Source organism: Ipomoea nil, unplaced genomic scaffold (assembly GCF_001879475.1).
Source record: "Ipomoea nil cultivar Tokyo-kokei standard unplaced genomic scaffold, Asagao_1.1 scaffold1562, whole genome shotgun sequence".
NCBI classification, from domain to species: Eukaryota; Viridiplantae; Streptophyta; class Magnoliopsida; order Solanales; family Convolvulaceae; genus Ipomoea; species Ipomoea nil.
In genome coordinates this window covers 1,380,751-1,452,839 of record NW_017617990.1, presented here as the reverse complement: position 1 = coordinate 1,452,839, position 72,089 = coordinate 1,380,751, and the positions used below count along the sequence as shown (strand labels likewise).

At 36.1% G+C, this 72,089-nt stretch overlaps 3 protein-coding genes, 2 long non-coding RNA genes and 1 pseudogene across 7 annotated transcripts; 4 read left to right on the top strand and 2 right to left on the bottom strand.

Annotated features, from left to right (window-relative positions):
- Nucleotides 1-12,903: 12,903 nt before the first annotated feature.
- LOC109189702 lies at nt 12,904-22,090 on the top strand. Of its 2 annotated transcripts, XM_019340314.1 has the most exons (12): nt 12,904-13,338; nt 14,666-14,910; nt 15,841-15,909; nt 19,519-19,813; nt 19,888-19,996; nt 20,093-20,178; nt 20,257-20,514; nt 20,586-21,041; nt 21,120-21,374; nt 21,462-21,685; nt 21,778-21,947; nt 22,053-22,090. In XM_019340314.1, the coding sequence occupies exons 3-9, from the start codon at nt 15,890-15,892 to the stop codon at nt 21,363-21,365; spliced, it is 1,470 nt and encodes a 489-aa protein (XP_019195859.1). In that variant the 5' UTR covers nt 12,904-13,338; nt 14,666-14,910; nt 15,841-15,889; the 3' UTR covers nt 21,366-21,374; nt 21,462-21,685; nt 21,778-21,947; nt 22,053-22,090. The 2 variants fall into 2 exon arrangements, with proteins under 2 accessions (XP_019195859.1, XP_019195860.1); XM_019340315.1 differs by lacking the exon at nt 12,904-13,338 and having other exon boundaries at nt 14,611-14,910.
- Nucleotides 22,091-22,121: 31 nt separating this feature from the next.
- On the top strand, nt 22,122-22,440 carry LOC109189757. Its single transcript, XR_002055627.1, has 3 exons — nt 22,122-22,157; nt 22,245-22,314; nt 22,402-22,440. It is a non-coding gene; the product is annotated as an uncharacterized LOC109189757 (long non-coding RNA).
- A 4,521-nt stretch (nt 22,441-26,961) lies between these two features.
- On the top strand, nt 26,962-30,928 carry LOC109189754 (AT-hook motif nuclear-localized protein 5-like). 2 transcript variants are annotated; one of them, XM_019340371.1, is made up of 6 exons: nt 26,962-27,842; nt 27,876-28,256; nt 28,756-28,823; nt 29,264-29,395; nt 29,837-29,998; nt 30,319-30,928. In XM_019340371.1, exons 1-6 carry the CDS (start codon nt 27,710-27,712, stop codon nt 30,544-30,546), a joined length of 1,104 nt encoding a protein of 367 aa, XP_019195916.1. In that variant the 5' UTR covers nt 26,962-27,709; the 3' UTR covers nt 30,547-30,928. The 2 variants fall into 2 exon arrangements, with proteins under 2 accessions (XP_019195916.1, XP_019195915.1); XM_019340370.1 differs by having other exon boundaries at nt 26,962-28,256.
- Nucleotides 30,929-31,202: 274 nt separating this feature from the next.
- LOC109189755 (probable phospholipid hydroperoxide glutathione peroxidase) lies at nt 31,203-33,215 on the bottom strand. The gene is made up of 6 exons (XM_019340372.1): nt 32,849-33,215; nt 32,640-32,716; nt 32,452-32,513; nt 31,844-31,962; nt 31,493-31,660; nt 31,203-31,400 (listed from the first exon to the last, which is right to left on the bottom strand). Exons 1-6 carry the CDS (start codon nt 33,122-33,124, stop codon nt 31,368-31,370), a joined length of 735 nt encoding a protein of 244 aa, XP_019195917.1. The 5' UTR covers nt 33,125-33,215; the 3' UTR covers nt 31,203-31,367.
- A 9,479-nt stretch (nt 33,216-42,694) lies between these two features.
- Nucleotides 42,695-44,614, bottom strand: LOC109189675 (annotated as a pseudogene).
- A 303-nt stretch (nt 44,615-44,917) lies between these two features.
- On the top strand, nt 44,918-47,365 carry LOC109189756. The gene is made up of 2 exons (XR_002055626.1): nt 44,918-45,077; nt 46,941-47,365. It is a non-coding gene; the product is annotated as an uncharacterized LOC109189756 (long non-coding RNA).
- The last annotated feature ends 24,724 nt before the right edge of the window (nt 47,366-72,089 follow it).

Genomic DNA, 72,089 nt, shown 5'->3' with positions numbered 1-72,089 from the left:
TGATACCGGGTCAAGAAGAAAAACACATCTTTGATCACCACAGCTCTCAACTCTCTATCTCTCTTGCATATCTGCCTTCAGTGATCTGCTCTTCTCTTCACACATAATCTTCAATGGCGGACCCTGTAAGAAACATCATTATCAAACTTGGAAGCAAGTCACACTCTCCGGAGGTGGCCCTTAAGCACATTCAGACGCTGCTGCAGTTTGCTATGAAGAAGAAGCTCAAACTTGATCCTCTGCTTCGCGACGAGATTTTAGTAACTGTGATGACCTATTACCCAGAGTTTTATGCAGAATGGACTGAAGATGATGCGACTGAACTGCTTATGATGGTTTTTGAAGCCAGTGATGAAGTTTCTCCAGTATATATTCCAGAACCCTCGGATGGAAATCGGGTCGAGGCATTCCTTCAATACTTTACACATCGAGCCCTAGAATTGGTTGAGGCCTCTCGACGGCAAGCGGAGGCGCAACCTCTGTATCTCGAAGCTGCTCAGAAAGAGGCAAAACACAGACAGGAGATCCTCCGAAACAGGTCAAACAATTCTGAAACTCCTATTGAAATTTCACCAGATAAACCTGATGTTTCTGCTACCCCATCTTGTGTGTCTGTTATTTCTGAAAATTTAACTGCTTTGGATTCCGAGAAGCCTCTTGTGAATGTTGATTCTTTATCTCTGCCTTTGAGTGAATCTGTTGGTGTGAAAACTGATGACTTGCATGTGTCTGATGAGAAAGCAAAGTCCTCTGATGAGCTAAATCCACTGAGTTTAATCGTTTACTCTTCTGATAATATTGCTCTGCCTCCTGCTGAGAATGTTGATGACTCTAAAGAAACTTGCTCTGTTGTTGATACTCCTGTCTTACCTGCTACTGTTGAAACTGTTGATTTATCAAGCCCCCACAAGTCTGAGAAAACAGGTGGAATTCCTGTTTACACTGCAACATCTTTAGGAGAGAGTCTGGAACATGTGCGACACTTTGCTGGGCTACCATCTGCTTCAATCCCTCAACCATATCGAGTGATTCATCCTTCCGAATCCTCCAGCGAAGATGATAAAATACTGGCTGAAGTGTATGGATCTCAAGCACTTCCATCTGATGTTCCAACTGTTGAGGCAACTGCTCATCCTGACTCCACGAATTTCAAAATTCGAGAGATTTCGAATATTATTGGAAGCTCGTCTGCAAATGTTTCTGATTCTAGCCACTCTGTGACTCCGGTCCAATCCCCAACCAAAGAAACAAGACGGTCAAAAAGGAAGAATGTCCCAGTAAAGGTTGTTGTTGAGACCGGTGATGATAATGCTGATGTGGATCAGCCTGAGAAGAAGAGAAAGTCGAGTGAGACTGTTAAGTATGAAGGAAACCCGCCTATTTAACAAGTGTTTAAGACTCTGCGATCGTCTGTTAAGCAAAAAGGATCTACTGCTGTTCAAGCTACCTCTGTACCAGCCCCTTCTGTCAGAAAAGGGAAGCCATCCACACGATCAAGAGGTCGAAGTATCACCCCTGAGGTCCCACCTGTTGAAGAAACTGACCCATCTGTTTACCGGCCTCAGTTTGTATCTCCTGCTGCACAGACCAAATGGGCCACTATGGTTAGAAGGGATCTTATTATTCAAAGATCGGTGGACGAGAACCAGCTGAACTCCGTTTGTGACATTCTGCCCTTGCTGAATGAAGTCGGATTGTTGAAAACTGTCACGGACATCTGCCCTTACTCTAAGCTGCTCACATATGAATTCTATTGCAATCTCAATGATGAGATTGACATTCTCACAGGGCCACGACCGATGCAGATCTTTATCAGAGGAAGGTGGTATGTTTTTGGGCCGGATATGATTAATGAATACTATGGCTTGCCAGCTGTTCAAGAAGAAGCCGTTACTGACTGGGACTTAGTTGCCAGAACTCTGACTGGTGGGCAGACAGAATCATGGCCTACGGGTGACAAGGACTATCTGCAAAGCTCTCATCTCACGTCCAGATATGTGATTTTACACCGCCTAGCTCTTCACAACTAGCTCCCTTCAGCCCATTTCCACACCGTTAGCAAGCTTCTGGCTGAGTTCTTATTTCGAATTGGAACAAAGATGCAACTAGATCTGGGCAAATGGATTTACTATCACATCCTCACCCTGATTCATCCACGCGAACAGAAGGTAAGACTACCCTTTCCAAATCTGATTTATGGCATCCTTACCACTCAGGGCCTTGAGCCTATGCCCAGTGAAGTGATCAGCCCAACGCTGCTCTATACTGTTGATAAACGTCTTTTGTCTGGAGATCACATTCGGGATGTTGTTCCTGTGACTGCCCCATCCAATTCTGAACCTGATGCTGTGCCTGATGACTCTCCTCATGCTAAGGATGTTCAGCTTTCCATACAGTTGAAGGCAAGAGTTGCTGATTTTAAGACGGTGCACAGCATTATTGCAAAGCAACTGACAGGGGCCCGTACTGAGCTGGCTACTGTTCTTCTTCGTTTGAGCCTGACTGAAGCTGCTGCTGCTGCTGATCCTATGAAGTCTGACAGTGCCTCTCCCTCCAATGCTTGATCTTTGGCTACCATTGGCAAAAAGGGGGAGTAGTATGAACTCAGGGGGAGTTTTTTTGTTTGAGTACCTTCTGGCCCTGGCTGGGCGTTATGTTTTTTGATCCTAAACTGTTTTGGATCCTATGTTTCTATTTTTATTCTATGTAATCAGTTCGGACATATGGGTTGCTTCTTTATAATAACCTATCTTAGCTCTTTGAGTTTATAATCGAGTTGTTTTGCCAAATAATAGCCAAAGGGGGAGTTTGTTAGTGTTTTTAAATGTTCAAAAACCCCATATTATAATTGACAATATTATTATGGCATACTAAGATAGGTTTAGAGTCTGTCTGTTTAGCTCTACAGATAACTGATCAATTAGAAGCAACAACAGAAGGACTGACACTGAAGATCTGATTTAGGAAGCTGATTTCTTAAAAGGCTTACGCGGTATTATCAGACTCATATGGAAAGATGATCAGCGTATATTCTCAAGAAAGGTATGGACCTAATCTTCTGAGATTACATTCCTCTTTTATAGTCCTACCTTCTACAATCAAAGACATCTATGGAGAGTGGTTATTGAAGGATCTATAAGTACCCTTATTCGAAGAGAATTAGGGTTATGCCGAAAGTAAGAAGAAACACTCCATATCTGCTATATGAGATTAGATCTTTGATTGTCATGCATCTTCTCAATACAATATGTTCACGGTGATTAAGATGATGAACTTGAGAAGAGTTACTGCTGCTTAAACGAAAGGACACTGTGATCACACTGTTGTGGGAACAACTTTATAGAGCGTCATTGAAGTGGACTGCATCAGAGTGGGCTCTCCAAGTGAAGGGATTTCATTGGACTTCTGTATGCATGGCTCTCCATCTTCAACAATCCACTAGACCTGTGTAAACTGGGTTTGAACCTTGTGTGGGGCACTTGGGTAAGATTATTGTATATCTACCTTTGTACATTGGATTATGTTTTAGTGGATTGGACGCCTATGTGATCGTCCCCCAGACGTAGATACACACTGTATCGAACTGGGTAAACATTCTGTGTCTTTGGCTTTTGTGCGGTTATCTTTCTCTTATACTCTCTTCATGATTTATCATTACTGATTGGCCTCTTATCTGAATCAATCAGTAATCTACATCAGTCATCTAATTCTGTTAATTTACTTAACATGAGGAATTGCAAAATTACACAGATTACACCATATTGTGATGGGAAAATCTAAATATACTCCAAGAAAGTTGGCTAAAGACAAAGTCTCACTGAAAACCAATTCCTTAGATAGAGTATCAATTTAAGGAGACTAGTGGCACAATATATTCTTAAGTCATGGCCATTAAAACTAGTATGCTTCCCCGATCCATATATACTTAATGTATAACTGTTTGGGGTTGTGAACCTAAAACTGTAGGGTATACACCAGAAAACTGTAGGGTTCACCTATGATTAAAGCTTAAATGGTGAACTAAGCTAGCGGACTAAACGTGCTTAAATTCAGGCACTACCGCAACTAAAGTTTATGCATAAGTCCAACTTAAACATGAACTAATATAATTCCATCCTAAATTTATGCATTGCTAAAGGCATAATAAAATTGCATAATTTAAAAAACATAATATTATGCGTAGGACAAATATGCATAAATTAAACATTAAACTCATATATTCCAGATAAATTGCATAACTTAAAGCAATTTTCAATATGAGATTTCAAAGTATAAACTTAATATTCAAACACTAATGAGTCCAAACCAAAAGAGACCCAACATTTTAAATAATAATGTACTGAATATATACTTTAAAATTTTTAAACTGTAAACCCATGGTAAAATGTTTTAATGCATAAAGATCAAATTCATGAGAAATAACTGAATTTACAAATTCAAACAATATCAAACCAAAAGGACATGCTATAATTTGTAAATCAAAATCTCACAAACGCTAATTGAATAATTAAACTTAATATTATGCACTTAATGTGATCGAATGCATAAAACAATCTAAAGAGTATGAACCAACTAAAGAATATGAATTTAAACCAAATATTCATTTATTCATACTTAACCAAATATGGACAATCATAATTCAAAGAATTAAATGAATTATGGAATTAATGGCAATAGTCAATTGCCTAGTAAATATGTTTTTTCCAAAATTACTAAATTGATTCAAAATCACTCTCCATAACCTAGGTAATAATATTATTGTTATTAATGGCAAAATTGCAAATAACTTAAATAGCCATAATAATATTATCACATTAGGAGACTAAATATGGAAAAACAATGGTCAAAACCGCTAACACTTATAAATGTTTTCGGATAAAATTTTGAAAACTTAATAGAATTTGAAGTCCGAAAAACATTAATGTCAAGAAAATTATTCTATACTGTAATATTGTCACATAAATTTATTTGGAAACAGTTCAAGGTACATATCTGAATACCATAACAATATTAATGTTACCATTAATTAATTATTAATAGCAATAAGTAACATTATAATCACTATTAATATTAATAATAACGACAAACTAAAGTATGACAATGCACCTATTAGTGTTTCTATTTTTCTCAAACATAAAATATGTGACTAGTCTGAATTAGCGGTTAACGGTAACTGTAGCACTAATTATCAATAACAACCATAAAAGATAATTAAAGGCTAACCTTAATGATGCAAACCGCATCTCTCTATTGCGCTAACAACAATGACGATCCACAAGAGAAGAAAAACTCCAAAATTCTCCCAATCTTCAATATCGGTGTCAATAAATTCGATGCAGCGTCCAATGGTACATTCAAAAAAATTTATTGGTAGGACTTAATTACCAACATTAATAGTCATGTAAAATGAAGTGGTAATCATACCAATGTACCAAATATAGTAGATTACCATGAAATAATAATTATTATGAAGAGGTAATAAACGGGATTAGCCCCTAAACTTAATAACAGTAATTAATAATGTCAAATTTCTACAAATCTAATAAGAGCGAATAATGTTAGACCTTTAACTGGAATAAAAAAAATGTCGGTACTAATTGTTTCTTAAAATGAATGGTTCATATTATTTTGATTTTAGTATCTTTTAATGATTTTCCTTATTTACCCTCTATTATATTATTTTCTTCCCTTAAATAACCTTAAATTCCGTTAGTTTAAACTTTAGTAACGGAATATTCCGTTAACTATTTATTATTTTTAATATACTCTTAATTTATATAAGGTCTTAGGTTCGACCTCATCCCAAGTATAGTTGGCATAATTGTTAAACATATATTATAAATATGTTAAAATGTATTAAATATATATATAATATAAAATTTAACATAAACTTTGGTCAAATAATTAACTCGACTAAATAAATAGCATTCAAAGTTGAGCATCAAATATTATAAATCAAGAACTACTTTAAAATCATTTGATTTTCTTGAATTTTTAATTAAAAAATAAATAAATTTAGGTTAAGTTTTTTTTTTTTAAAATTAATCTTCTTCGGATTATTTAGAACAAAACTTAATATTTCAATTATGCTTTTGCATTATTGGAATGCTTTAGGCCAATATGGTATTAATATTTTTTGTATTTTTTTTTATAATGGTACAATTCTACATTACTTTACAAATATTATACTATTATTTTTTTTATCAGACAAAATTGTTCTTACATCATTGTCAGACCTGCGCGGCCTAACTACAAAGTTGTTGATCATAAATACAATTACACATGGACTCTAAAACGGTAAGATCATTTTCCAAATAATTGACAATGTTAACATCCTACTAGCTCCAATTGAACAAGTTTACACATCAAAATTTTATCAATGCATGAACACTTTTAAAGAAATTTGTAAGTTAATTTTTACTATATCATTATATTAATATCTATTGTAACCATATATTTTGAATTATTTATTATCATCCTCTATTGACAGCAATTGTAGCAATTGTTATGGACAAACTCTCAAAACAATTTGTCTCAACAAGGAATGGAAATTAAAAAAAAAATCATTGATTTCATTATTGTTGAAGAAAAGTATGTACGACACTTTATTACTCTTATTAATTAAATAAATTAGTAGCTACAACAAAAAAAATACATATGCATTTAATTAATTTAGAATTAGATGTCTATAATGCTTTATTTAAAAAAAAAAAAATTATTCATTATAAAAAAATTTAAAAGAAATATAATTTCATTAGTTATATTATCTTTATTTTCTACAATTTAAAGATTCCTTACCTTCAAATTTATTAATTTATTATATTCACTACATTGTTCATTGTCTTCTTTTTTACATTATCTTGTAATTAAATATCAAAGTTATAATACAAAACATGTTATATATATATATATATATATATATATATATATATATATATATATATATATATATATATATATATATATATATATATATATATATATATATATATGGTTGCATTCACATGCAAACCCCCTTAAAATACAAACATGCGGACAAAATCTAGCCATAGGATGCGATAAGATGAATGGATTAGATGGAGTCTTACTTGTGAGACACGGATTGTTTATTAATGCTTGAAAGGGCAATACTGTAAATGCACCCACAACACGTAAATTAGGAAGGAATTCTAATTAGTATAATATGCTATAATTAAGGACGTAAATAAGGAAGGAATTCTAATTAGTATAATATGCTAATGCTATAATTAAGGAAGTTATTTAATACAAAAAACAGTGTGCGTGGATTAAAACTGTGCGAACATGTACATCTTACAACAATTAAATTAGTTGAATATATTAAATGAAATCAATTTACAATTCAGGTTAATTTTCAATTCACTTGAGAGTGCATGGTAGCTAAAAACTGTGTGCGTGGATTAAAACGAAAGGTTTGATACTAACAGTTGTAGATGGGATGGTTGAACAAATGACGAAATAGGCTGTTCGGCGGTGAGTGCACGCCTTTGTAAATCTGTATGCATAGATGTATCAAGCAGTTTCTTGCACTTAGTACCATACTGATGAATTTGGTGGCCAAATAAATGAGACCTTTATTACTACTATGTGTGTGTGTGTTAATTGCCAAATAATTACTACTATGTACACATATATTTAGTTACTAATCTTATAGGACGACAGTAGTGAACAAGCCAATCTAATTAAGAAATTTACATACATATTATCTATGGGCGAAATTTTCTTAGTGGTGCATGCACACAGTTAACGCAAATGTGCACAACTATTGTTATTTACTAAGTGTATTCGCTAACAACAAACTAGTCACATATGTGAAATTTATGTAGTAATTAACCGTGTTTGAAATTTATTTTATTTTCCATGCACATGGTTTAACCACAAGGTGCGCACATCGATTCATTTACTACGCCTACTCACTAATAGTGAACTAGCGACTGTTGTGAACTTTTTTTAGATAACGACCACGGTTGCAATTTCTTTAGTTAACCATGCACACAGTTTAACGCAAGTACGTGCACGTGCTTTGATTTATTAAGGCCACAAGCTAATGGTGAGCTAGTCACTTGAGTAAAATTTATTGAGTTATTAGCCGTGGTTGAAATTTATTTAGTTGTGCATGCACATAGATTAACGCAAATGTGCACACATGTATTTATTTTACTCGATGTACTAGGGAATAGTGGTCTAGGTAGTGTTAAAAAAAGTACATATGTGATCATGCTCACATTTTGGGGCGAACGTGCATACATCTATCCATTTACTAACACGGGCGGAATTTATTTAGTAGTGAAGGGCTGTGCACTGGGAATTATAATAGTGTGCATTCGGGCAAACACACAGAAGACCAACTCCAAAGTAGACAATGATATTTTAATACACATGTGGTAATTAATAGTATAAATTCGTTACTAAAAAATAGACAACCAACTGTGCACAAATAGATGTCTTGCGACTGCATGAGGGTACGCGGGTGTAGCCCTACTTACATAAATTTGGCACAAATGACTTGTTCACTACTAGCTATACCCTTAGTGCATAAATACATGTGTGCACACAACTACATTACGATATGCACTAGCAATTGCACAACTCAACAAAATTGCTAGTCCACCATTAGCTTATACAGTTAGTAAATAAATAGATGTGTGCACTTTGAGATCAAACTGTATGCAAGCACAGAATATATAAATTTAACAATAACGATTAAATTCGAAAATCCCAAGAACATGAAGATTACCAAATCAGCAAGACAATTAACATTAAGCATGATAATTAGTTGTGCATTTAAGCATTACGCAAGTGATTAAGCTTTGTAATTAAGAAAATTGGAATTGAATTTAGGCTCCACCGTAGCACTGCTTTCTCAAGGCACAAATTGGGAATTGAGATTGACAAATTCTTACTAACAATAAAACACAGTGCATGTGAATTAAAGAAGAAAAAAACCAGAAATATATTGCTAAAGCCGAAACATTAATAAACAATGTATTTCATCATTACTCATTAGCTATTCAACCCACTGCATTGGAATAAAAGAATTGAATTAAATCCTCAACAGATAAACAAAAGGAAGAAACCAGAATGTTGTTGCGCCGCTCACTGAACTCAAATGCTTGGAGACGAAATTAATGCTTGGAGCCAAGGCTGTCGCCGAACCAAATTCTGTTGTTGCGCCGAAAATTGCTAAAGAAAATCGCCGTCACTGTCCAGACGAACTGCTACTGAATGAATTCGCAGCCGTCGACCGGAGATCGTCCGGGGTATATAAAAAAAATACCCGGCCATCGTTCGACTGCTTATGGAGAAGGAGATCAACGGCGTGGGAGATAACTCTGGCAGATGCACGGAAACGCGAGAGAGAGATCGGGAAAGTCGTGAATTTGGACTGGTTATTGTAATTCCACTACAATTGAACCGATTAACCCAAAAGGAAAAACCCAAAAATGCCCCCCTTAAAATAAAACACTTTACCGTATAATTAAAAACTAACAAAAATAATTAATTAAATCATGGACATCCAATCCCAAAATCCAACGATTCTAATGAATCCGCACTGTTTGTATTTTAAGCACTGTTTGTATTTGAATATAATCCTATATATATATATATATATATATATATATATATATATATATATATATATATATATATATATATATATATATATATATATATATATATATTTATTTATTTATTTATTTATTTATTTACCAAGTATTTTATACAAATTAAATATAATAAATATTAATATTAATATTTTGTTCAATACTTTCACATGATAACCTACGACATACATCTCACAACACATGAAATATGTAGGAAAAAAACTACCACTACTAAATATCAATAGGTATTTGTACGCTAAAGAGTTCATATTACAACTAAAATCTCAGTCATATACACAGCAAGACAAATCTAAAACTTCCTACACCATAATCTCATTGCATGATGAATCCCTCTATGCTGCTACCAGTAACCTAATTGCACATGACACACTACCAATAATAATAATAAAAAAAAAAAAAAAAAAAAAAAAAAAAAAAAAAAAAAAAAGACATGTACTGAAGATGAAAACAATAACAATGCTACCCAAAAAAAGAATTAAGAAGAATTAGAGAAATTTTTTTAAAAAAAGTAGTATTTATTAAGAAGAATTAGAGAAATTTAAACAAAAAGTAGTATTTATTTAGACTATCGCTTTAAGACTAAGTATTTAGACTAGCGTTATTACAAAGTTGCAAACATTTATTTTAGTGACAGCTATAATCAATCTCTCATATATTATCTTGCAATTATATACTTTAAATTACCGATTTAAATAAATAAATTCAACATTTATTTACCTAACCATAATCTCATTGCATGATGAATCCCTCTATGCTGCTACCAGTAACCTAATTGCACATGACACACTACCAATAATAATAAAAATAAAAATAAAAATAAAAAAGACATGTACTGAAGATGAAAACAATAACAATGCTACCCAAAAGAAGAATTAAGAAGAATTAGAGAAATTTAAACAAAAAGTAGTATTTATTAAGAAGAATTAGAGAAATTTAAACAAAAAGTAGTATTTATTTAGACTATCGCTTTAAGACTAAGTATTTAGACTAGCGTTATTACAAAGTTGCAAACATTTATTTTAGTGACAGTTATAATCAATCTCTCATATATTATCTTGCAATTATATACTTTAAATTACCGATTTAAATAAATAAATTCAACATTTATTTACCTATGCATGAACATCTTCTATATAATATTGCATTGATATACTTTGAAATACTTATTTAAAAATAATTATTGGGCATTATCCCATTCGCGCAAAGCGCGTAAAAAAACTAGTAACTTAGTAAATGGCAAAACTGTAACTAAGGGATGCCAAATACTAATCTCAATTTTACCACATAATAATTAATCATGACTATTATGATACTACTCGTATGGGTAGCTTAACTGGTCATAGAGATGAAACTTTGAAAGAATGACTAGGGATTGAGTCCCACCAGTAACAATGAGGGGGGTTCCTAACTAACTATATTGTAATTTTGTCATAAAATTAAAGATTTAATAAGTAGACCTAGAACTTAATATTATTGGCAATGATGAATACCAAAATATGGTAGTTAGTAATAATTAAAACTTAATAAACATGTTATAATCAAAAGGAGCTATAATTATTTTTTAAATATCAATCAAAATAATGGGATCCATACATTAATGACCCAAGATAGGTCCAAAATAACTTGTTCAAAATAGGTTCTAAAGTCTCTGAGACATAAAATTAAAATGTGCTCAAAATTAAGGGGAAACCCTGCTTTAGTAGGTCATAATATCCAAAATTGAATGATATTTAATAATGATTTTATGAGTTAATAATATGCTAAATCCAATCTTAATGCATGCTTTTATGAATGTATAATTATAATAATAAAATAATTATTTAATAAATATACATAGCATGCTTTGATTTTGCATATTAATATATTATTAACCATAAATTCTAAAACTTGAGACAATTTAATTTGCACCTTAACATTAAATTAAAATTCAAATAGCAAATTAAAATTTAATATTTGCCCCAAATTGAATAATAATTTAATAATGAATTAAGGAGAAATTAAAGTTGAACAATTAACTAGAAGAAGTCTAAATATGATGGTGAAAGCCAATCGTTATACCCTACACCACGGCGCGCGTAGCACTGTGCGCCGCGCGCCTCCCAAAACGACGTCGTTTTGGGAGGCGCGGTAGGAAGTTGCTGTGATTATGTATATTTGTTCATACAATTATGTATATTTTTTATTATGTACATTTTTTATACAATTATGTACATTTTTTTATACAATTATGTACATTCGAATCAGGAAATTTTTGTTAAAAGTTTATGTTTATTATGTATTATGTTAGATTATGTGTATTATCTTTTAAAAAACAGTATGTATATTTTGTTATAAAATTATGTACATTCATGTATAACATTATGTACATTTTTGAACATGAGATTTTTTTTAAAAGAAAATTAACCGCCAAACACTGGGTAGCGAAATTTCAAAAAAAAAAAAAAAAAAAAAAATCTGAAACGACGTCGTTTTGCATCTGGCCATCTGGGCGCACAATGCAACGCGCATTGTGGTGCAGGATATAAATTGCCGGCAAATTATGCCCTGGAAACGTGTTCACCGAGAATGGTGAACACAAGGCCAAACGACGTCTTTTTTAGGCAAAAAAAAAAAAAAAATTCGCGGATGTGGAGTTAACGGCGCGCGTTGATCAAATTATGAATTTTCTTTTATGAGATTATGAATTTTCATAAAATTCATAATCTCATAACAGAAAATTCATAATCGCATAACAGAAAATTCATAATCGCATAACAGAAAATTCATAATCTGATAACAGAAAATTCATAATCTCATAACTGAAAATTCATAATCTTATAACAGAAAATTCATAATCTCATGGTTCCAAATTGAATGTGTAGGCATGGTTCCAAAGTGAATGTGCAGGCATGGATTTTCATAATTTATGAATGTCCGTGATTTCGGACGGGAATGTGTAGGCATGGTTCCAAAGTGAATGTGCAGGCATGAATTCATAATTTATGAATGTCCGAAATCATTGTTCACCTCAAATTAAAGTGAAACCGCAAAATGTGAAAATGAAGAAGAAAAGTCACGCAATTAATTAAGAAAAAAAAAAAAGATAACGGTGTACTAACACCGTTGGAACCGTGTTCACCACGAATGGTGAACACGGTTCCATGGCATAACGCTACTAAATTGCCGGTGAAAGCTGAAGAAGCCCAAAATACTAAAATAGACTCCATTATTTTTTAAAATTATAATCCAGGTCTGGCCATATGGGCCAGACCCGGCCCATATTCTATAATTCATCATCTTCTTCATCTTCATGTTAACCAGAAGCCCTAGCTGCTGATGAGACCAGCGAATCGCTGGCGTCATCTGAAGGAGAGGAAGGCAGCCGCAACGCCGTCGGAGTTCCCTGCTCGTCGCCGCCGCACCTCGTCGCGACACCAGGTTCGCCGCAGGCATTATTGACCGTGAAACAGAAGTAGCAACGGCGACTAGAAAAGAGGAGCAGCACCAACCCAACTTCGCCAACGTCGCCTGGAGAAGAAGAGGAAGCAGTGACAACCGGAAACCCAGCCTCGCCTCGCCTCGCCATCTCTCCTGGTGCAACACCAGCTCCGTTGCCATGTCCAGCGTCCAACGACACCACCCACCTCCGCCATCGAACGGAGACTGTAACCGGCGAACAAATCCGGCGATTTTCCGGCGAACAAATAGCAATGCAGTAGGTCTATTGTTTTAATTTCGAAATTATTTTCTTTATATTTCGAAAACAATTTATAAATTTTTTTTCCAAAATTTTTCTGGAAAAAAAAAGACATGTATATATATATATATATATATATATATATATATATATATGCATATATGAAATCAATATATATATATGTACATACATGATACATACTGTAAAAGCAAAGCACAAAAAATATATGTATATGTATATATATATGCATATATGAAATCAATATATATATATATGTACATACATGAAAAAAAATATATATATATATATACATATTAAATATTAAAAAAGAATTGTAAATCTATGTTGATGCCAAAATTGGAACACTTGACCTCATTATTACCAAATATTTGTTCTACCATCTAATCTAACTCACTTTGTGTTAACATTTTATAGTTTTTTTATACTAATACTAAAACATGTACTATATATACATATATACATACAAATACTATATATGGGGTGGGGGTGGGGTGAGGGGGAGCAGACGCCCCCCCTTTGGCTCCGTCCCTGTGTATGCCTTTAATAGAATAAATGTATTCAGGTTGCATACATATACAGCTTGCCAAAATTATTCTTAGTTTCAGTAGAATTAGAAATTCATTCACTTTGAAACATACATGTCAAATTACATAATTATATCCCAACTGAATAGATATATTTTTACGTGTATAATTTAAAGAATTAAAACATATACAGAAATTTAATGTATATGAAACTTAACTTGAATATTGTTTTAGGCAAAACAATCAACCAGACAGAGATTATAAGGGATTATAAGGGATTCACTACTACAGAAAAAGGATTTAACGTCGCTATTATAACGTCGATTTTTCGAAAAACCGACGTTAAATATTTAAATTTAATTTTTATTTTTTAAAAAATACATATGGCGTCGGCTTTTTGGTAAATCCGACGCCGTATCTGTAATATAAAAAAATATATATATTATACGGCGTCGACTATTTATAAAGCCAACACCGTATATCAAATAAAAAAAAATTAAAAATAAATATAGTATACGGCATCGGCTAGTATAAAGCCAACGCCGTATACTCGAATTAAATATATATATATATATATATATAGTATACGGCGTCGGCTACGTATATAGCCGACGCCGTATACTCGTATTAAAAAAAAAATTAAAAAAAAATATATAGTATACAGCGTCGGCTACGTATATTGCCGACGCCGTATACTCGTATTAAAAAAATAAAAAAATATATATAGTATACGGCGTCGGCTACGTATATTGTCGACGCCGTATAATAATTTCATTTAATACATAAAATAAAATACACAGATCAGACGATCGAAGCTCATTTCAACGTAAACCCTCATCTTCTCATCATCTCATCGCCGAAACGCCACCAAAACCCTCCACCACCGCCACCGTAGACAGATCCGATCTCTCCACGCTTGCCTGTCGCCGTTCGCCGCTCGCCGCTCGACGTTCGCCGCTTGCCGCTGCCGATCGTTGCCTCGCCGCTCGCCCGCGCTGCCACGCCGCCGGACGCCCGACGTCGTCGATCGAGGCATATACGGCAGGTACGTATATATATATATATATATATATATATATATATATATATATATATATATATATATATATATATATATATATATATATATATATATATATATATATATATATATATATATATATATATATATAATTATTCTTTTGTATTTTTTGAATTTTGAATTTTATAATTATTGTGTATATTTCGAAATTTTAGGAATAATTGTGTATATATTTTTGATTTTATAAGTTATTGGGTAAATTATGAATTGTTGTGTGTATATTTCGAAATTTTATGAATTATTGGGAATTTTATGTTTAACTATATACCATTTCAAGAAATATTATTGATACATACCGTAAATGATACATGTCGTATGGGTGCACTAATATTAACTAAACATTGTGTTTGCAAAGTAAGGATTTAGTGTTTATCAGCTCATGAGCTCAACCCTCCTTCTGAGTACCATAAAGTCAGAAATGAGTAAACAATTGAATATCTATTATTTTGTTTATTGTCAGCCAATTCTATTATTTTACTGAAAGGTGCTTAGTGTTGATGTTAATGTAGGATGATATTTCTATTCCATTTACTTTTATGGCATTGATAGGAGAGCTAGAGGAATAGACATAGCTATTTTTGCTTTAAACTGCTACAGAAAAAGAATGAAATGAAGGAACACACACCCACACAAATCATTTTACTTAAATTCATGATATGGTTATTCAATTCATGAATAGTATCTAATGAATGTAAAGAAGTATTATTGTTATGTTTGGCAATAAATTTCTAAATGATACATACTGTAATATATTGTATTTGATACACTATAAAATATTGGGTATCACATACCATTGAATGGTTGCCATATAGAGGTTGCGATTACTTAGGCTAAAATTAGCCTATAATTTATATTGCTACTTCGAAAATATTTGATTGGTTTATTTTTTGTTAGGCGTCAATCCGGTTTGACTAAGTTCAGTCCTTGCTGCGCTCCTCCTCCAATGTTCTCCGCCAGTCTCGGGTACGCAATTTGTCTATTGTGTTTAGCAAGATTCAATTCACATTGTGTTTGACATGTTCTTTGGTTAGTTAGGATGTATAAGAAAGCATCTAGAATTGACAAATGATTATTATTATTTTACCTAAATTGGCTTGTACGTGATGAATAAATGCTCCTTGTTTGCGTCCATTAAATGCTACTTGTTTGCATTATGTAAATGCTAAAATTATTGTAGTTGTTGTAGCAGTTATTATTATCGAAATTTGTTAAAATAGTGTTAACAAATGTTTAATTAGAGTTATTATTATCTAGATTGGCTTGTACGTGATGGATAAAAGTTGGATGATAGCTAATCGACTTAGTACGGAATACGAAGATGGAGTTAGAAAATTTTTAGACTTTGCAAAGAGTAACCTTCCGAATAGTAATAACAGGTGGTTGTGTCCTTGTAAGAAATGTTGTAATCAAAAAAAGTTAGGTGAAGAGGACATATATGATGATGATCTAATCGGTAATGGGATTAATCCATATTATACACAATGGATTTGGCACGGTGAACGCGATGTGTCTACGACATCTAATGTGTATGTTGACAATGAAGATAATGAGTCTGAAGATCGGTTGGATGAAATGTTTCGCGATATTGGAGAAGAGTTTACCAATCGGTCAAATGAGTTAGATGAATTATTGAATGATTCAAAACAACCGTTATGGCCGGGGTGTAGTAAATATTCCCGATTAGCTACTATATTAAAATTATTCAACTTGAAAGCTGGGAATGGGTGGAGCGACAAGAGCTTTACTGCGTTACTTGAAATAGTAAAGGACATGCTTCCAGATGGTAATGAACTTCCCAATAGTACGTATGATGCCAAAAAGATTTTGTGTCCAATGGGTATGGGATATACAACGATACATGCTTGCCCTAACGATTGCATATTGTTTAGGAATGATTACAAAGACTTACATGCATGTCCAATATGTGGGGCATCTCGTTATAAAACAAGCGAGAATGTTGCTGGTAAAGTACGTTTGAAAAGGCCACCAGCTAAAGTTTTGTGGTATCTCCCAATTCTTCCAAGATTTAAGCGTCTGTTTGCAAATCCAAGTGATGCGAAGAACTTAACATGGCATGCAGATCAAAGGATTTCTGATGGCAAGCTTCGACACCCGGCTGATTCTTCTCAATGGATAACATTTGATAATGCATTTCCTGAATTTGGTCACGAGGCGAGAAATCTTAGACTTGGACTTTGTACTGATGGTATTAACCCCCACGGGAATCTAAGTAGCAAGCATAGCTCGTGGCCAGTTATGTTGATAATTTATAATCTACCCCCTTGGTTGTGTATGAAACGAAAATACATATTATTATGTTTGATGATTTCTGGGCCAAAACAACCAGGTCATGATATAGATGTTTATTTGGCGCCTTTAATTGATGACTTGAAGCAATTATGGGATGAAGGTGTGTTAGTGTTTGACGCATACCGAAAGGAGACTTTTAAGTTGCATGCAATGCTTTTTTGCACAATCAATGACTTTCCAGCGTATGGAAATCTGTCTGGATATAGTGTCAAAGGTCATAAGACATGCCCCATATGTGAAGATAATACATGTTATCATCAACTTGTTCATGGTAGAAAGACGGTATATATGGGGCATCGGAGATTTCTTGATAAATTTCACCCTTATCGAAAATTAAAAAAGGCATTCAATGGGGTGCAAGACTATACAGATGCTCCACAACCATTGACTGGGAATCAAGTATATGAACGAGTTGAATGCCTTCAAGTTACTTTTGGTAAGACTCAGAAGCTTAAATCTCAAAGAGGAAAGAGATCAAAATCTACAAATGAGAAGAGTCCGTGGAAAAAGAAATCTATATTCTTTGATCTTCCATATTGGAAGACACTAGATGTGAGACATAGTATTGATGTGATGCATGTGGAGAAAAATGTATGTGATAGTCTGGTTGGAACTCTTTTAGACAAAGGTAAGTCTAAAGATGGACTCAATGCTAGATTGGATTTGGTTGAAATGTGTATACGACCTACATTAGCACCACGTTCCGAGGGTAAGAAAACATATTTGCCTCCCGCTGCTCATACTTTATCAAGAAAGAAGAAAATAAGTTTTTGTGAGTGTTTACGTGGAGTAAAGGTACCACAGTGGTATTCATCAAATATCAGTAGACTTGTTAATATGCAAGATTTAAAGTTGGTGGGGTTGAAGTCTCATGATTGTCATGTCTTAATGCAACAACTATTGCCAGTGGCTGTTAGAGACATATTGCCTAAAAAGTTGAGATACACCATCATAAGACTTTGTTTCTTTTTCAATGCAATTTGTGGAAAAGTTATTGATCCAGACAAATTAGATGAATTGCAAAATGAAATTATTGTTACACTGTGTCAGCTAGAGATGCACTTTCCACCTTCATTTTTTGATATCATGGTTCATTTGCTTGTGCATTTGGTTAGAGAGATCAAACATTGCGGTCCAGCTTATTTGAGGTGGATGTACCCATTTGAAAGGTGCATGAAAGTATTAAAAGGTTATGTTAGGAACCGATATAGGCCGGAAGCATCTATTGTTGAAAGCTATGTTGCTGAGGAGGTTACTGAGTTTTGTACTGAATATTTGGCAGGAGTTGAGTCTATTGGAGTTTCTAAGAATCGGCATGAAGGAAGAATTACTGGAAAGGGTACTCGAGGAGTCAAAGTGAATGTTATGCCTCGTGAAGATGTTGAGCAGGCACACTTGTACATCTTGCATAATACAAGTGAAGTCGAACCGTATTTAGATGAACACAAGGCGTTGATTATGGAGCAAAATCCAAGAAGGACAGACATGTGGATTGTGGGTGAACATAATCGAACTTTTATTAGTTGGTTCAAAAATAAAGTTCTTAAAGAGAATAATGTTTCTGAAACTGTTTCATGGTTAGCACATGGTCCTGGTTTGGATGTTTTATGTCATAATGGATATGACATTAATGGGTTTTCTTTTTATACAAAAGCTCAAGATGAAAAGAGCACTATGCAAAACAGTGGAGTTACTTTGGTTGCAAATTCAATGCATTTCAGTAGTTTGAAAGATCCAAATCCCGTGTTTGCAGAGTTGTCATATTATGGTGTGATTGAAGAAATATGGGAAGTTGATTATGTTTCTTTTAGGGTCCCGGTGTTTCGATGTAGATGGGTAGATAATAAACATGGTGTAAAAGTTGATGAGTTAGGATTTACCCTTGTAGATTTTAATCGGGAAGGACACAAAAATGAGCAGTTCATAATGGCATCCCAAGCAAAACAAGTCTTTTATATTAGTGATCCTTGTGACAAAAAATGGTCCATTGTTCTTCATGGAAAGAGACAAATTGTTGTAGATGAGAATGAAGATGTTAGTTTCGATATTGAGGAAATACCACCATTTTCGTCAAGTTTATTGCCTCCCGTTATTGATAATGAGATAGATGAAGTGCATGCATCACGAGATGATCATCGTGAAGGGATATGGGAGAATTGATTTATTATATATGTAATGCTTTAATTAGGTATTTATTTTGTTTTTATATTTTCTTATTCTAATATTTCTATATATATTCTAATAATTTTTCTTTCTAAACAGGCGTATGGATTCCACAGATGATGGTGGTACTACAGAAGGTACTCATAATACTCAAAGTAGTACTCAAACTACAAAGAAGAGGGGTGCCACTCGTATGCAAAAAATCATTAGGCAACGTAATGCTTTTGGGAAACTACAAGTTGAGCTTGATGGATTCGAGCCTGTCTACGGGAAAGCTGGCAATGAATTTAAAAGTTATGTTGGATTAGTGGCACGAATCAATACTCCTATAACAATAAAAGAATGGTCGGATATCCCAGAAGATACTAAAGCTACTATTTGGAAAGAAATCCTGGTAAGATAGATTTAGATTTATTTAAAAAGTTAATATAATTACATTTCTTACTAATAAATAATCTTGTTTTGTAGAGTACTTTTGATATTCCCGACACCATTGATATGAAGAGACATTGGTTAAGCTATGTGGGTGATAGGTGGAAAGATTTTAAAACAAAATTGGTGAACAAGTATATATATGGTATTTATGCAGGCCAGAACCCTTGTACTTATAATTACATTTATTACTAATAAATAATCTTGTTTTCTTACTAGTATATATACGGTTGCTATGCAGGTCAGAACCCTTGTCAAACATACGACTTCATTGAACAAGAGACATGGAATGAGTTTTATCAGTCGCATACGGGTGAATCATATGAGGTATCATTATTATTCTATCAATATTTTGAACAAGGGATATGAAATTTATCATATGATTAATATTTGGTATGTATGTAGGCAACAAGGAAAAAATATCAAGACATACAAGCTAAGAATATTCATCCACATCTTTTAGCTCGAGGTGGTTATAAAAGGTTGGAGAAGATGATGATGGACGAGAAGTTGAAAGAACAACAAGCATTAGCTGATGCAGATCCGTCGTATACAATGAGTCCTCCAAGTCCCATACGTAGAGTCGAAAAATGGAAGAAAGCAAGAATGGACAAGTCAGGAAATTATCGCACTGATTCAACTAGAGTGGTGGCGGAAAAAATTGTAAGTACATATCTTGTCATTTACTACAGTAATAGTAATTATTATTATTGAATAATTTTTATATATGTTAGGATGCTCTTGAGTTGCAAATTTCTCAAGGAGAATTTATTGAGGATGGAAGAAAGGATTCATTGACTGTTGCGTTGGGTACCGATGAGCATTGTGGACGTGTTAGAGCCATGGGAAGAGGACATGGCATCAAAAGTGTTTTTGGCCATGCAAAACGTCGCCAAAAGACTCCTGAAGATGTTCAACAACTGGTTGATGCTGCTGTTGGTGCTGCCGTTGGTGCTGCTGTTGCAGAAGCGTTAGAAAAACAAAAGCAGGAAAATATTTCTGAATGGGAGGAATTTGGTCAACGTATAACAGAGCAATTTGAGGCAAAAATAGCTAGTATGATGTTGCAATTTAGTGCTATGCAGACTCCTTTACAGCCAAAGCAGGTGACAACCGTATGTGTGGATGCTGTGCCACCACCTCCCAGTGACAAAGCTAGTTCCCCAGACCCTTTTAGTAATTTACCGGCTGTAAGTATTCGTTTATAGTTATCTTATTATTATTTATCAATAAAATTTTATATGATTTTTAATTAAAAATTATTGTAGTTAGGGGCACGATGTCAATTGTTTTTAGAAGATCCAATTAGACGTCCAGTGGCATATGGGACAACTTACAGTGGTAGACAAGTTCATGGGGTTGTACTGGATGTAAACAATGTGAAAGTGAGTATAACTGATGTTGGTGATCCAACTGCACATGTACCATTCCCCACCGGTGAGGTTAAGCTTGTAAGTGATGCAAGCCAACACTTTATCGTTTGGCCAAAGAAGCTGGTAGAGTTATGTACTTAAGCTAATGCGGTATGTATACTGATAATATTTCTATTTTAAAATATTAAATAATTTACTTTTTAAAACTATAATTCTTACTTGTATTATAATTCACAGTTAAAAGACAATACCATGGACAATAGTATTGCTCTAGATTCTTTGACTGCTGAGTGCAAAAAGGCTTTTACAATAGCTCGCCGTTTCGAACAGAATCTTGTGATCCATGTGGCTCGTGGTATTATGGGCGAGATTGAGTATGACTTGCACCTTGAAAGTGTGGAGATATTGCGTTTCTTAAGTATGGACACCATCGATGTTTCTCTAGTTCAGTTCTTTATAAGGTAATAATAAGTTCTTTATGATTGTTTATGCATAATAGTTTTATATTTACATTCTTGATTATTTATGTATAATTGGTTCTATTTGTGAATAGGGGTATTTACATCAATTTTGAGTTGGCATCAAAAGACACTTATGGTTTCCTAGATCCATATTGGATTCAACCAAAAATGAATAATATAGATCAGAAGAAAGGAAATCATATATAAATGCCACCATGCAGTATGGGAAGAAAAATGTGTATTTAGCCCCATACGTTCTCAAGTAAGTTTTAATTACGTTTTAAATTAAAGTGCTTACATATAATATATTTTTATATTATATTATATTTACTTATTTACGTATAACTAATAAATTACTTATTTGTAGTGAGCATTGGATGCTGATGGCGATTTGTCCTAGATTAAATGAAATTTTTTGGTTTGATTCACTTGGTCATGGGCCGCGTGAAGACATTAAACATATAATGGAAACGTATGTAAATTTATATAATGAATTAATAGTTATTATTAAACAAGTGATGCCAAATATTTATATATATTTTATGTCTTATATGAATAGGTGTATGACTGCAACAAGCATGATGAGTGGAAAGAAACAATCTCGTTCATCGAAATGGACTACATGTTTGGTAAGTACTTCTTTCACTTTGTAAAACATGCAAACTTATTGTTTTTTATTTCTATTTTAAAATAATTTTATTGTAATTCAAATGTAGTGTGCTATACAAAAAGGAAGCACCGAATGTGGTTATTATGTGATGAAATTCATGTGGGAAATTATTTCCAACAACTTAAGCAAAGGAATGGATAAGGCAAGTAATCTAATAATACATATTTCTTTTTCAAATGTTGTTTAAAATATTTAGTAGTTATTTATTATTTTTTTTTTTTTGAACTTTGTAGATTTTGGAAAGACAAGGACGATTGCCCTACAACAAACAAGAGATTGATGACGTTAGAAACAAATGGTCTAAGTTTCTTATTGATGAATGGGTTAATAAAACGTTGTTAATTTGATACTAGTTTATGTTTAAAACTACTTTGTGTTTATTGGTTTGATGTTAATTAGTAGTTTTGTTGCATTGTGTTATTTATATTAATTTTAGTTTTAGTATGTAGTTTTGTTGCATTGTGCTTAATTAGTTTCATGTTTAGTATATAGTTTGAATTAGTTGATGTTGATGCTGAATGTAACTAGCTGCACAGGTTCTGATTGCACAGCGCAGGTTGGGCTAGAGCATAAAACCTTTTCTGTATAAAAAAAATAAATAGATACGACGTCGGCTATTGGTTTCATTATTAAATATAATGTTACGACGTCGGCTAATTGGCAATTAGCCGACGTCGTATAATTTTTTAAAAAAAAAAATAAATTAAATACATACGGCGTCGGCTATTGGTCATAGCCGACGTCGTATATATATTAATAAATAAAAAATAATGATACGACGTCGGCTTATTGCCAATTAGCCGACGTCGTATCATTTAAAAAAAAAAATTAAATGCATACGGCGTCGGCTATTTGGCGGAGCCGACGCCGTATGTATTTAATTTTTTTAATATAATTATACGACGTCGGCTAATAGCCAATTAGCCGACGTCGTATCATTTTAAAAAAAAATAAAAAAAAAATACGACGTCGGTTAAATAACCGACGTCGTTTATTTTCTTACAACGTCGATTTAGTCGACGTCGTAGGATAGCCGAGGTTAAATGGGGTCATTTTGCCGAGGTTAAAGCTATATTCTGTAGTAGTGATTATAAGGGATCTGATACCAAATTTTAGATACAAATAATCTAACTATACTGAACAATAATATACGAGAGATCTGACCTCGTATAAGAGCGGAATCGTAGACCCTAGATGGTGTATTAGTGTCTACTGAGCAGTATGAGTACCGTATCTGAATGTGCTAACATCAATCATCCTGTATCCCATCAATTCAGGATTATATTAGGCACAGAGTTTGGTGGATTAACAACTTCTAGTTATTCAGTCCAGCCAGACCACTTAATAAGTCTAGTCCACTTGCACCACTTAATTAAGGCCCTAATATATAATATATAATATATATTATTAGGGAAAATCTTACATGGAACACTTCAATTCCCACCTCCCCCCAACCCCCCAACAAAACCCATTAACTTGCATTTTCCCAACAAAGGAGGTCTTGCCGGAGTCGCCGGTGGCTTTGTTTTTTATTTATTTATTATTATATATATAATATCTATTTTAATAAATAAATAAATAAATAAAATTTATAAAAAAAAAAACAGAAATAAAAGTATTTTAAAAAAACATGTGTCAAACATAGGAAGATTTAACCTGTTAAACAAGTCATTTTAAACTCAATTGAACAAGTTTACAAGTTTAGAACATCTAAATGAAATTTTATTTTAATTAAGGGACCTAATTGCATTATTCGGTTGACTTGGTGGGCTAATTTGACTTTTTTCCTAGAGTAATTAGCTTTGATAAGTCAGATGGCCCATTACCAAAATTTAAGAAAATGCCGGGCCATCTCATGGGAATTTTGGGGCTTGAGGATATTTTGAAGTTTTGTCCTTGTGTATTCTCATGCAAAGTATATTATGGACCAAGATTCTTTTTGAATCTTAATTCAAAATAATATTCAAATTATGCATCTATAATAAATTGAAAGTACATAATATATTAATTATAATTGATACGTAATTTGTTAATTAAAAGTACATAATATATCTATTGTATCTACATATGGGGTGTATGAAAAATGACTTATTAGTCAAAGTATAGCTTGTTTGATCAACTTTAGTTGTTTGACTAGTAAAACACCTAATATGAGTGTTTGGTAGAACGAATTTTTAACTTAGTTTATTAATGTTAATAAGCTGAAAATGAAAAAACTATTTTGAATAACTTATTGAAATTTCATTTTAAAAGTTTAATTTACCTGTGATAATGGTTGGTCATTGTAGTATTTATATTTATTTAAATTTAAGTTTTCTTTACATTATCAGAACAATTATATATATATATATATATATATATATATATATATATATATATATATATGAAATTATATTTTTAATATTGAATTATTATTAACTATATAGTATTTATTCATAATTGTAATATTAATAATAAAAGATAATAGTTAAAAAATAATTAATAATAATAATAATAATAATAATAATAATAATAATAATAATAATAATAATAATAATAATAATAATAATAACACAAAGATAACAATAAACAATATATTTATGTTATTATAGGTCATTTTATATTTTATATGTAATCAGCTAAAAGTAAAGAATTAATTTACTAGACATCTTTCTATAACCAACTAATATTATCAGTTGCTCAAAATTAGCTAACACAATTAGCTATAAACTATCAACAATCAGTTAATTGCAAAACACCAAATCTAGATAGGCCCACCATAATATAACACAATCATTATTGTGTGAACCATAAATAAAAAAAAAATACATTATTTATGTACATAAAGTATACTCCATATTATTTAAGTACTGAATGCACATTATTTTGTATATATACTACCAAAAAATATCTATTCAGTACAAAAATATTGTAATGTTAATATACTTTTTTTGTATAATATACATTTATAATATATATTTTAATATATTAAAGATCCACATAATAATTTGCCAATCACAATTGGGTCTCTTCCCATCACTTATTTGCTTTAATTTTCCTTGATCTTTTGTTTGAATCTGTTTGTTGGTTCTATCCAACCTTGATTCTCTCTTGCTATCTTTTATTAAATTCAAGTGAGAAGGCAATGAAGGAAACTTCTTGGTGAATTCCAACTTGGCAACTTACAAGGTGGGATCATCAAACTTTTAATATAGTACAATCAAATTGCAAATATGAACATGTCATCACTCACCAGTCAATATACTAAAAACAAAATGAAAATGAAAATGCACAAATTACGGAGACTCAAGTGGTTGAGCTTCAGCAAACATTCATATTATCTACATGATTTAAAGAGTTAATATCATATGAAATCTTTCGAGTATAGTGATTTTGTTAAGTTTAGTCCTAAATTTTTACATTGACCATTTGTGGCTCTTTGACTTTTAAATTTAACTATTCGTGGTCCATGTTAACTATTCATGGTCCTTCAACTATTAAATTTTAACCAATCATGATCCTTTCAAGAGGACCACGACTAGTTAAATTTCAAAACTTGAAGGACCATGGATGGTTACTTGGACCACGAATAGTTAAATTTGAAAGTCGAAGGACCGCAGATGGACAATTTAAAAGTTTAAGACTGAACGTGACAAAATCATTATACTCAAAGGACCTCATATAGTATTAACTCAAATTGAACTTCGAACTTATACATTTTATTTTAGAAATTGAAATTTCAAAAATAAAATTCTCACACCAACTAAGAAACAGTCAAGGAAAACAATATAAAATTTTTTTTTTCTGTAAATTAAATAGACTGTCTTTGATTATCCTGCAAATATAATACAATTTAATTTAAAATGTTTAACTAATAATTTAAAACATATTTGTAATTAAATTTATTATTTAAAAAATATAAATCATATTGTTTAGTGACGAGAAAAATTGTGTACACGTGACAAATTAATAAACCATGTCTTGTGACCCTAAGCGACAACAAAAAATCACAATGAGTTAAGTCAGCTTAGGTTGATTATAGATGATCATCTCAAACCAAGGAGGTCTTAAACGACACCAGCCTAAGTTGCCTATAATGGCAAATCAAACTTATAGCATTATGGTTATCAAATTAAATAATTTGACCAATTTGATTGAGTTGTTTAAAAAAAAAAAAAAACTTTTCTTTTCTCAAAATGCTGAATCACCAACCCCAAAGGCTCGATAGATCATTTGGGAGAATGTAAATGTTGAATCCCCAACCTAAGAGCCCTAAAGAGCATTTGGAGAGATGTAAATCACTATGACTCAATGATTCGGTGTGCACATAAGAGATCTGCCCACTTTGAACATAATCTCCATCTCAAATCTTGATCTCTTCTCTCAAATACTGCATACTGAATCAGTGAACTAAGTCTCTGCGAGTTAAAAAAAAATAAAATAAAATAGTAGGGATCAAACAATCTTTGACTTTGTGTCTGGATGAGAGCTAAATAAAGATTACTCAGATCAAAGAAAGAGGCAAAGTGGGGTTGGTAATTCCAAAAACAGTAGTAGCATTCTGATAAGGACATGCTAGTACTTAGGTGCACCCAACTGTCACCAATGGTATGAATGAACACTGGGAACTCACAAGTCAAAAGAACTCTGGAAAAAGGAAAAAAAAAGAAATGAAAATATACAACTTTTTTCCACTGCTACTGGTGTTAGTTCCAAAACCCTTTCCAATCCCCACCCCAAATTAAATTATTGTTTCAATCCTAAAAGAAAAGGTGTCTTCTCCTTTCTTTAATTCAAAAGCTCAAATTTTTCTATTCATTTCACTTTTGTCTTTACCCTCCCTCCCTCTTTCCCAATACTCTCTCTTATTCCACTCCCAATTCAAATCTAGGGTTTCTTTTTATTTCCCCCTTGGTTCTTGGTGCACTTGAGAAAAGGTTCAGAGTTGTTAGATTCCTAGATAGGTTTTGGAGTTGGATGGTCTTATATAGCAGTAGATTCTTGACATTCTTCAGAATAAGCTCTGGTGTGTGATCTCTGACTTAGTTGTTTTTTTCAAGATTCGACCTTTACATTTTGTTTGTTCAGCAGAGACTCAAAGATTGCTTTTTTTTTCTGTAATTTTTAGTTTTGCTTTTATGCTTATGAAAAACCCATCTTAAACCCTTGCTAGGATTTAGAAAAATTTATACTCCTTGTGTTTATGATTTTTTTTGCTGAATTTTTATGCATTTTGATCTCTGTCAATTCATTTTCCCTGAGGAGAATTAGTTCTAGAAGGATTCAGAGACTAGATCTTCTGGGTTAGTTGTCCAATTCCCTGATTGGTAATTGTAGAGGGATTCAAAAGCTTTGAAATTTTGCTTAGTAAATGCATGGATGTCAGGGAAGGAATGTCACTCTATGGGTCACCTTACTATTTCAATAGAGGGGTTAGTGGGCCTGGTAGTTCAGGGGTTAGGTCTGATGGTGGAGGCGGCGGCAGTGGTAGTGGTGGTGGTGGTGGTGGTGGTGGTGGTGGTGGTAGTGGTAGTGGTAATGGTAGTGGTAGTGGTGGTGGTGGTAGGCGACCAATGGGGATGCCAACTCCCTCTGGGTTCAAGCCCCTTTCGAACCCGAACATTGCAGTTCAGTCCAATGTTGGGGGAGGAGGGGCTGTGAGTTCTGCATTCCAAGTTGAGAACCCTTCAACCAATTTTGCTCGAAACATTGACATAGGTATGACCTCCAATGTCACACCGGGTGATCCGGTGAAAAAGAAAAGAGGCAGGCCAAGGAAGTATGGTCCCGATGGGTCCAACATGTCTTTAGCACTATCTTCCATGTCCTCCAGGCCTTCGCCAGGGTCCATAACTCCCGGACGAAAGCGGAGTAAAGGAAGGCCTCGTGGAACCGGGTGGAAGCAACAATTAGCTCCCCTTGGTATGTTTTCCATCCTTGTTCAATTCAAGTTGTTATGCTATTTGAATCTGCAGTTTTGTGCATTAAAAAAATTTTGATTTCTATGCTTAATGCATTAGTAGGTGGATAATAGCACTTCCTTTGCTTAGTAATTATTGCCCGCTGCTTAATTTTTTTTCTCCATTACACATTCACAAGAAAGATAGCATTTTGTTACGAAACCAATACTCTGACTTTTGCAAAGACAATGGCTTTAGGAAAACTATTGAGTGCTTTGAATCCTTCCCTTACATTTTGTATGTGTGCTTTATTTTCGGTGGGGGGAGGGGAGAGTAAAAGAAAATAAGGGACAAGGACCTTGGGCATAGTCATTGAGAAAATGCTAGAAAGGTAGAAACTTAAAAAGCTCTAAATTTGGACATTGCTTGCTTAGGTAGAATATGTCGACTTTGGATATTTCTTTATATAAGCTACTTGATTATTGGGGGATCTTTCATAAAACTTTATTTGCTTGCTGCAGGTGATTGGATGAATAGTTCAGCTGGACTGGCATTTACGCCACATGTCATACACATTGGAATAGGAGAGGTATGTGATATTCTCTTCGTTTTGCACAATTAATCTCTGTTACAATGTAGTAGTATCTGTTCATATCTACTTTCTCAACCTATTGAAGCACAAAGAGCTCCCATTTGGGGGAGTCACTTCATGCCACTAGACCATAAGGTCATTGGCGCACAATTAATCTGTTAATTGTGCCACATGTGACATAATATCATAAATAAAACTTACGGAAAAAAAAATAGTGCTTCCCGTGATTGTTTCTAAGGCATGCCATATGTGACATAATTCAGACCTAAATTCAAGGAAACTAATTGGTCCTGGGGAGTTATAGGGTCTCCGTTTGTGACATAATTCAGACCAAAAGTCAAGGCATTACTTGAAGTGTTAAACATTTGATACCTTGCATGGTTATGGTTTGCCAAAGTGAAGGGAAACAGGAATGAATAATAGGTTCCCTTTTGCAGGATGTAGCAGCAAAAATATTAGCATTTGCAGAACAGAGGCCAAGGGCTTTATGTATATTGTCGGCTAATGGTACAGTTTCTGCTGTAACACTGCGACCACCAGCAAGTTCTGGTGCCACCGTCACATATGAGGTATAATAAACTAACTCCAATGTCTTTTACTCATGTATGCTTACAAATATTTTGAGTTTTAAGAAAGCATTGCCCTATTCCAAATATCTTCAAATCATAATCACTGTCGGGAAAATGAAGCCTATTGAGATTCACCCTTAATTTGGTGAGGTTCCCGTTCTATATATTGATGTTTTGAATCTGTTGTATGAATTCTTAAAACCCTCGTTCTTCATATTAAGCTGTATTTTAACTTTGAGAAGAACCTAATTCCGCACATTTTCCTTTGCAAAACCTAAGTCACATTAAGCATGATTTGTGAGTCATGTGAACTGTGTTTGAGTTGCTTGGCTCGCATTTTCTGTTCCTTTTGGAAGTTATTTGTTCTGCTCATTTCTGCCCGAGTCGCTACTATTGGCCATGTTTTCCGCTACAAACTCACTTTGTTCATACCTTGTGTAGGGTCGTTTTGATATACTGCGCATGTCTGGTTCATACTTGGTTGCTGAAAATGGTGGCCCGCGCAACCGTATTGGTGGACTAAGTATTTCTGTTAGTAGTCCCGATGGGCATGTCCTTGGGGGCGCAATTGGTGGCCAACTCATGGCAGCTACTTCAGTTCAGGTATTTTACTTATCCCCTCAACCCATATCCAAACTCGTACAAAATCTTGGATACCACAATCAAACTCTAAAGGAGTTCAAATCTGTGGATTTGCAATCAATATCCTATCTGATAGGATCAAGTGCTTACCATTACGCTAAAAGTTATATCTAGTAACGAATGCGCAACTTTATTTTCTTATACTTTGGTAGCAGCCAACGCCACAGGGTGCTGGACTTGGCCTTTCAGGCCTCGCCATTCTTTCTTCACTTCATGCACACAATGAAGTAAACAACTTTCTTCTAAGTTAGAATACACAGTGAAATCTATGGTTATTGCAGGTGGTAGCGTGCAGTTTTGTACATGGCAATACAAATGCAAAGAACAAGACAGAGAATAGTGCAAGAGATGACATGGACTCTGCGATCCGGTCTGCTGAGAAATCCCAGACTCCTGTTATCACTACACCAATTCAAAACCGTGCTCCAAATATGGCTGTTTGGCCTTCTTCGAGTTCCAGGACAGATATGAGAAGTTCCCAAACAGACATTGATCTAACGCGTGGATGAAGCAATCTTCGTGCAAATCAACACATGATGATTTTGTACATATGTGTTGTAAATGAAAATGCACCAGGAAATCGTCAACTTTTTTAACTTGCTAACTCACACTGGTAGCAAGACTCCATTTTAGGCTGTTTCAGTGTGCCAGTGGCAATACAGAAGAAGATTATGGCTGTTGAAAAAGAAACAAACAAACAAAAAATTTGCATGATCTCACTTTGTAGCCAGGTGTTGTGGTTAACCTTTGATAATCCAAAAATTTGATGAAGGAACATATGATTGTTGGTGTCCCTGTTGGGTATCTCTTTGTTCTTGTTGTAACTTGAATATTTGATTGTACAACATAACATGGATTCCAGTTTTAAAATGACCATTATTTTTTTCTTCAGTGCTCCCTCTCCCTTTTCCTGTTTTATAATGTTATTTAGGGAAAATTTTATTTCTTTTTCCTTTAAATTACGGGGTAATAGGGTAATAGTTTTTTTTTTTTTTTTTTTTTAATATTTTATTAGGAAAAATTATGTTCCTGAATATGCATTCAAGGTGAAACTTGTCTTATGATTCTAGTCAGTAAAGTACCGTAAGGAGGTAAATCAACTTAAATTAATCAACTACTCAAATCAAGAAAGTTAGTTACCAAGCCAACTGTCTAACGCTACTAATTCATGGAAAAATGTCATTCTTCCTTTTATTTATAAGGTTATAGGGACACATTTATGAAGCAGTTTTCAGGTTTAGGGCTCACAAAGGGCACATTAGAGGGGGGAAACTTATACATATGTGAGAATGGACAACATATATGAGGACTACTTATTCATCTCTAAGGCTCAGGCAATCCCAAGTAGTTTCTTCAAGCCCTTCTGCAGCAACACAAAAGGGGAGGATCTGTTGAGTATCTTGTTGAATAGAGTTATACAGCAATTTTCTGCGAGTATAGATGCAAAAGTGTTACCTCTATGCTCGCTGGAGATGTGGTGGGTGCGTAGCGTTCAACAATGTTTCCATCCTTGTCGACGATAAATTTGGTGAAGTTCCACTTGATACTACCACCAAAAAGGCCGCCTTTGCTTGACTTCAAGAACTTGTAAACCGGGGCAGTATTGGCACCATTGACGTCAACCTAAATCGCAAAACATGCTTACAATGTTAAGAATACACGCAAACCAGAGGAAATAAATTTGAAGGATTAAATCAATTTTCATGTTTGTTGTGACAGTATGAAGTCATAAGCACCCTGCAGAATTGCATTTAGGAAATCCTTGAAAACACAGTGATACAACCAGAGAGAGAGAGAGAGAGCTACCTTTTGAAAAACAGGAAATTCAGCTTTGAAGCGAGTACAAGCCCTCTGCATGATTTCTTCATTGGTGCCAGGCTCTTGTGAGCCAAACTGATTGCAAGGAAATGCAAGAATCTCAAAACCTGTGAGAGGATCAGATTAAATCTCAATTACTATTTGCTCAGCTTATGCAAATTCAGGTTCACATTTTTTTAAGTGACAAGGGAAACTCGCAGCCACTACTATACACCGGATAAACCCCGCCTTGTGACCCTAGCCGGCAAAGTATAGTAAACCACCAATAGGCTGCTCCAGCTTAGAGTCGATCAAGTCAACAGCCTGACTAACTTGACTGGGGCGGGTTCCCCCAGGTTCACATTTTTTCTCCGGGAGAAGGGGGGTGTATGAAGTCAATGCAAGACTAGACATTAAGGAATCATTATCACTCAAATAGCCAAAAGGATAAAATTTCATACTCATAGTAACATGCAAGTTAGATATACATACTTGAATTTGTCATTTGGAAGAACGGTGAAATCAATCAAGTCAGGATTGTTAAACAAAACTCTTATGAGTTATGGGTTCACTAAAGGAGTTGCAGAGAGAAAAATTAAAAAGAAGTCAGATCAAACCTTTGTCTTTGTATTTCTGGTATAACTGGTTCATCTCAGTGTAATTTGTGTTGGTCAGGCCACTGTACAAGGAAAAAAACAAATTAAGAGAAAAACTAACATAACTTTTTCCTATAAGTTCTTTCAATAAGTCTCAACCACACACCAAAAGAAAGGATCAAATGCTGAATGAGAAGCCTGTAACATACCATTCTGATGCAACATTGACAATCATCAGGACCTTTCCCTTGTAGGTGCTAAGATTAACATCATTTCCTTTAGCATCCTGCAACACTCAATTGTCTTAACGCTTCAAAAAGTCACCACAAAAATATCATTACACCCATCATCATATCAAGGCTCAAATTAAAGTCACAGAGGCATTTAACCAAACACCCAGAGGTCGAAAATCACAGACCTTGACAGTGAAGTCGTAGATTGAAGCAGTAGCCTTGCTGGGTTCACTGCCCATGGAGTGAAGCGATCTCAAAGCCGAAAACACAAGCCTTGTTGGGGCAACCGGAGAAGCAGCTAAAGAAGGGGAAAATGTGGTTCCGATCAGCCGAGAGGGTACGAGGTTCGACGGAGGAGATGAGGATTCGAGATGGATTGTCCTAATTATAACCACACAAGAAGCTTGCCTTAGAACGAATAGATTCCGTGGGAAGAAACGACGGCTGACAGAAGAGAGCATGATTAGAAATGAAGCAGAAGAAAGTTCGAAAATTTGAAATTAAGGTCAGCTTGTTAACGTTCGTGTTCGGTTTCCTTTTTGAACACGTGGCGTGGGTTACATATCCCACGTGGCTGCTCTGTTGTCAACTTGTTCCAGAAACTATGACATTTTTACTGGTATAAGGCCATCCACACTTGTGGATATTGTGGGGAGAATTCAGAATTAAATCTTCCCTTCATGAGATAATAGCTAGTGTGGACATGAGATAATTGAAAAATAATCTCCCTGCAAATGTAGGGAGATTGTCAGAAAAAAAAAAAAAAAAAAAAAAAAAGAGAAAGAAGAAGAAGCAAGGCTGTGCGCGTTCGCGCACAGCCTTGGGCAAAAGCCGGGCGCGTGCACTGCACGCGCCCGGAGGCGCGTCAGGCGCGCCTGACGCGTCTGACTACTTTCTTTTTTTTTTAATTTTTTTTTTTGTTTTGTTTTTTCTTTTTTTTTTTTCTCTCCTCTCCCACACTCTCTTTCCTAATCACTCTTACATTATCTCCCCATTCTTCCCAACCAATGTGGATGCTCTAACCAATGATCTTTCATTTGGATGACTCATTTCATGCCCTTCAACGACGACAAGATCATTAGCTTCTAGGATACACCTTGAAATAATGGTGTTATTGATATTTTTTCGAGTTAATTATCAAAATGTTCCTCTGACTATTGTAAAATTATTAATTTGATCCTCGACTATTTTTTTTACCTAAAAAAGTCCTCAACTATGCAAAAGTTAACCAAAATGATCCTCTGTTAGGTCAGTTGTTAAAAATTTGTTTAAGTCAAGGTCAATAGAGGAATTTCACTTTCATTGTTATTTTTCTCCTCTTATTTAGCCAATTGAACCCTAGCTTCACGCATTCTTCTTCCATTTGTTATTTCCTTCACGCATTCTTCTTATGAATCTCCATTGGAGGACCACGCTTGGACTTCAACAACAATCTTGAAGATAACGTTCCTATGCCGACAGCGAGGAGAGCAATTGTCATCCCAAGGTTTACTATAGCGACACACCCCTCTCTTATTGTCACTGTGGGCAAAGATTGAAAATGCGAACATCATGGACGAATAAAAACCCGGGAAGAAGGTATTGGGATTGAGCTTACGATAACCAAGTGAGTAACATTGAAATTATCATTTGGTATACTCAAAAATTTTGTATACAAGGGAGGACTGACTGATTTTTTTTTTTTGTTTTTTTTTTTTTTTATATTGTGGATTTAATTATTTGGTATACTTATAGATTTTGTATACAAGAGAGGGATAACTGATTTTTTTTTTTTTTTGTTGATTATGGATTTATTTATTTAATTATTTGGTATATTCACAAATTTTGTATACAGAGGAGGGTTGTTGGTGGGTGTGGATTTGTGAGATGGTTTGACCCACCCATGTGTTCAAGATCAAAGATGATTATTCCGGGATTGCTAAGAAGAATAAATCGAAACAAGCACAAAATTGATGTCCTAAAAGCAAAGCTTGGATACACTGCTAGTACTAAAGCTTCTAATTGCTTTTAATTCTATTGTGAATCAAAAGTTAAAGTGTGTATGTAGAGCTGTGATTTTTTTTTTTTTTTTTTTTTTTTTTTTTTGTTTCTGTAGCAATATTAGTGTTGGTTAGTAATTTCAATGGTATTGGTCATGGGTTTGGAAGTTTATTCTAGCTTAATGTAGTGTAGAAGTTGAATGTTCAATTTAATGCATTTGCTGCAATTATTCAATTTAATGCACTTACTGATGTCCTTCAACGCATTTTTTTTTGGTGTAATCCTTCAATGCAATTGTTCACAGTAAATGAATTGTAATTGAGTAACTCAGTAAATGCAATCCCATTTAACTTTGCTTAACTTTTGACAAAAAAAAAAAAAAAAAAAAAAGAAGCAAAATGGTGACAACATGCCAATGATAAAAGTCCAACACTGCCATACCGGGAGATTGCGTGCAAAGAGATATCTGGATTCTCCGTTTCGTACGCGATTGCTTCTCCCTCATCGTCGATCGTTGGCGGGGAACTCTCGTCAATCACCAATAAGAATAGATGGCGGCAGTTGTGCGTTGGAGACCAATCTTCATCGCAGTGGAAACAAAGACCCTGCGATCTTCGCCGTTGGTACTCGTGACGGGTTAGGCGGCGTTCAGGGGGCAGACTGGAGGATGCCGCACTTCGCGTCGCGCCGGAGGATCGCGGCTGGGAGGCCGCCTGTCTGGGGGCTGTGACGGAGTGGCTGCCGGCCGAACTCGTTGTCGACGCCGCCGACTAGGATGGATGGGTCTGCCTCGTCGTATACTGGTTGGGCCGTGAAGCTGCTGGTCGCGACGAGTTGCCTGCAGAAGAAAAAAATGAAGATGAGGATCGAGATGGTTAGGCAGTGGCAGCGAGGCAGTACTGCCGTCGTGCGTAAGTCCGGGCGAGGTTCATAGCCACGTCTAAGTTCATCGGGCGCGCGGTTTCCACATCTATCCTCAACCACTCATCAAGCCCAGCCGTGTAAAGGTCGGCCTCTTGGTCGGGCCGAATCGCCGGAGTGCGCTCCAACACCTCCTGGAATTCGTCGTTGAAATCATCCACCAGACGTCCGCCTTGGTTGAGCTTGGCCAGATTGCCCAGTGTGTTGCCCCAGAGGCCAGGGCCGAAACGTAGGAAGCAACGGTGTTTGAATTGAGGCCACGACAACGCTTGCTCCTCCATCTCCAGATGGGAGTGCCACATTCGCGCCACCCCCGTCAGGTGGAAGGCAGCCATGCTCACGAATTCTACCGTCGGCGTGCCCTGGGCCCTAAAGAACTGCTCGCACTGGTGTAGCCAACCGGTTGGGTCCTCCCGGCCATCATAGCGGGGAAATTCCAGCCGGGCGAATTGGGGAGTAGCGGTGGTGATGGTGGGTGTTGGGCGTGCAGGTGCGGCATCAGTCGGAGGCGGGGTTGGGCCATCATGGCTGCTGGAGTCGCCAGCCGCCGGAGCCTTCCCGGACAGCAGCTGCCGAAGCAGTTGGCGGACCTCGTCGCGGTCTGCCTTCATAGCAGCGCGATCTTCCTCGCGGTCAGCCTGCAGAGTGGCAACAGTGGTCTAGAGAGCGGGATTCTGCTAAGTTCTCGCCCATGGCGTCGGACTTTGATACCAAATTTGTTATGCGCTCGGGAATCTGTGAACGCGTCACTGGGCGAGCCGAGGGAACGGATGCTCTTGATTTCCCTATGGTTGTAGAGACAGCAAAGGAAACAAGAAAAGACAGAAATAAAATGAAGAGTTTTAGAGATCTTCCTCTCCCAAATGTCATAAGACAATTCTTTCAAAATTCAAATTCGATGATCTCCTTCAGTTTTGTCTAAAGCTATATATACTGAAGGTCTAACGTTACTTAACGTTCATAACCAAAAAAATAGGAACTTCAAAACAACTTAAAAAACTGAATCAAAAATAAACAGGAAAAGATTACTATAAATAGCTTGGCTTCTTCTTATTCCTTTTACTGCTTGTGATGTCCGCGTCCGTGGTAAGTTTTCCCTATGAATGCATCAGAATGTTAGTGAAGTAGTTTCGCATTAGAAATCATGATTTTGAGCAGACATTCCTCTGCAGATCCTGTTTGTTGGTATTATATGAGAAAGTCAAATGGACATCTCAACACAAATTCATTAAGGAAAATTGAATTTTAAGTTTCTTGGCATCCAAAAACTTCAATGTATGTGTACTTATGCCTGCTGCATGAGCAATTGTTGGTATTTTTGCATTGCAATTCTCTGTTTTTCTCGGTTTGCTCGCAAATATATAGCAGGTGTAGTATGTTAGTAACAAAATTACGACCATATTTCCTTCTCCATTATCTTGGTTGTCTTCTGTTTACAATCCCGGTAATGTTTCACACTTTACTTCTGCTGCTGATAATTACTCTTTATTATTTTCGGTTTCCACTGAAATTATGACAGATGATGGCCATGGAAATGGGAAAGCATGGAATAAGAATCAACTCAATATCTCCTGGACTCTTCAAATCTGAGATAACGGAGAGCCTCATGCAAAGAGATTGGCTTTGAAGACTGTACCTTTGAGAACATACGGCACATCAGACCCAGCGCTAACATCACTGGTACGATACCTAATCCACGACTCATCTGAGTATGTCTCGGTGAACTGTTATATCATTGAAGCTGGAGCTACCTTGCCCGGTGTCCCAATTTTCTCTTCCCTTTGAAGCAAATGAGAATTAGCTGAACTATACTTGCTGAAAATAGATAGTCTTAGACAAGGCTGAAATGGTCACAATCCCTATTTTTTGGTTATCATTGAATCATGAACTGTAATTGGTCACAGGAATTCTTGAATAAGATTATTCCGTGTTGTGTATGGGTATTAAAAGGAAATTGTTGATGTAATGCTTTCTGCTTTCTTCATGTGTTTGTTTGGTTCTCTAAGTCTTGTCTTCAACAGTCTGGGCTATGAATTTTGTTGCATTCTACAAAAGAACAAAGCTTTCCATGCCAAATCGATAGTTCATTCTCATAATATCTTTTGTATTGCAAAATAATCGATGATAGATCCTGTTTGTTTGCATAGCTTTGTGATAATCGGATTTGAACTTGCTACTTCTGGATTCAATGTGTAATCTATTCTGGATACTAGTAGGGATGACAATGGGATAGGACGGGAAATGAGCTCCCCGCTCCCCGACTCGACCCGTTTCTCGACGGGGACGGGAATTACCACCATCCTCATCCCAGTAGGGATTTTTCGGGAATAGAAGATTCCTGCCCCAATTTTTTTATTTTTATTTTAAATACACTTTTCAATTGTTAGTAAACTATAAAATAATATTTTATTTAAATTATATAATTAATTTATAAATTTATATATTTAATATCCAATTAGCCTAACCCCCAATCATCTAAAAATACAATCAGTACAAAATACTTAAAACATTAAACAATACTAAATTCCTTAACCACAATACCAAATCTCCTTCACTAAATTCCTTAACCAAAATACCAAATATCTATACTTAATAACTTGAAGAAAAAAAAAAGAATCAAAAGTCCAAATTAAATATTAGTTCAGATAAATATTAGTATATTGTATATAATTATATAATATAATATAATATAATATAATATATATTTTGGGGTCGGAGTACAATCCTTGTCCATGGCGAGGATGGGGGAACTCTCTCCATCCCCCGTCGACTCGATATTCTCAACAGGGTCGGGTTGAATTGACATCCTATTGGATAGTGTAACATGCCCTTTTGAGTTAGATTGATACTGATAGAGTATCATTTCATTACTTAAAATGATCATTTCTCGTGTTTTAAATTTTGAAATTTAATGTGTTGTAAAATTTGAGATTTTCAAGTAATTTAAAATAATTATTTGTTTAAAATTTAACTATTGGAACATGATAATGATATAACATATTAGCTATATACTCAATTATAGTAAATCACGAAAAAGCTACAAAAATTATCAATGAAAAGAAGAAAACAAAAAAAAATAAATTAAATTAAACAATATATAAAGAAGATACAAAGAAAACGAGGGGAATTGGACCGGGTCTCCATGCATTAACGGGCCGCTTTAAGGACATGATGTTTTTTTACGTTTGTTTGTCTTTACTCTCTTCTGGACAAGCTCCCAGTCTCCCACATCGGGCGATGAAGCAGCTCTCTTCCAGTACACATAGTCCGGCATTGAAGAACAAAAATGTCCCTTCGGGGACATCCGATAAAATTGGAACGATACAGAGAAGATTAGCATGGCCCCTGCGCAAGGATGACACGCACAAATCGAGAAATGGTCTGAATTTTTTTCACCCCTAAATCTCTGCTGCGGATTCCTGGTTCTCCTGTGAAATCTTGCTAAGCTGCTTTTGAATTATGGATTTCCTTAACTTTTTTTTGGAGTTTCCACCTTTCTAACTTGGCCGCGTTTGGGATTCTGATACGATGCTGTTGAGATTGGAAATCCAAATAACCTCTTGTACCATTCCTGGGTCTTTTCGCTCTTACCGTTTGCTTGATATAATTGAATGTGTATATAGGTTCTTCATACCTCTAATTGAAATCCAGAGTGGAAAACTATTATGCTATTTCTTGCTCTATTATTGTGCGTGTTTTGTATTCGGTCATTCGATTGTTGGTAGTTTTTGAAGTTGCAATTGAATTCATTCTATCTTAGTAAACAATGGAATTTCATATTTGTTGCAGTGAATTCCAGGTAATATAGGTCTGTTAAGTTTAGAATGGGGAATGAGTAAAAATACTGTAAAATATTGAACTGGGAGTGCTAATGGTTCACTAACATTCATAATTATGTATCAGATGGCACCTGGTTGTAGTAGATGTGATATGATAAGTAGTTTTATATGTTTTCTTCTTTTCATATATAAATGTGAAACACTTAAAATATATTATTATGTATGAGTCATGAGTGTTATCATTCTTTTAGCTCTCCTGCTATGGGGACTTCATAGCTGAATTGTGGTGGACAATTATCTGTTTAAGGTTTCGACACTTCTTGCAAGTAGGACATGATAGATAGCAATTCATTTTTCATAACCTGATTTCCTGAAGTTGATTCCTTTCAGAAAACAGTTATCAATTAGCTTTCCATATGATTGTGGGGTCTGGGTGCTTTGGTTAGGAGGGCAGAATATCTATTAATACTCTGCGATTTCATTGCTAGCTTGTCCCTTCAACAATAATTTAAAGGTCAATCTTCTCAAGTAAAGATGTGATTGACATCTAAATCACCATGTAGTTTCTGTAATTCTTCTCTGTCCAGGAGCTGAATGTCCATGATCTAGTATAGAAAATGGGAAGAATATAAAATAAACAACTCCATATAAGCAAAATCTCTTTTAGATTTGTTGTTCAGAATAAATTATAATTTTGAACTATGAATGCTGATAAATGATACCCATTGTTGTGGAATATGTGACTTGTAATGGCATGCTGTCTATGTTCATCTAAGTGCATGATTCTTTGAGTTGTATGCGATTTCAAGTGCTGAAGACATGATTTACGTATAACAGTCGAATAGATTTAGTGATTTAACACATGTAATTCCACTAAAGGCATTTGTTGTACTTATAAATATGTGCCCATTATTGTAACATTTGACAAACAATTGTCAAGTCTTACAAACACAAGAAAGCTGGCCTTTTCTTCTCCTCTATTTTTACTCAGCTGTTCTTGCCTGTGGAAGAATCTATACGGCAAAGTACTGGTATAAAACTACTTCCTACAACCCACAACTCCATTCTCCATCCTATTCACCACAAATTGAACTTTATAATTGTTTGAAGTTTGCTGGGAGTAATGGTGAGTCTAGTGAACTGGACCAGAGAAAAAAGATAAATCAACCCCAGTATTCTTCTCACTTCCCTTTTCCCTGCTGCCAGTGAAATTGTCTTAATTATTTTTTCATGTTCTTGTTCTTTAATGTTGCAGTAATCTTAAGGAAGTCTCATTGGTAAATTAATAGGTTTTTAATATAATAACCCCCAGTAATATGATTTGATGTTAGTTGAAATACAGTGTGACTATATGACCTCTGAAATCATAGTACCAAAAAAGAATATACGCCACCATGGAAGGACTGAGCATCCCTTTGGGGACGTCCATTAAAATTGGAACAAAACGAAGAAGATTATCATGAACCCTGTGCAAGGATGGCATGCACAAATCGAGAAATGGTCCATTTTTTTCCTCCAAAACACTGTAAATTTTATCTTCTATATTATTTGGATTTTTTTTCTCCCAGTTGTCATGAATTTAATCTTCTATGTTTTTGTGGATTTTTGCCCAAATTTTTGTGAATTTAATCTGCTAATTTTTTGGGGATTTCCCCGTTCTTCTGGACTGCATAGATGGGATTACTCAATCTGCAAAACTCGGGGTTGAAACCATTGTACAAGTGATTTTTTTTTTAAAATCAAATATCTAGCTTTCTTTGTCCTTTATTTTAATTTTATCATTTTTATGTGAATGGATGAGGTTATGAATTCTCCGAAACTCAGGGAATTCATCCATATACCATATGTACAATTGTGTGAGCCCATGTTTTGTATTCTGTCATTAGATTCTTGATTCTGTATAGTGCTTATTGTTATTGTACTCAGCTTGTCTTCCAATAAATTTCAATGTTTCTTCAATTGATTATTATGGCTACAAAAGTTTGAACTAGCAATCTTGATACATATGAATAACACATAATTGCGGGTTGCCAGGCACTTCAGGCTATAGTGGTTAAGTTATTGTTTGCATTTTTCATGGAAGATGTGAAATGTTATATTGTGATGTTTATGCTCGTATCACTGTTGCATTGAATCTTACTTGGAGTTGAATGCTGGAGAGTCTGAGCGTTTCAAATACTGAAATTTGACATTTGGTCTGCAGTTCGTATAGTCCAGTACTCCAGTCTTCCCACCACTCCCTTTCTTATTAATTTCATGCCTGAATCCAATCATGATTACCAATGAAGTCATAAAGGTTCCCACGCTTTTGCCTAGTTGGACACCAGAGATGTGTGTTTGCACCTGAAGTTGTTTCCTTTTCAGAAAGAAAAGCTGGTGAGGGTGTCTTCTTATGGTCCAAGTCAGTCTCACAGGTTGCACATTTATGGAACTCTCCCAGTATAAGAATAATATACAAAAAAAAAAAAAAGAAAAAGTATAGGGTGCTAGTCTGATACTGGTGCTGTGGTCCAGAAGATGGAATGTCCATAGTACGTCTTATTGCTCCATGCACTATACAGATAAAACTAATTTTAGAGATTGGTGTCTCAATTTTGTCTTCCCTTTTGAAGCAAATGTTAATTAGTTGAACTATATTTATCGAAAATAAATAGGTCTTATTAAATAATGCTGAAATATTGACAATCCCCTTTTATTTACGGAGTATTTATTATTGTACCCAAACTGTAACTTGGGAGAGATAGATAAGATATTCTTGATGTAGTAATCTTGTTCAGCCTTTCAACTTTGTGATTGTTTTCTGTTTTGAGTGTTTCTCTCCACCACCTTGCCTTATAGGTTAGTTATGCACATATAATTTTACAGTGTTGATCATTGCTGGTACCAATTGTATTCGTATTCAGTACAAAAATAGTAGTAGTGGATATTATTGATAATAATTTTTATCAATATCATAAAAAAATAAAAATAAAAAGGAATCCACTTTCATTTCAAAAAGCTGAGTAAACATTTTTAATATGTAAACTTCTTAGTTTGAATAAATCAAATGAAACATGGATAGAAGAGGATTGGCACATGTGATCACTCCTTTCTCAATTCCTTCTCCTCTAAGCATATACCCTTCTACATGGATATACAACCTAACAAAATTATAGTATATTGCTAATGAATCTACCCAATACTCTATTTACTTTGCCAAGTACCTTCTAGTCTAATAGTATAAGCCTCCTGAGATCAACTTTTATTTCCCTCGAATTATATCCGACTATCCGTATCTTATGTCTCTATTAACAATATTGCCTTGAACTGTTTGGTTGATTCATATTTCAACCATTAATGAAAGGCCAAAGCTCAAATGAATGCAAAATCATCTTCCAATATGAAATTGTGTGTAGTAAAGAAAACAGCCCTTTTCATTTTCACATGAAGACTACCTAGCAAAGAATAAAGCAGCTCAGTTTCATCATGAGATCTATCACCAGCCACAAAAACATGAACCCTATTTGCTACTTCAATCCAACTACAACCTGGCTGCTTTCTCAATCCTCTATCCTTCATTTTCCCCTGCAGTTTTGCAGCTTCTTTCCAGTTCCCACTTGAAGCATATATGTTCGATAGCAGCATATAAGTACTAGAACTTTCTGCAGCCACCTGGTCTACCTCTAGGAGTTTTTCTCCTGCCAGTTTCCCGGTTTCTTGGTCCCCATGAACATTACATCCTGAAAGAAGAGCTACCCAAATCTTTGCAGGTAGCTTTGTTTGGAGTTGTTCCATGAATCGATAAGCCTCTTTGAGGTTTCCTGCTCGACTGCAGAGATCGATGATGCATGAGTAGTGATGGTCGCCAACCTCTATGGACTCATCTCTCATAAGCTGAATAAAGTAATTTAACCCTTCCTCAACCAATCCCGAATGGCTGCAGGCAGCAAGCAACCCCACATAAGTTACATCATTTGGTCTGAACCCCATCTTTTGCATATCTTTGAACAAATTGATTGCTTCCCTATCACATCCATGGTGAGCATATGCTGCAATCATTCCATTCCAAGAGACCAGATCCATCTGGCCTCTTAATCCATCATCAAACATTTTCCTGGCAGTTGACAGCTCTCCACATTTTGAATACATGTCAATAAGTCCAGAAATGACCAATTGGTTATCTTGATAAATTGTCTTGCTAATTACTTGGTGAATTTGCATCCCTTCACCCAGACCAGCTAAGTTACTACAAGCACTCAGAACACAAATGAAGGTCCCTTCATTCTATGGCTTTTTCACTTTGGCCATTCTGCACAGAGCCATTAATCATCAATGTCCAAGAAACTACATCTTTTCTCGGCATTTCATTGAACAACATTCTTGCACTATTCAGGTCCTTGTTTTCTATAAAACCAGAGATCATTGTATTCCATGAGAGAACACTCTTTTCAGGCATCCTCTCGAACAGTTCAAATGCTTCATCAAACCTCAAATTCTTTATGTACCCAGTAATCATTGCATTCCAGGAAACCACATTCCGCTCTGGCATCCCCTCAAAAAACATTCTTGTCTCATCTACTCTCCCATTGCTTGACAACCCAGAAATCATGGTAGTCCAAGAGACCACATTCCTTTCTGACATTTGATCAAAAATCCTCCATGCCTCATCAACCCTCCAACATTGAGTTAGTCCTCCAATTATCATATTCCAAGAAACTACATTCCTCTCTTCCATATTCTCAAAAAACGCCAAAGCCTCATCAATTCTACTAGCTTTCACATACCCATTAATCATACTATTCCAAGATACCACATTCTTTTCCGGCATCTCTTTGAAAAGCTTCTGAGCATCTAAAATTTGATTCCCCCTCATATACCCAGCAACCATAGCTGTCCAAGTTACAACATTTCTGTTAGCATCACCTCTATCAAACAACTCCCGAGCTTCATTAATCATGCCACAGCTTATGTACCCCGAAATCATAGCTGTCCAGGAAATCACATCTGGATCAGGCATTTCATCAAACACTCCTCGTGCTTCAATGACACGACCATCTTTGCATAGCCTTGTGATCATGGAATTTGACCTTGCTACTTCTGGATCCAAGGTATAATCTATTCTGGGTAACGTAACGCACTCCCTTTTGGGTTGAGCGACGTAGTAGCATTGCTTAGAATGATCATCATGCCGAAGTTCAAGATTTGACAGCGAGTTAATGAGAGCTCGCAAAGGGCTGAAAATGGTCAATCTTTTAGTAGAGCTCAAGGATGATGATCGAAAAGGCGTAAGCATATCAGATTATCAGCTCTACATTTAATTATAGAGCACCACTAAAATGAAAGCATGACATCCATGAATTATTGATTTATTACATCTATAAAAAAAAAAAATCCGTAAAAATAAAAGTTAATAAACAAACAAAATTTAAAGAATTTTTTAAAATTTTAAAAATAAAAACCATGAGATTTGGGCCGGGCTTCCATGCCTTTATGGGCTGCTATAGATCGATGGTCTTAACATGTATGCGGTTTACGCTGTAGTTGCTTAACTCGCCAGCTCCCACATCGGCAGATGAAGCAGCTTTCTTCTATTACATATAGACTGTCATGGAAGGAGTGATTGTCCCTTCGGGGACATCCGATAAAATTGGAACGATACAGAGAAGATTAGCATGGCCCCTGCGCAAGGATGACACGCACAAATCGAGAAATGGTCCAAATTTTTTTCTCCAAAAAAACCTTCTCCGGATCCCTGGTAAATTTTGCTAAACTGCTTTTGAATTATGGATTCCTTAAATTTTTTGGTCCAATTTTTTTTTTTTTGCCCAAAAATTCAAGAACTTAAATTGCTAATTTGTCCCCAGATTTCGTGAATATAATCTGGGAATTTTTGGGGATTTTCCACTTTTACTGAAATGCATTGGATGGGTTTTCAATCTGCTAAACTGGGTTTGCAATCCTCGTAATAGTGACGTTTTTGATGTACCTTCCATACGATTCTCCGGTCTTTCTTAATTTTCGTTTGTTTTATGAAATTGATTATGTTAGGTTTTAGGCTCTTCATACCTTTGATTGAAAACCAGAGCGGATGTTTTTATTTTATTATTTCTTTATCCAAATTACACAGGTTTGTTGTGTGTGTGTTTTTTTCATGGAATTGAAGATGTGAAATGTTATGCTGTGTTGTTTATGCTCCTATCACTGCTGCTTTAATTTGCACCATACATGGAGTTGAATATATGCAGAGAGCGAGCTTGAGAGTTTCAGTTACTGTTCGAAAATTTGGCATTTGTTGCTCTGCAGTTTCGATCTGTAGTATTTTTCCCACCACTCCCTTTCTTGATTTCATAGTTAATTTAAGCTAAATCATGGTTGAAAATGAGGTCATAAAGGTTCCCACACATATGCTGGTGAATGAATACGGAGCACTTGATTGTAGAATTCGTGATATCGAATAGCATGATCGATGTATATGTTCTCCTGACTGCATGCTACTTAGAGCTGAATGCTGGAGAATTTGAGGTTTTCAAATACTGAATATATGACTTGTACATGATAGCCATCTTCTTGTAGTTGAATCTTTTCTTAGAAGATATCAATTTCTCCTTGATTCTTCAAATTCATCACATGCAAGTTTAGAGACAGTAATTTAGAGCTCAATCTATTCTATACTCTCTTCTTATGCAGGCCAAGATTTCCGGCCTTGATATCAAATTTACTATTAATTATTTATAACTCTCTACATGATTCATTCTACTGGTTAAGTGGCATATTTGGTGGGAAAATGAAGTTGATTTGGTTATGTTATGGGGCAAATTAAAGCCTCAACTTTTTATTCTGTTATACTTTTCAGTTGCTCAACACTTTCCGGTTAAACTCTGATTATCAAAACCTGCTGGAGTGCTGGAATCATTGCTTCTAGAAATTGTAATCACCTTATATGCATTGTATGGAGGAGTAGACACAGACTACACAGTAGAGATTATCTATGAACCAATAAAAATAGTAGAGATAGATTGTCCATAAATGAAATTCTCTCTGATATTTCTTATCTTAAAAAACTCTATTTTGAGGGTAAAATGATAGATCACAACCTTTTCTGCACTACTGGGCGGGGTTGAGGTTTACCGGAACCGTAAACCATAGACTAGTAATTCAAATTTGTTAATAATAGTTCCAATTCTTTTATTGGTCTATTTTGATTCTCTATAAGTGTTTCAATTATATAAATCATCTTTTGAAATTCTTTATTGGTACTAGTTGATTATTTTAGCCACGCTTCAGTTATGAATTTCTATCAGTATTTCTGAAATAAAATATTTCCAAAGGAATCTTCTTACAGTGTTGTACACATTGAACAAATTATGGCTGCAAATGTGGGTACTCTAAACCCATTTTATTGCATATGGTTTTTGTCCTTGGCTTATTTCTTGCTCCACTTGTCATGGTTATTCCTAGAATACATTTACTCTTGTGCATGTAAGAACCATTTGTTGTTGGAACCTTAAACCATAACTACTAATTCTAGGACTAACTTTGAAATTTACTCTGTATGTTATTCTTAAAGTCTTGTAGTTTAGTCATTCACAAATTGTATCTTTCTCTGAAACAATGACAGATGATTGCCCCTGAACTGGAATGAGTGCATGGAGTACAAGTGAAGTTAATATCATTTGGCATGCTGAGAAATTGGCTTACTATGAAGGATGATAACATATGCCACATCAGATTCGGCACTCACATCATACGATATCTTATCCACAGCTCATCCCAGGATGTTGGGGAGTTCTTATATTGTTGAAACTGGGGAATTCTTACATTGTTGAAGCTGGAGCAAACTTACCTTAGCTAGAGCTCTAATTTTCCAGTGTCTTTAATAACATAGTCATTGGTAATAAAGAGGTCTTGAGAAAGAATGAAATGTTGCAATCCCTTAATTTGTTCATTGTTTTTCAGTCCAACTATGTTTGGAATTTGGAAACTTTAGCAGTCCAATATTTTCTGAAATATTTTGCATCAAGATTGTTGTGAAGTTTACTTTGTTGATTTGTGTATGCTTACATAATACTTCCTCCACCTCATAATTTGTTTTTTGTCAATTAGATAATTACAATTCATTTTTTCATAATATTTAGTATTGGTATATAAAATTTATATCTTTATAAACTAAATTAAGAGTATCATTAAATATCAAAATATTAAATTAAAAAAAAAAATACTAAAGAGAATGAGTAAAGAAGAAGAAGTCAATTTAGCCTAAATAAGACAAGTAATATGAGACGAAAATACATAGTATAAGTATTATGTTGTTAATACATGATTGTACCAAGTATGATTGGTATCGATTTTTATTATGATTTTAAATTTGTTTATAATTTATTACATATAAAAAATGAGAATTTTATTTTTACCAAAAAAGTGAGTATACACTTCATATGTAAATTTTTTCAATATTTTGTTTTTGAATGTTAGTGGCTCTATTACATTGTAATATCTGTTCAAACATACTTTCTCTCTACTAAGGTTCAATCTCATGACCTCTTATATGGAGAAGTCACTACATGTCATATGAGCACAAGGTGCTTGACAAATTATTTCAATATAATTAATGAACATGTTAAGTACAATTAACAAGAACTAAATATGAACTCTAATAGTACTATAAAAAAAATAAAAAAATAGAACTCCAAGAAAATGAAAATTTTCTCAAAACAAAATAAGTTTTATTACAAGGATAATATTGAAAATTGGTTTAAATTAGAGAATTAACGGGAGAATGGCAAATTATTGTGTGGACCATGAATGCAATTTTGGGGATAACAATTAAGTCATCGAACTCGAATAAGTTCCAAATTCATCCATGAACCTGAAAAAAAAAAGTGTGATTAGCCTTTCTAGCAGGTTAACAATAAGTTTAGGTTGCCATGTGCATATTTTATTTTTTTATTATCCTATTAAGCATTTGACCCTCTTCCATGCATGTTTTCCTGCTTTTATTTCCTCACGTGTCAGAATACTGTATTTAAAAATAATTTTTTAAATTTATTTTAATAATTTCAAATAAAATAATTATTTTCAAAAAAATAAAATAAATAATATAATTATTTTTAAACTAAAAATAAAAAAAAAAACAGTCTAGCCAGAGACGAAGGGGACCCCTTTTGTCTCCATGGCCGGCTCTTCATCTCCGTGGCTAGCTGGAGACGAAGGGGTCCCCTTTCGTCTCCATGGCGGCCGTCATGACCGGCTGGCTGGCCATGGAGACTGTTTTTTTTTTTTTTTTTTTTTTTTTTTTTTTTTTTTTTTTTTTAATTTCAAAATAATTATTTTATTTGAAATTATTAAAATAAATAAAAAAAGTATTCTTAAATACAGTACCCGACACGTAAGGAAATAAAATCAGGAAAACATGACATGGAAGAGGGTCAAATACTTAGTAGGATAATAAAAATAATAAAATATAAAATAAAATATACACATGATAATCCAAACTTGTTGTTAACCTACTAAAAATGCTAATTGCATTTTTTTTTTTTCAGGTTGATAGATGAATTTGGAGCTTATTCGAGTTCGATGACTTAATTATTATCCTTCAAATAATTCAATGGTCTATTTGTACATTTTCCCTACATTTTTAATATACTAAAAATATATTATTTATGTACTGAAGGTACATTATTTGATAATATATAAAACATCATATATTTTATGAGGGGGGGGGGGGGGGGGTGCCTAGTGTCTCGGCCTTGGACCGAGACTTTGCAAGGCCGAAAGTAAGTAAGTTTTGGTGAGGCTGAACATGTGATTAGTTTTTCAACTGCGGAATTAATTTTGAATTAATTCTAATTTCATTTTTGAATTTAAATCCCATGTAACGGTTTGCTGTTTCAGATGTTACAAAGCTAAGATTAATGGCTTTGTTAATGCTATTGAAGTCCACCGTCCCTATATAAGAATGATTCTAGTAGCAGTGTTTTTTGACACGGATTTGAGAACAACACACACAACACAGAAATTCTGGTTTTCCAGCTCCAAAATCTCTGCTCTTACTCCTTTCTTGCTACTGTGTTTTGCCCGTGCTTTTGTTCGCCGGGTTCGTTCGTTTGGGTGCTCAAACGTTGAATCGTTGTACGTTTTATCCTGGGAAACCTAGGCCACAACGCTCCTAGCACTTTTGGGAGGTGGCAAATAAGGTTTTAAGGAAAGACAGGCACTTCGCCTAACTCGTACTATTCTTTCTTCATTCTCCTTCTTTCTTGTTTTGGATTATGCTTTTAAGCAAAAATCTGTTCTCCCTCTTTTGATATATTCGTTGGATTGGACTTATGATCTGAGAATTATTAGTTCCAATTTTGGTTGATATATTGGTATATCTTTTCCGTAGATATATATGTATATATAACCTTTGGGTCCGTTTTATATATATTTGTGTGTATATATATATTTCGGATAAATATCTAATAATATTTTATATACTTGTGTGTGTATATATAAATATTATTTTTGGGATATTAAATCGATTTTGGTTCATTATCACCAACAATTTTAAAACCTTATTATTTTTTTGATAATGAACAAGTCGATGGATTCCAAGAGTATTGGATCCGTGAATGTTGCCGGAGGTGCACATTCAAATGGTCGGAACGGCAACGATGTTGCACATTCCGTGATGCCAGTTGATGGCAGCAACGTTGGAAATGTTATTTCCATGGGAGTTGCAAAAACACACGATGGTGCTCTGGAGAACTTTGGTTCACGAACCGGTAGACCTGTGGCTAATGGCACACAATTGGTACCTATTGTGTTGCCTAACGGATCGGCTAAAAGCCACGAAGGATCCTATGATGGTGCGACCACTACATGGTCTGAGGACTATGGTAGTGTGACCAATGACTTCAACCGTAATCAAATGAAACTTTAGCGGAAGCTTAGCTTTCAAGAAGATTATGAGAAGAATGAGAAATGCCACTATGAAGCGAACCGTCATCCTGGTGAAAAGGTTGAGGACAACTTCGCTATGTTTAAAACATGTGGATGGTTGGACGAGTGAGGTCACAACCGAGGTACCCCCGATGTGCGCTATGGACCACCCTTCGTGGAGTGGACGGTTGGAAAATGGAACAAGGCACACGGGTTGAAGGATTACTACGAGATAGGAATAAGAAAATGTGTTTCCAATGTAATTTTCCTATTTATTTATTTTGAATAAATGTTGTAGTATCCTTGTGATATATTTTATTGTTGAATAAAATGAATTCTTCCATTTGTGTGTATTGAACTTTGTATATTTTAAAATATTCTTGTGTGATATTTTTAATATATATAAGATTCAATAAGGGTGCGTAGAGCATCACGTAGCATTATATGGAAAAATGCTAGAATGACTTAACGGCCGGAACGAAATGTAACAAGCGTGTTACATGCTTGAAATCTCGTAAAAGGACTTCGGTTCTGGTTCATGTAGAACGATAAGGATTTCAATGATCAATTTGTCAAAAATTGGGATAACTATATAATCGTGAGCATCACAGTTCAAGTGTTGAATATTTTATATAATATTCTAAGAACGATTATATGAGTTTGATTCAACTAGTCGGAAATTTGGTTGATTTGTTCTTGTTAATTGTGTTATAATTAACTTGATCAAAATTTCAAATTATACTAGTATGAAATGTGATTTGAGACAAATTGTCGGGACGTTAAAATTAAGCTTGAGCTTAACGAAAAATGCTAGTTAAATTTAGCATTGTAAAAAGTGCTATGTGATTAGCACGAAAGGAGGTTTGGTTAATTGTGTAATTAACTAATAATCCTAGTGCTAAGTAGCACTGTAATTATAAATTAAGCAACGAAAGGTTGTTGCGTGTTTATAATTTAAAGCAATGGAAGATTGCTTTGAGATTAGTGCTTTAAGTTGCAGCAGTGATTCGTGCTTTGTGTAGCATGTTTCGTGCTTCATTACTAAGCATTGATTCGTGCTTCAAATTCGAAAGCACTAGTTTGAGTTTGTGGCCTTTCGGTCAATCCCGAATGGATTCGTGAGTGCTGATCTGTTCGCACCTACGAGATGTGTAACACCCTCCCCCAAACAAGACTTATATAAAAGCCTTAACACATGCAGATTAAACAACAAAACTAGCACAGCGGAAGATAAAACGAGAACTGGATAAAAGAAATCCAACGGGGTGTCACGCCACGTCTACCAAACACGGTAAACGCTACGGCAAACAATCTGCAAGTTTATACATCTATCCCAAAACATCAGTCTAACTACATTGGCGCACAGGCCACAAAAACAAGGATAAAGGTGCTAAGCTACCAGGCACTAGACATCGCGCTCGTCTAAACATCACCTGAAAGATACAAAGATAAACATTGGGACGACGCCCGGTCAGCGATAATGCTGGTAACCCACCAATACCGTTAAGTATCATATATAGATAGATATAAGCCATAAAACCATTTTCGAAACGGAATACATAAGTATATAAGTCAAAAGCCAAGATCAACAGTCAACACAAGACTCATCACTCTCAAAGATAACACGGGAACACATCCCAAACCACAAAGGTTAACCACAACACAAAGGAATAAGACTCACCCATGGCAACACATGCCCTTGTGACTACACACGTCACAAGAAAGAGAACTCACAACAACGGCTACACAAGCCCTCGTGACATCACCCATCACGAGTTGATATGCTTTCCTTATGCCTTGTTCCAACCTTATGGCTACCCCCAACCTTGTACCTTCATGCCAACCATTACCTCCAGGACCCCTGTACTTCTTAGTCCAACCTTTTCCCTCCTGGGACCGTCGTCCCCCACCAACAAACCACCAACAAGACCACCAATTCATAGTACACAAGGTACCGTACACGGCGAAATACATGCCCGGATAACACATGTTATCCCCCAATCACGTGAACCTTACTCGAAGGAACACATCTCCATAATCACATCACGGCCACCATGATGACCGCTGCAATACCTTGGTGACTAGCGTCCCATACCACTAATCGTGCAATCCAGGTAAAGCCACACACGCACCACCACTCACACGAGTCAATCAACGGATTACAACGAAGGTATGAAACCATACTCAATCAAGGAATGGGTCACAACCCAACGACAACAACGATGAATAACGCAAGTTATCATCCACCAAACGGAAGGTACAAACAACACACACGCTAGCATTAAGACAATAAACTAGCATGCTTAACAACGGAGAAACTCAAGATAGTTCCAAGGAACACACAAGACACCTCTCGGTCCAACGAAACACAATGTTGAACACTTAGCACGATTCAAGACACCAAAGTCCTACATGGATACCTACCATATAGTTCTAGACATACGAAACATCAAGAAGACGCTCAAATAGTTCCACAAAAGAACAACGGGAAGTCAAGGACCAAATACCGAGTCAAACAAATCACGGGGAATAAATCCCGAACAAACACCATCGTGTTCCCCGCGGGTGGACCCACGGGTAGTGCCCCACCCGTGGTTCCGCCCGCGGGAACACATTCCCACATGGCTATGTACCCGCGGGTAGGCCGGCGGGTGGTGCCCCGCCCGCCGTTCCGCCCGCGGGAACATTCCTGTTCCACAACAAATCCCTTCGGGGATTTTCTTCTCCAAACACAAATTCAAGTCCAAAACACACCAAATCTCACCCAACACAACAAAATGACTTGAACCATGGAAAATGCCAAGCAATGGCATAAAGGAACCCTAAACACAAGCTCTAGATATGCAATATCACAAGACAATTGCATAAACCCTCACATTTCATAGCAAAACACATGTAGAATCCAAGAAATCACATATAGGTAAGCAAAATAGGTTTAGTAGAGCATGGGTTACCTCTTGTAGACCAAAAGACTTCACTTTACACCACAACAAGCTCCCCACAAGGCTTACTTTCCAAACCCACTTCAAGATTAAACCAAAAGATCATAAAGATCCTACCTTTAAGAAAAAGGCAACTAAGATGGAACAAAAAAGACAAGATAAACTTAGATCTTACCCTCCTAGATGCCCAAATAGGTGAAAGGTTGAATCTTGGAAGCAAAACTTGAAATCTTGACAAGGGTCTTAACTTGGCTTGGAGAATAAGCTACACTTCTTTTCTAGAGAGAAGGTAGAGCTAATTTCTAGGAATTGTAAGGAATGAAATGAAGAAGTCTTCTAGGTTAGGTTACAATACTAACTCTTGGTGAAAAGACAAGAATACCCTTACTAACCTTTAGAAAGTGTAAGGAACAAGGGAACTCCCCTCAAAGCACAAGGTACAACACAACTTAAAGGTTGACTAGTCAAATACTAGTCCTTGAGTATTAAAAATCAGGATTTTAGGAATTAACTCTTCAAATGAAATAGGATTAATTACTCAATTAATCCATGGATTGAAATGTGGATTTTTGGGGTGTCACATCCTCTCCCCCTTCAAAGAAGCTTCGTCCCCGAAGCTTGGGTATGACGAATTAAAAGTAAACGGTGAAAGGAAACGACATTGTGACAAGAAGTTCAAGAATAACTCTTTTGGTCAAAAACTCCAAAAGAACTCACAAGGATTCCAAAGCAAAGAAGTATTCCAAAGCAAAGAAAGAAGGCATTTCAAATTCAAGGGTTGGCAAGAGGTCAACTAACGGATAGATTGAGCATCAAGAACTCTAGCCTCAACACAACCACCAACTTCTAGACAACAACCAAGAACAAGACTACTAACTCCAAACACCAACTATCAAACTAGCTAAACAATAAGGCAACAAACAAAACAAGCAAGCGCACAAAGCACACACAACAACCTATCACTAAGCTAACAACGGCTAAGAAGGGAAACAACAAGGAAAAAGGCGAACGGGATTACCACAACACAAACTAGAACTCCTCGCTCTCCAACTCCTCGGCCTCAACAGACTCCTCTTCGTCTTCGTCTCTACGGCTAGAACTGGCTTCAATTTGGTCCAACCTCTGATGCACTGCGACAAACTGCGCCTTCATAAACGCGAAACCCTCGGCGATCATGCTGTTCTGCTGACGAAGCAAGGTGGCAACGCGCTCCTCATGCGCCAAGACATCATGCCCTCTCTTCGTGCGAGCTTCATTCCTTCTCCGGCTTTCCTCACTGTCCGAATCACTTTCTTCATAAGAATAAAAGGATAACCGAATTAATTGTGGATTAATGCGGTTACGAACGATCGATGTAGTGAATGTGAAACACCTACTAGTGATTTCTGCGCAAGCGTTAGCGTCGTACTCGAGCGTACGATACGGTATTCACCTCAATCGAACGTTGTTGCCGAACATAAATATCAAAACGTTGATAAAGTTCGGGTCTACCTCATGGTATGTGGGGTGAGACAATACTTTGGACAAGTAAGTACCTTTTAAATAAGGTTACCGCCATGGAATTCCTACAAATCATAGGTACGTAGGAAGTTTTCCTACTAGTGCCTGAAATGTGGGGGTGTCTTGCCAAAGGCGTATATTGGGTTCTTAGTACACGAGTCCTATAGTTTGGATGTACAAAAGAACACGATAAATTGAATCAAGAAATTCATCACTCTTTGATAATGTATTTCTGTGAAGGTTCAATATCGGACCTAGCATGTTGAAATGAACTTTCGACGTAGCTATGGTTGAAGGGTATGAAAGAGAACCCGAGCTCAAAGCTAGACGTAGCAAGAGAGCTAGGATTGAAAAATCATTTGGTCCAGATTTTTTGACGGACATGTTAGAATGTGATGCGCACAGTCTAACTTGTTTACTAGGAAATAAATTGGATTTTCTGACATGGTTGTTAGAAAATGAGCCTCGAACATATGTAGAAGTGGTGGCTTCTACAGATGGACCAACATGAGAGAGGCTACCGAGAGTGAAATAGATTCTATCTTAAAAAATCATACTTGGAACTGGTTGATCTTCCTACAGGTTGTAAAACCTCGGGATCCTAAGTGGATCACTAGTCGGAAGATAAAACCGGTTGGTTATATTGAAGTAAAATGGTCAGGCTTGTAATTGTAGATTACATGCAACGCGAGTGCCACGGTTACTTCGATATATATTCTCTTGTGATGAGAATAGAATCTATTAGAATGATACTTGCCAAAGCCGTTTAGCGAGACTTGGAAGTTCATCAAAATGGATGTATCGCTTTCTTAGTAGACCTGGAACGACCTGTGGGTCTTGTGGTTCCACGCTGTGAAAAGAAAGTATGCAATTGGTGAGATCATTGTATGGTTCAAAACAATTGCCTTAATTTTTGGCACGTAGGTTTAATCATACAATGATGGCCAACGAGTTTAGTATAAACGAAAGTGAAAGTATGTCTATGTATTGCGTACGATAGACAGTGATATCACCATTTGTTTATACAAGTTGACAAGTTTCAATAGCTTCCATGCCTGTTGAATGTTAAATTTATTTGCATAAATTTTTTAGGCATGCATGAAAATTCTGATAGACGCAGTTTGAAAGCTAAATCAGTGAAAAATACTTGTTGAACTCCTTTTGGCATGAAATATTTTTGGGAGAACCTACACTCGTGATATTTGATGTCTATAAAAAAAATTTTTGTTAAAAATATGCTTTGGTTATTCCAGCAAAATTTGTGAAGTTTTGGCAGTGTGCTGCCAATTATTCTTCTGCTTGGAGCAATGTTGGGAAAAATAATTCCACACCTCGGATTGACATGAAAATTATTATGTACTTTCAAGACTTACTGAATTTCATATCTGCAAATTTTGGTGTAAAAATGTGTTAAGGTTTTTTCCTAAAAAAATTTGCAATCTGAATGCATGTGTATAATTTAACCGTGAAGTATGCATTTCGTGGATTCACAATTGCAATCTGAATGCATCCGTATAATTTATCGGTAAAGTATGCATATTGTTGATTCACAAGAAAACATGTTTAGTATCACCCATGCCATGCATCCAAATTGATGCTTAATTGTTATTTTTAGAAAGCATGATAAATAGACAAAAATTATGATATGTTATCTTGATGAGTTCACTCCATTGTCATGAAACACTTAATTAAGATACACAATATGATATTTTTTAACTAAAGCTCTAAAAATTAATAGAGCTTTGTTTGGAAAGCAAATTATGCAATTTTGGAGGAAATATGTTTTTTGGGGACCTTCAAAAATTGAATAACCAATATCTTGGTCCACTACATATCACATACGCTAGTACGTGATGCATTTCCCTATCTGCGTTCAATTTTTTTTAGTATGCGTGTAACACCCCGTGTTACGACCCCTAAACCCAAATTAATTAATTAATTACTCAGCCCAAAAAGGGAGTTAAAATCCATTGATTAGCTAAAAGGAGGGGGTCCACCATAGTCCATGGGCCCTTATCCCTAAAGCCAATCACTTAATCCTATAGGAAATAGAATTAGCAAAGTCATACCACTTAGACCCTAATTAGGATTCTTAGATATATATATATATAAGGACATAAGAGGCACCTAGAACTCACACCACAATAACTTTCACCACACAAGAATTCCCAAGAATTCCCATAGGAGAAATCAAGAAAGAAGAAATCTTAAAGAAAGATCCTTCATAGCCAAGGAATTTAATTAAGGCTAAGAAGTAACCCATGTCTCAACAAAACCTATTGGCTCCTTCTATATGCTTGTGTCTTGATGAATTCCTTTATGATATTTGTGATATGATCTTGATGATTGATGGGATGAATTTGTGTGTAATCTTGATGATCTTGATGTTGAAAAGAGGTTCTTGATATTTATGTGATGATTCTTGATAAATCTTGATGTTTCTTGATATTAAAGATAAAATATGATTTTAACGATTTGGGTGGGATTAGAGCCCTAGGTTGGATTGGGAATTTGTATTGTGATGTTCTTGTTATATAATTGGGTGGGAATTTGCATGTTCGGGTGCTGTTCGTGTCTAGAAATCATGTTAGGATGTGTTCAATATGATTCTTGCTTTCGATCCACTAAATACCTATGTGGTGTCGTTAATTGCGTTTAAAAGTATCTGAGCATGGTTTCAGGTTCCACGAAGGATCCCGGGACGCGTATTTGATAAAAGAGTCAGTGGCGGGTAGGTGGGTAGGGGTACCCGCCACCTACCCGCTGCCCGAAAATCACCGCCAGGCAGCGGGCAGCCGCCGGGCAGGCGTTTGCCCGCCGGCAACCCGTTGCCCGGACGATGATCTCCGGCGGGCAGCCGGCGGGTGGCCCTCCACCCACCGGCTACCCGCTGGTTTGTCACCCACCTCGGGTCTTTGGCTTCCCCGTTTGATGTTCTCCATTCCCCGTGGTGTCCTGACGAATCCCGTTTCTCGTGCTTGAGTCTAGTTTGATGTTTCGGGTGCCATTCGTAGGATAAAAGAGTCTAGGAATTGCATACTAGTTGAATCGGTAACCCGTTGACCTAGGTGGAAGTCGTATGAACCCCTTAGGACTATTTTTAGTATGTGAATGATCACACGTAAGCTTATTTATGTGTCTCTCCCTTCCCAATGTGCTATTATGTGTTATGTGATGCATGATTCCCCAATTTGGTTGCGATCAAATTGGCTATACGGGCAGTTGGATGGGTTGAGAACCATCCTAACTGTTAACCAGCCGGTTGCGATCGGTCAGGTATATAAATATTATATAGGGTTGCGGTCCACTGTTTGGTTACTTATGAGCTGCGGTTCATCCTCCTGGCTGCGGTCAGTGATTCACTTCTTGGGCTACAGCCCATGGGCCTCGTGTGCAGATGATCCACCGACTGGATGCGCCAGCGGTGTGTAGGGCCACCAGCCTGAGGAAGGCCTTAGCCCACCGATCGAGTGATCGGCGGTGTGTAGGGCTATGGTCGGCTGCGATCCACCGACTGAGGGCCAGCGGTGTGTAGGGTCGTAGTCTCTGAGGATCATCGCCCACCGACTAAGATCCTCAGCGGTGTGTAGGGCTTTCGCCCACCGACTAAGGTTCTCAGCGGTGTGTCGGGTTTGATTCACTACGATCCACCGACTGTGCTCATCAGCGGTGTGTAGGGTCGTAGTCCCCGTAAGAGGATTACAGTCCACCGACTGAGCGCGTCAGCGGTGTGTAGGGCTGTGATCCGCCATCGAGCTTTCGGCGGTCTGTACGGTTGGTTGCGATCAACCCCCTCATGCTGCTGTATGAGGTAGGGTGTTGTGGGGCCATGTTAGCGCTATACGCACTAACCCGCATGTTCGGGGCATGTGATTGGTCCCGTGGCGCCACCAAAGTGTGCTTATGTGATTTGAATGATGATTCGAAATGACGAATGAATGATGATTGAATGATGTTGTGGATAATGTGAAAAGTAAACTGTGACCTTAAGTATATGTTCATTATAATGTTGTCTCTATATAACTGATTATCATGATTGAATGTGCTTACCCCTACTTGCTGAGTCTATCCCTGATTTTAAAGCTAGAGTCCCCTAAGTATATCTCTTCCTTCTTCAAAATGGTTTTTGTATATCTATACATATATATCTACCTATATTGTATTTCAACGCGTTGGAGTGGGTTACCAGCATCATTCGCTGAACAGATATATTTGGCTTTCAGGCACAGATGAGTAGACACCGGAGCGCGCTAGAGATCCGGAGCGTAGACTAGTTAGTTTCCCTTTCGGCCTGCGTGCCATAATTATGTATTGACATTGCTTTGAGGATATTTAGTTAGTTAGCCTGTGCATCTGAGTTCTCTGTTGGTCCCAAAAGAGGTAAGGTGAAAGTCTAGAGGAGGGGGGGGGGGGGGGTGAATAGACTTTCAAACTTTTTGCACAATATAACAATTGGTAAGCCAGAGATAAACCAAAACTCTTAACTAGATTGTTAGAGTATGGTACGCAGCGGAAATAAATAAACGAAACGATGTGTGTGTAGATTGTGTCAAGATTATTCTCGTGAGAAGCAAGCAAGAGCAGTAAGTAAAGAAAGCAGTAAAGAACACAAGGCAATTTATAGTGGTTCGCGAGGTGATGTAATCCTCCTACTCCACTTGCTCTTTTCTCCAAGAGCCAATTCACTATATCCACCACTTCTTGGTTCCAAGATACAATGAATTCCGTGATCTAGTGCTTTGATCACCAAGCCCACACTAATCACGCCCAGTGCCTCCAACACTGCTGCTTCGGGTTTCACGTCGCCGCGTTACTTTCCCAGGATTTCACGACTCCGCGTTACTTTCCCCCCGTCTTCTACGATCCGGTAGAAACGTATCTTCCGTGATCTAGTGCTTTGATCACAAAGCCCGCACTAATCACGCCCAATGTCCTCCGACACTGCTGCTTCGGATCTCACAGCTCCGTGTGACAATCCAGGATTTCACAACTCCGTGTTACTTTCCTCCTTTCCCTTGTTTTGCTCCAAAACAAGTTTTTCCTTGATTCCAACTTTGAGACTCTGTAGATGATCTTCAATGGTGCGCTGAGTCTCTTGAAGTTGATGAAGATTCTAACACTCTTGGATATTTCTTTTCTAAGCTCTGTATCACTCTGAGTGTTTATCTCACAAAGAATATATCAATTTAAGCGCCTGAGATGGAAAGCTTTCTTTGAATTTTGTATGCTCTGTTTAGCTCTGTTCTTTGCTCTTTGTATTCTTGCTTCTGCTTTCCACTGCTTCAATCTTCATCTATTTATAGCTGGTAATGAGAATATTTCCGTTGGAGAGAAACGTTCTCATTTTTGAATTTCATCCAGCTGTATAGCCTTTTGTCAGAGGATAAGATAACGTTGCAGATATGTCAGAGATTTCAAGTTGAGCTTGAGGTTTTAGCAAAAATGGCGTCCCATGAATCTCCATCTGGTGTAGATCATGCCTGATAAAAATATAATCTCCAATATAGTCCCTTACTAGTTAGACTAGTCTTATATTTTCCTCTGTACTTCGCGTGTCTGGGTCTGTAGACTGCTTCCAGACTTCATCTCTTCAATTGACTTCTTCCCTTGTGAAACTTCATCCCTTGCTATTTTGGGAAATGAAATCTCTATCCCTTGCTAGCTTGGGAAATCTCTTCCGTTGTGAAACTTCCTTGTGAAACTTCATCCCTTGCTATTTTGGGAAATAAAATCTCTATCCCTTGCTAGATTTGTCAATTGAAATCTCATCCCTTGCTATTTGTATCGCCTCTTACTTTAACTGATGGAACCCTTGCTATTTTGGGAAATAAAATCTCTATCCCTTGCTAGATTTGTCAATTGAAATCTCATCCCTTGCTATTTGTATCGCCTCTTACTTTAACTGATGGAATTAAACTTGGCTTCTTAAAAATATGTGGGATGTGAAATTCGAACCTGTGACCTTACACATAATATTTCAAGCTTCAACCATCTCGTCCGTACAACCTTTTAATCATCTTTTGGTTTCACTTGGTGTACTCCTTTCTTTCCATAGATGCTTGATCTTCAAGATAGCTTCATGCAAACTTCAAGTCACGTTCTTTCTTCTTCGGGATTTCTTGAGGGATTTATTCTTGAATATCATACGCATACATCTTCCTCTTTTGTTTGCCATTTTCTCTAGGCAAATTCTTGATTTTTGGCTTTATCTCTTCTTCATCCATTTCCTCAACTAATGAATTTATTTTTCCCTTTCTTGGTCTATGACTCGACTAGTCTAATAAAAATAAAATTGGGGATCTACGAATTACAATATGGCATATCAAAATCTATTACAATTTATTCCTAACAATTTCCCCCCTTTTGATAATGCCATAACCTATACTCAAATATTGGCTTTAAGTCTTTGAAAAATATTTTCATTTTTGCTCAATTTTATTTTGACAAAGCCAAGATGAGTTTGACAAAAATAATTCTAGGGAAAAGGAAAAATACTTGTGAATTAATTTAGACAAGTCCTATACGCATCCTTGATTAATTTTAATCAATTTTTATCTTTTCAAATTTTTGCATGCGTTTAACAATTCTTGTCCTTTTAATCCACGAACTAATACATGATAGCCAAAATAAATCAAAACAGACTTAGATCAGACCATGGGAAATATTTATTCATATTAGTCGATTAGAGGAAATATTATTGTAGCCAAAATCATAGAAATTCAAAACATCATATTCTTGAGGAATTTATGCTTGATTACCTTTTGGGTTTCTTGACTCCCATGTCAGCTTTCAATATATCCTTGATATGTTCTCTCATCTTGCAGATATCATTTTTGAACTTCTCACATTCAAATCTTTTAGTCACATTTCCAGCCATGTAATGTCCAAATGCCTCTTTAATATTGGTGCCCGGAAGAGCTCCGGCTTCCCACCAAATTATGCATTCTTCAAAGCTTCTTTGGAATCCCAAACTTTCACCATTATTCTTGGTATAGTCTCTGAGCTCATACCACATTTTGGTTTGCTTCCTTTTTGCTTCTTCTTCTTTATTCTTGTCCGAAATCCATTGAGCTTGATAAGCTTTTGGCCATCTTTTCACCATACTCGGCACATTCTCGGATGTCCAAATTTTCTATGGTGTTATGGTTCCTTTTGAGCATTCGAGCCATCTTCGAGTTTCAGCAACTTTCGATGATGAATCCAAGACTCGGATTTGCAAATTGAGCGAAACCAACTTGGGATTGTTGACCACGTCCTCATCCACGGCCTTTTGTTGGTGCGGCGGTCAAAACTGGCTGTTGCGGTTGACTTCCAATGATGAATTCATGTTGTTGTAAAGCCAGATGATTGAGAATTTCTTCCCCCCTTATGGCATTATCAATCAAAAAGCTAAGGGATTTGGAATCTTGTTCTTGATTGGCTTTAACAAGCTTAACTCCATCATGTGTTTTGAGAGAAACATCCTGCAAATAAGATATTTTGTTAGCCATAGAGGATAATTCTACCTCAAGGTGATTTATCCTTGTCTCCTGGTCTTGTATGGCTTTTATTCGTCTCATGTGTCTTTCATTGTTGATCTTCTCGGTAGCTTCTCGTTCCTTCTTCATCAGTTGGATTATCTCCAATAATCCTTCAGTGAGATCTCCCTTTAGATGTCTTTCGGCTCTGTCTATCTTTGTTTGCAGAGCGTTTTGATGTTCCAATAGCTCCTTCAAATTTGTTCGTGTGTCCTCAAAGTGTTGCAAAGAGAGATGTCCTTGCTCGGTAAGAGTTGTTCCAATCTTTTGACACACAACATCACTTGATTCTGTAACTTTTGCAAATAGTGATGTTAACAAATCATCTTCATCTTCTTCTCGGGTTTGGCTTCTACTCATGTTCAGAGAGTGTAGACTTTTGAACAAATTCCTTCGTGGATCACCAAGAACTGGATTTTCAACAAGCTGCAAATTTTCTTCTGGTGATTCGGCTTCTTCAAGATGATTTTCAATTTCTTTTTCAATAACCTCTGTTCTTGAAATAATCTCTGTATTTAAATTGGCTTCTTCCAGAGAGTTATTTTGAAGAGACATCACAGAGGTGTTATTGTGCACTGGCGCTTCATATAAGTGTTCCCCCCAATTGATGGTCTGATTTCACCATCAATTTGGTCTCTTAATTCATCCCTTGTAGGGTCCAATATTTGACTTTTGACCATATAACGTGATGAGGAAGTTTTATTCATTTTATGGTCCTTTTTAATGGGGTAGGAAATACGATTTGTTCCAAACACAGCCAACCCAACATTTTTTATTTATTACTCCTTTAATCAGGAGTACAAAAGAGGATCACAAAAGACATTCTTGATAGTACAACCACATCAACTGCGATTAGTAGAACAACATTCATCTTCACTGTTGTCCTCGTCAGTGTGTGGAGGAGATGGGCAGTACCCTGCTCCTGAATCTTCGCTGTGCATGTTCGAGCTTGAGGACGAATATGTTGCATTGAAGAACCTTGTATAGTCCACGGGTGGACGGATACGGGGATTCACCGGTGGTGGAGCAGATTGCAGAACAAGTTCAGGTGGAACTGGTGGTAAATCTTGTTCTACGACCGATGGTGCAACATTTTGAACGGGTGGTGCAAGAGGTTCTTGAGTATGCCCTTCAAATCCTGGTGGTGGCATGACCGGTCCAAATGTCAGCTACTCCAGATAGTGGAGGTACTCGGCGTCGCTCATGTTCAGGATCTCCTGGTAGATGTCCGGCTGGACAACAGGTGAAAACTTCAGAAAAGGGGATTCAGACCCTTTGGACTTCTCTGGTTCGGCTAAGCCTTGACACGGTGGTGACAGGCTTTTCTTGGCATCTTCTTCTTCATGAATAAAACTTGGTTCTCGTGGTGGTGAGACAAGTGTATATTTATCAAAGCTTTTCTCTTCAGATACGACAAGAGGGTCGTTTGCTGTGTCTCCAACAAGATGTCCTCCAGCCTCAGCCCTTCTGGCTCGTAACTTTTGGAGTCGCACTTGGTTCCAGATTCTCTTGGATGTTCTCCTTTCTTCATTGTTCTTCTCCTTTGACACCATTGTTCTCCTGCAAAAAAAAAAAAAAAAAAAAAAAAAAAAAAAATAGACTACCTGCACGGTTTTTGGATTGCCGGTATATATAGGCTTGAAAAACATCTGAGGGCTTTAGGGGTTATGGTCGACAGATGGGTTCTGAACAGGTATGATTGGCATCCATTAAATTTGGGTGAGTTTCTATTGGTTGAGGAGGACGGTGCAAAGAGAGATTAGACAAGTAACTACTGGAGTTTAAGAGGAGATTTTCTCATATTTGAGGCATGGGTGACGATCGAGATCTTTGAGAGAGAGGGTGTGATTTTTGTGGGATTTAATTTATGGGTGGAAGTTTAAGAGGTATAGGTTTGAAAGGTGAAGAGTTTTAATGGGATTGGGTTTTATGGGGTAGAGGTTTAAAGGGTGGAGGTTTTCAATCCAATCTGATCTCTTACTTCTTCTTCTCAAAAATATACACATTAGATGTATCATATAAAATATGTATAAACACACACACACATCCGTAAATCTCATATATAATTACACAAAATTTCTCACATAATTTCGAAACATATATGGACATTAAAAGAATAGCAATTAAATCACATCTATATATAAACATGTATATGCACGGTAATCTCCTAATTAAAATAAACACAGATTTAGAAAATTAGACAAATTTCAATTAATCACCAAAAATAAACATTCATATATACGGTAGATACTAAAATAAATAAATACTCAAATATTTAGAAACTAGCCAATTATTTTAGATACCAATTAAAATAAACTAATTAAAAACAATTAGCACATAAGTATAAACCAAATTATAGACCATATATCACAACTAAATTGTTCATGCAAACAAATTAACACAAACATGAACATAACTTGCGGTCCAAGTAACGATCAAAACATGCAATTCAAAAAAAAAAATTAGATTAAATAAAAATTGCACATTTTGTCACATTAATTTGCATGGCATATAAAATCACGTTAAACACTACATGCAAATACATAATTGAACACTTAACACATTTAGCAAATTAGTTTACATGAAAATTAAACACATAGAAATATGCAAACACGTAAAACACGTAAAACACATAATAGCATATAAACACGTAGAACACATAATTTGAGCATATGTATCATATCAGATCAAGAGATTAAGTTCAGTGATACTTAGCTCATTTCCAACATTCCCAATTCATGCCTTAAAGTAGAAAATCTCGTTTCGCATAAAGGCTTCGTGAGAATATCTGCAACTTGGTTCTCCGTAGGGATATACTCGATTTTTAGATCTTTCTTTTCAACATGATCCCTTATGAAATGATGTCGTATGTCGATATGTTTGGTTCTTGAGTGAAGCACCGGATTGTGAGTGATAGCGATTGCACTTGTATTGTCACAAAATATGCTAACATCGTCGCAATTCACTCCATAATCCTTCAATTGTTGCTTCATCCACAAAATTTGAGCACAACAACTTCCTGCAGCAATATATTCGGCCTCGGCGGTACTAGTTGCGATGGAATTTTGCTTTTTGCTGAACCAAGAAACAAGCCTTCCTCCCAAGAATTGACACGTTCCGGAGGTGCTTTTTCTGTCTATTTTACAATCTGCAAAATCCGCATCTGAAAAACCAGTTAGCGTAAAATCTGTACCTTTAGGATACCACAATCCAACATTGATTGTGCCCTTCAAGTATCTTATGATTTTCTTTGTTGCGGTGAGGTGGCTTTCTTTTGGATTTGCTTGGAATCTTGCACACACTCCCACATCATAAGAAATGTCCGGCCTGCTTGCAGTGAGGTATAGTAGTGAACCAATCATTCCTCTATACTTCGTTTGTTCGACATCTTTTCCATCTTCGTCTTTGTCTAGCCTTATTGATGTACTCATTGGAATTTTGATCGATGATTTTCCATAAAGGCCAAACTTCTTTATCAAGTCATGGGTGTACTTTGCTTGATTGATGAATATTCCTTCCTTCAATTGTTTGACTTGTAAGCCCAAGAAATAATTCAATTCACCCATCATGCTCATTTCGAATTTATTCTGCATAAGCTTCGAAAATTTCTCACACAAAGAATTGTTAGTGCTTCCAAAGATAATATCATCAACATATATTTGCACTAATAAAATATGATCACCATCTTGAATTCTAAAGAGAGTTTTGTCAACAAGGCCTTTGGTGAATCCACAGCTTATCAAGAACATTGACAAGGTATCATACCAAGCTCTAGGTGCTTGTTTCAACCCATACAATGCCTTTTTAAGTTTGTAGACTTTATCACCTTTGCCTTTTACCTCAAAACCTGGGGGTTGTTCGACATAAACTTCTTCTTCGAGTAGTCCATTCAAGAATGCGCTTTTCACGTCCATTTGATAAACGGTGAAATCTTTGTGTGCGGCGTAGGCTAGGAAAATCCTTATAGCTTCGAGTCTGGCTACCGGTGCAAAGGTTTCATCAAAATCTATTCCTTCTTCTTGAGAGTATCCTTTTGCAACGAGCCTTGCTTTATTCCTAACAATCACGCCTTCTTCGTTTGCTTTGTTCCGGAAGACCCATTTAGTTCCTACAACATTGTGGTTCATTGGTCTTGGAACAAGTTCCCAAACATCATTTCTTTTGAATTGATCGAGTTCCTCTTGAATGGCGTCAATCCAACTTGGATCATTTAGAGCTTCGTCCACTTCTTTTGGTTCAATCTGAGATAAATAACATGTGAACAATGCTTCCATGGTAGATGATCTTGTTTTCACGCCATCTTGAACATTTCCGATCACTAATTCTGGTGGGTGATTTTTTAGCCATCTTAAGTCTGGTTCAAAAGGGTGCATGGTGTTGGGTGGATTTACTGATTGAGAAGAGGTAGCACTGTTTCGAATTTCTGCTTCATTTTCTAGATTTCCAACTTCTCCAGTAATTGCATCCAAGGGCTGATTTGCAATTTCCACTTCTACTGCATCCCTGGGTTGATTTGCAATTTCAATACCAATTGCATCCCGCACTTCATTTCTTACTGGATGAGAGATGGGATTTTCTAGAGAATTAATTTCCAACTCATCCATTCCCTGCAAAATATTTTCTTCACACGTATCATCAGTATCACAAAAATCAATATGACACTTGTTACCATTTTGCTCAATATTTTCGCCATTTTCGTCCAGAGCATCAATATTGACGTGTGATTTTTCATCAAATACCACGTGTATGGATTCTTCAACCACCATTGTTCTTTTGTTCAACACTCTGAATGCTTTGCTGGTAGTCGAATATCCTAGAAAAATTCCTTCATCTGCACGCTCATCAAAAGCTTTTAGATGCAATTTATCATTAATATGAATAAAGCACTTGCATCCAAAAATATGAAAATAACCAATATTTGGTTTTCTCCCTTTATATAGCTCATATGGCGTCTTGTTATACTGCTTATGGATCATGCTTCAATTTTGCGTGTAGCAAGCAGTGTTGATAGCTTCCGCCCAATATCGTTTCGGGAGACCGGCTGCACTAATCATCACTCGTGCGGCTTCTTTAAGCGTCCGGCTTCTTCTTTCGGCAACACCGTTTTGTTGTGGTGTTCTAGCGGCAGATAATTGATGAGAAATTCCATGTGAATTGCAAAAAGCTTGTATAACTCCATTCACGAACTCGGTTCCACGATCGGTTCGGATTTTTTATATTTGCAATTCTTTCTCATTTTGTAATTGCTTCAACAGCTTCGGCAACACTTGTTCAACTTCATTTTTCTTCTTGAGAAACACGGTCCAAGTGTACCTGGAAAAATCATCAACAACAACAAGAGTATATTTCTTACCACTTACACTTATTGGATCAACCGGTCCAAATAAGTCCATGTGTAACAAGCTTAGCGGTCTTGATGTTGATTCGTGCGTCTTAGACTTGAATGATGATTTGATTTGCTTTCCGCGTTGGCATGCATCACACACTTGGTCCTTCTTGAAGATAATACTTGGTAGTCCTTCAACTAGATTTTTCTTTGCAAGCTGATTGATAGTCTTGAAGTTTAAATGGTTGAGCTTTTTGTGCCATTCCCAATTTGCTTCATTCGAATTTCTGGCCATTAAGCATACTGAATCTTTGCTTGTGCTCCAATCAACAACATACATATTCTTTCGCCTTTTTCCAGTGAGCACAACTTCATTTGAGAGCTCATTTTTGATTAGGCAATTATCTTTGGAAAATTCCACAAGATAGCCTTTATCACAAAATTGACTAGTGCTCAACAAATTGAATTTTAGGCCTTCAACAAATGAAACATCTTTGATCTTCAAACCATTTCTTTCAATTGTACCAACTCCTTTCGTAGTTCCAAAATTTTGATTTCCTCCAAATATAACTTTTGGTCCATCGATTTTCTTGAAATTCACAAGACAAGATTTATTTCTAGTCATGTGGCGTGAGCAACCACTGTCGATGTACCAAACATCCTACAAAAAAGATTAGTTGGTTTTAGGTACCCATACTTCCTTGGGTCCTTTGCTGTTAGTAATTTTTGGTAACCAAACCCACCTTGATCCTATTGAACTAAGATAAGGCGGTTTGTAACCATTCGAAACACGATAATCATAATTAACTTTTGAAAACATTTTTGGCGCCGGATTTTGAAAAACATTTTTAAACTTAGGCACCTGGGAAGAGGATTGTTGCTTTCGTCTATAAGAAGCATTAAAACAAGATTTACACAGCCAATCCTTTTGAGTGGAATAAAATCTTCCATCTCTATTTCTAGAAAAGCATCCCTCTTTTCTAAAAAATCTTTTTGCACTTGACTCTTTGGCATATCTTTGCTTGAAGAATTTTTGTTGCTTTGCCGTAGTATTGAACTGTTTCGGCCTATCAACATTCAACTTTGCTTTCTCATGATAGTCAAGTCCTTGTCTCATTGTGCTATACTGACTTTTAACAAATTTTACCACTTGCACTTTATTAGTTAAAGGAGTAGTAGAATTAGTCAGTTTCGGAGGGGTTTGAGAACATGTGGAGTCATAACCGATTCCGGTTCTATCTCCTGATGGCTTTTGCATGTTTACCATTTTATCCATAATTTTGGACGAATTAGTAAACGTAGCAATGGTAGCCCGAAGGTTATGTTCTCTAACCTCTCTTGATTTACACTCTTCTTGAAGTTGAATATTTTCACTCTTCAAGTTACTCACTTCAAGTAAAGCATCTTGCAATTTTTTATTCATCTCTTCTTTTTCAAGAATTAGAATATTATTGCGCTCCTTGAGTTGAGGATGAGTGAGCATAATCTCTTGACAATCTCGCATTAGACTGCCAATAGATTCACGAGAAAAAGAGGAATTAACAGAATTGAAAGAATTAGATGTTACCTCTTCTTCCTCTGCTCCAAGAGCCATAAAGCACTCTTCACTTGAACTCAACTCAATTAATTTGCATATTAGAGCCGTGTCATCTTCCGAACTTGAGCTTTCATCACTTGATGACAATCCATTCGACTCATCATTTTCATTTGGTTCATTGCTAACGAGAGCTTTTCTTTTGTCGCGCTTGAACCTTCGATCTTTGCTTTCGGATTTATTCGGTGTAGATTCAACATTTATGCCTTGATACTTGCTAACGATCGGATATGGACAATTTATTTTGAAATGTCCGGGTTTGCGGCAATTGTAGCATAAATTGTTGTTTCTTCGACTTTCTCTTCTTGTGTCGTGCGAGAGACGAATTTTCCACGAGCAGAATTTTTGTTGTCTCCTTTTCGCATAAACCTTTTGAACTTTTTCACAAAAAGAGCAAATTGTTCGTCAGTTATAAAATCAACATTATCTACTGACCTGGAGGTTGATGGTTGTTCGGCCATTAGAGCTGGATTTCGAATTTCATGAACTTCATCATCTTTGGCCTTCATTTCGAACTTATATACTTTAAGATCACTAAATAATTTGTCGGTTGACAATATTCTTAGATCTCGGTGATCTCGCATAGCCGTAACCTTCATATCCCAAGTAGATGGTAAGCCTCGTAGAACTTTGAGATTAATTTCCTTTTGGCTAATATTTTTGCCAAGGTCATTAATTTCTCCAAGGATTTTGATCATTCGAGCTTCCATATCAACAATGGATTCGTTTGAGAGCATTTTGAAGTCCTCGAACTTCTTCATAGCAATAGTGAGCTTGTTATCTTTTTCTTATTCATCTCCTTCTCCGATCTTGATGAGAGTATCCCAAATTTCTTTTGCACTTGTACATTTTTGAACCTTTGGGAATATTGTATCATCAATGGCTTTGAACAGAATATCTTTGGCAATGTTGTCAAGATTGCTCCTCTTTCTATCATCCGATGTCCATTCCGGTTTTGGCTTTGGTACGAATTGTTGAGAATCCGGAGATAGAAGAAAAGCCATATTTACTTTCAATATTTTGATCGGGCCAGTGGAAATAACTTCCCACATTTCATCATGTAAAGCTGATAGATGAACCTGCATACAAACTTTCCAATCATCAAATTTATCAAGTGAGAATAATAGATTTTGAGCTAAATCTTTATTCATCTTCTCGGTGGATACGAGAGACAAATAATCCAATTTACACACACTGGGTAAGATGGATCTGCCTAGCAGTCAGAAACAAGGTTGACCCAAAGAGACAACTTGCTTTGAAACAAATTTGACTCAAATAGGCTACAGGCCTTGATACCAATTGTTAGTATCGATTAGAGACAAATTCTGACTCAGATAGGCACCCGCTCTGATACCAATTGTTGGTCCCAAAAGAGGTAAGGTGAAAGTCTAGAGGGGGGGGGGGGGGGGGGGTGAATAGACTTTCAAACTTTTTGCACAATATAACAATTGGTAAGCCAGAGATAAACCAAAACTCTTAACTAGATTGTTAGAGTATGGTACGCAGCGGAAATAAATAAACGAAACGATGTGTGTGTAGATTGTGTCAAGATTATTCTCGTGAGAAGCAAGCAAGAGCAGTAAGTAAAGAAAGCAGTAAAGAACACAAGGCAATTTATAGTGGTTCGCGAGGTGATGTAATCCTCCTACTCCACTTGCTCTTTTCTCCAAGAGCCAATTCACTATATCCACCACTTCTTGGTTCCAAGATACAATGAATTCCGTGATCTAGTGCTTTGATCACCAAGCCCACACTAATCACGCCCAGTGCCTCCAACACTGCTACTTCGGGTTTCACGTGGCCGCGTTACTTTCCCAGGATTTCACGACTCCGCGTTACTTTCCCCCCGTCTTCTACGATACGGTAGAAACGTATCTTCTGTGATCTAGTGCTTTGATCACAAAGCCCGCACTAATCACGCCCAATGTCCTCCGACACTGCTGCTTCGGATCTCACAGCTCCGTGTGACAATCCGGGATTTCACAACTCCGTGTTACTTTCCTCCTTTCCCTTGTTTTGCTCCAAAACAAGTTTTGCCTTGATTCCAACTTTGAGACTCTGTAGATGATCTTCAATGGTGCGCTGAGTCTCTTGAAGTTGATGAAGATTCTAACACTCTTGGATATTTCTTTTCTAAGCTCTGTATCACTCTGAGTGTTTATCTCACAAAGAATATATCAATTTAAGCTCCTGAGATGGAAAGCTTTCTTTGAATTTTGTATGCTCTGTTTAGCTCTGTTCTTTGCTCTTTGTATTCTTGTTTCTGCTTTCCACTGCTTCAATCTTCATCTATTTATAGCTGGTAATGAGAATATTTCCGTTGGAGAGAAACGTTCTCATTTTTGAATTTCATCCAGCTGTATAGCCTTTTGTCAGAGGATAAGATAACGTTGCAGATATGTCAGAGATTTCAAGTTGAGCTTGAGGTTTTAGCAAAAATGGCGTCCCATGAATCTCCATCTGGTGTAGATCACGCCTCTTGGGATTTTTATCTTCAAAATATAATCTCCAATATAATCCCTTACTAGTTAGACTAGTATTTTTGCTTCTGCAACTTCTTCTTATATTTTCCTCTGTACTTCGCGTGTCTGGGTCTGTAGACTGCTTCCAGACTTCATCTCTTCAATTGACTTGGGAAATCTCTTCCCTTGTGAAACTTCATCCCTTGCTATTTTGGGAAATGAAATCTCTATCCCTTGCTAGATTTGTCAATTGAAATCTCATCCATTGCTATTTGTATCTTCAATTGAATTGAAGCCCTTGTAGATCTCATCCCTTCAAATTGAAATTGCCTTCCCTTCGAGATATCAATTTGAACTTCAATTTCGAACTTCAACCCTTGATGAAATTGCATCCCTATGTCAATTTGCAAATGAAATTGCATACCTATGTCAATCCCTTCAGATGAAATTGCATCCCTATGTCAATTTTCGGGATACCAATTTGAGAAATTTTCAATTTCGTTCAA

Coding starts and splice junctions, on each gene's coding strand:
- LOC109189702 (XM_019340314.1), top strand. CDS start 15,890: ATGTTCTCCGCCAGTCTCGG. Junction 15,910..19,518: donor ATGTTCTCCGCCAGTCTCGG/GTACGCAATTTG, acceptor CTTTCTAAACAG/GCGTATGGATTCCACAGATG. Junction 20,515..20,585: donor GAGTGGTGGCGGAAAAAATT/GTAAGTACATAT, acceptor TATATATGTTAG/GATGCTCTTGAGTTGCAAAT.
- LOC109189754 (XM_019340370.1), top strand. CDS start 27,710: ATGGATGTCAGGGAAGGAATGTCACTCTATGGGTCACCTTACTATTTC. Junction 28,824..29,263: donor TACACATTGGAATAGGAGAG/GTATGTGATATT, acceptor TCCCTTTTGCAG/GATGTAGCAGCAAAAATATT. Junction 29,396..29,836: donor GTGCCACCGTCACATATGAG/GTATAATAAACT, acceptor TACCTTGTGTAG/GGTCGTTTTGATATACTGCG.
- LOC109189755 (XM_019340372.1), bottom strand. CDS start 33,124: ATGCTCTCTTCTGTCAGCCGTCGTTTCTTCCCACGGAATCTATTCGTT. Junction 32,717..32,848: donor TCTACGACTTCACTGTCAAG/GTCTGTGATTTT, acceptor TGAGTGTTGCAG/GATGCTAAAGGAAATGATGT. Junction 31,661..31,843: donor AATTTCCTGTTTTTCAAAAG/GTAGCTCTCTCT, acceptor TTTGCGATTTAG/GTTGACGTCAATGGTGCCAA.